The sequence below is a fragment of the Coregonus clupeaformis genome, unplaced genomic scaffold (assembly GCF_020615455.1).
Source record: "Coregonus clupeaformis isolate EN_2021a unplaced genomic scaffold, ASM2061545v1 scaf1661, whole genome shotgun sequence".
Taxonomy (NCBI): domain Eukaryota; kingdom Metazoa; phylum Chordata; class Actinopteri; order Salmoniformes; family Salmonidae; genus Coregonus; species Coregonus clupeaformis.
The window spans coordinates 13,070-85,158 of record NW_025535115.1 but is presented as its reverse complement, the minus strand read 5'-3'; the positions used below and the strand labels follow the sequence as shown (position 1 = coordinate 85,158).

Genomic DNA, 72,089 nt, shown 5'->3' with positions numbered 1-72,089 from the left:
AGTTATCCATCTGCAAATATATTTTTTCAGCAGGATTATGCCCCATGCCACAAGGCTTGTCCAGAAAAGTTTCCACAAACATGACAGTGAATTCAGGTTACTGCAGTGGCCTTCCGAGGCACCAGATCTCAATCCAATTGTGCATCTGTTGTAGGAGATGGAACGAGCTATTCTGAGTAGAAATCCACTGCCAGTCAACTTGACACAACTGTGGGAAGCATTGCAGTCAACATGGGCCAGCATCCCTGTGGAACGCTTTCGACACCTTGTAGAGTCCATGCCCCGACGAATTGAGGCTGTTCTGATGACAGACTATCAGCTGTTTAGAAATGACAGGTCCAGAGAGGGGATGCGATGAGGGGGCGTGGCTATGTATGTGATTCACAGTATGCAGGCAAAGAGAAGAATAACTGACCTAGGGAAAGAAGAGTTTGAGTGTCTTCAGCTCCGTCCTAAACAACACCCCAGCTCAGTTTCATCTCTGGTAGTGGAGTGCTCTAACATCCACCATGAGTGCTGTTAGTTGGATGCAGTAAAAAGCAGCAGGCCCAATTAGACAGGGTGCAGAGGAGGGCCTTGAGGTTCATCTCCAGAGGTGGAGCAGTCCAACCACAGCTCCCGTCACTGCAGAGCAGGCGAGAACAGGCTGCAGTGCACCTGGTGAAGGACACACTCTTGACCATCCACTGAATGACCTGCTCCCTCCAAGAAGAGGTAACTGCACCACCAGGCTCCTGAGAAACAGCCACAAACTGTCCTGTATAACTGCCCGTACAAACCGCCTGCGAAACGCCACTCTACCCACTGCTATCAGACTGCATAACAACTCCAGCTCTTAAATGGTTTTCCCAAAAATTCTGTTTTTTATAATCACATTTTAATATTTCAATTTCCATCATGAAAAATGTCCTGTAATGTTTCAAGTGTTCTGTATTCTACTTATGTCACGTATTGTGTTATGTATTTAACAGGTAGCCTAGCGGTTTAGAGTGTTGGGCCAGTAACTGAAAGGTCGCTGGTTTGAATCCTGAGCCAACTAGGTCAAAAATCTGTCATTGTGGCCTTGAACAAGGCAATTAACCCCAATTGGTCCTATAAGTCGCTCTGGATAAGAGCATCTGCTAAATTACAAATATATGGAATGAAAAATCATGTTTGTACATGAATTTGTGCTGGGCAACCTCTTCTTTTCTTGTGTATAAATATAACAAAGTGTTTAAAGTGAAATAGTTAGTGTCTATACAGTGCATTCTGAAAGTATTCAGACCCCTTTACTTTTTCAACAAGAAAATACGTTACAGCCTTATTGTAAAAGAGATTTTTTTTAAATTAAAAAATCCCTCATCAATCTACACACAATACCCCATAATGACAAAGTGAAAACAGGTTTAGATATTTTTGCAAATGCATTAGAAATAAAAAACAGATACCTTATTTACATAAGTATTCCAGACCCTTTGCTATGAATCTCGAAATGTTGATCAGGTGCATCCTGTTTCCATTGATCTTCCTTGAGATGTTTATACAACTTGATTGGAGTCCACCTGAGATAAATTCAATTGATTGGACATGGTTTGAAAAGGCACACACTTGTCTATCTAACATCCCACAGTTGACATTGCATGTCAGAGCAAAAACCAAGCCATGAGGTCGAAAGAATTGTCCGTAGAGCTCCGAGACAGGATTGTGTTGAGGCACAGATCTGGGGAAGGGTACCAAAAAATGTCTGCAGCATTGAAGGTCCCCAAGAACACAGTGGCCTCCTCCATTCTTAAATGGAAGAAGTTTGGAATCACCAAGACTCTTCCTAGAGCTGTCCGCCCGGCCAAACTGAGCAATCGGGGGAGAAGGGCCTTGGTCAGGGAGGTGACCAAGAACCAGATGATCACTTTGACAGAGCTCCAGAGTTCAGCCTGCTTGGAGTTTGCCAAGAGGCACCTAAAGGACTCTGACCATGAGAAACAAGACTCTCTGGTCTGATGTTACCAAGATTGAACTCTTTGGCCTGAATGCCAAGCGTCACATCTGGAGGAGACCTGGCACCAAGCCTACGGTGAAGCATGGTTGTGGCAGTATCATGCTGTGCGGATGTTTTTCAGAGGCAGGGACTGGGAGACTAGTCAGGATCGAGGGAATAATGAACGGAGCAAAGTACAGAGAGATCCTTGATGAAAACCTGCTCCAGAGCGCTCAGGACTTCAGACTGGGGCGAAGGTTCACCTGGCCCAGCCAGAGCCCAGACTTGAACCTGATTTAACATCTCTAGAGAGACCAGAAAATAGCTGTGCAGCAACGCTCCCCATCCAACCTGACAGAGCTTGCGAGGATCTGCAGAGATGAATGGATGAAACTCCCCAAATACAGGTGTTCCAACCTTGTAGCGTCTTACCCAAGAAGACATGATGCTGTAATCGCTGCCAAAGGTGCTTCAAGAAAGTACTGAGTAAAGGGTCTGAATACTTATGGAAATTTTATATCTGTTTTTTATCAATAAATTAGGAAAAACTTCTAAAAGCCTGTCTTTTGCTTTGACATTATGTGGTATTGTGTGTAGATTGATGAGGGGGGGAAAACTATTTCATCCATTTTAGAATATGGATGTAACATAATAATATGTGGAAAAAGTCAAGGGGTCTGAATACTTTCCGAATGCACTGTATATAACTATCATTGACTAGGTATTGGCACACCATGTATATAGCCAAGCTATCATTGACTAGGTATTGGCACCCCATGGATATAGCCAAGCTATCATTTACTAGGTATTGGCACCCCATGTATATAGCCAAGCTACCATTGACCAGGTATTGGCACCCCATGTATATAGCCAAGCTATCATTGACTAGGTATTGGCACCCCATGTATATAGCCAAGCTACCATTGACCAGGTATTGGCACCCCATGTATATAGCCAAGCTACCATTGACTAGGTATTGGCACCCCATGTATATAGCCAAGCTATCATTGCTCATCGTGTATTAATTCCTTGTGCTACAATCTTTTTTCTATTATTATAATTGTTGTATTGTGTTCTCCATTGTTGGTCAACATTTCACTGTTAGTCTACACCTGTTGTTTACCAAACATGTGACAATTAAAATGAAATGACTACGTGTTTAGTGAATTGTCTTCTAAAACTATACTGAAAAAATATGTAAACTTGACATGTAAAGTGTTGGTCCCATGTTTCATGAGCTGAAATAAAAGATCCCAGAAAGTTTCCATATGCACAAAAAGCTTATTTCTCTCAAATTTGGTGCACAAATTTGTTTCCATTTCTGTTAGTGAGCATTTCTCCTTTGCCAAGATAATCAATCCCACCTGGCAGGTGTGGCATATCAAGAAGCTGATTAAGCAGCATGATCATTACACAGGTGCACCTTGTGCTGGGTATAATAAAAGGCCACTCTGAAATGTGCAGTTTTGTCACAACACAATGCCACAGATGTCTACATTTTGAGGGAGTGCGCAATTGGCATGCTGACCAGAGCTGTTGCCAGAGAGTTGAATGTAAATTTCTCTACCGAGAATTTGGCATAAAGTCCAACTGGCTTCACAGCCACAGACCACGTGTAACCGTGCAAGCCCAGGACCTCCACATCTGGCTTCTTCACCTGCAGGATCATCTGAGACCAGCCACCCGGACAGCTGATGAAACTGAGGAGTGTTTATATTTGTAATAAAGCCCTTTAGTGGGGAAAATGTATTCTTATTGGCTGATGGGTGCCCTTGTCATGTGAAATCCATAGATTAGGGCCTAATGAATGTATTTCAATTGACATATTTCCTTATATGAACTGTACCCCAGTAAAATTGTTGAATGTTGTGTTTATATTTTTGTTCAGTTAGTTAAAATCTTACCAAAAAAGTGATTATGAATATGTTTGGAAAACTGCATTGATCTGCCAATGAAAAATAATGTTTGTACATGAATTTGTACTGGTCAACCTCTCCTTCTCTTTTGTATTCAGTTCTTCCATATTAGATCTGACTGTATGAATGGTTCTTATGGTTGTGTTCAGTTCTTCCATATTAGATCTGACCGTATTAATGGTTCTTATGGGCTGAGTGCCTGGAGTGACTACAGTCATACCAAGTTTTCTTTGACCCTGTCTCACCCTGTCTCACAAGGACAGAACCACGTCTCTATCACACTCCAGCCCAGAAGGTGGCAGTGATGTACCTTTAACGTTGGTCTGAACACCACCAATAAACACCATAGAAGAAGAATGCATGCTTAGCAACAACCAAGGGGCCATGCAGCTTTCCACTGTCCCAAAGACTGTCTATTATATGGAACAGATTGGCATGTGACCACTCTAACAATGTAGACACGTCCTCAAAGATTGGACATGAATCTGTGTTGGTCAAATTCTTCTCTTCTCTATCATTAAATACAACAAAACTATGTTTTAAGTTAAATATGTAGTGTTTGTCTAAAGCTGTAAAAAAAGACCTGAAATGAGCATCACAAAGATACATTTGACCTATGCACTAACAAGCTTTTTCAATATACGCAGCTTTGTCACCAGCTGCAGTACTGTAGCTTTATTCATCTACTGTACTTCAATCAACATGTACTCACATTGGATGGATTGATTAGGATTCAACCATGTCTTAAACCGCTAGCTAGCTAGTTACAAGCCACAACACACATGTAAAGTTGCTGTAGAACTCTTTCATGGGGTGTGAAAATATATGTAATCAAAACTACTGGATATCTTTAGAAGTCAAATTGTTCTACAATTTTCTTACACTGAGAATGTGGAATAGTTTTTGTAGGTCGGCAGGATAAACACTATATTTAATCTCTATTAATATTTAAGCTTGCAAAATGTAAAGGGGTGTGTAGACTTTCACTGTGACTGTATACGTACCATTGACTTGCAGTGGATTTGTGCCACAAATGCTAAAAAGTTAGCAGTTATAACAATAGTAAGATAAACAATATATGCCCAGGACTATATTGAGGGACAGACTGTTGAAATGCCCAGTTGATTATGGAAACAGTCTTGTAGAACTCTGGCATTGATGGTCCATCTGAGGGTGAGTCATTGATATGAATGCTCAGAGTAAAAGAGCTGTGAACTCACCTGTGATGGCCCACGTCTACCTCAACCTTTCCTATTGTGTTTGTAAGCACCACAGCATTTTAGGCAGCCATTGTTCAAAATGTGTTGATACATACAGTACAATGGGAGGACGTGTGGAATGAACAGGGGAGAACCAGGAGTTTGATCTCTGACTTCATTACGTAGAATACACAATAACGTGAATCAAATTGACTGGCGTCTCTGCGACAAATATGATTTGACATTTGTTAGTTTAGATTTGTTTGTTTATTATCACATATTTGTATTTGTAAAAGTAATATAAACACATAACATTTATATGATCAGATATTTTTATTTTTTAACACAACACATTGAATTATTGAACAATTACACATTACACATTATTGAACAATTACATTTGATTTATTTTCTTAACTAGTAAACCTACACATTCTGAACAATTATAGTTTCAAGCAGTGTATTGGTAGTTAGTTAACATGCTACCTGTCTGATCAACAATTATAGGTACAAGCTAATAACAAGGTATATATGCTATCTTATTGAACAAGCAACTTAACTCAAATAATGATGTGTGCGCTAGGCATCTCTCTCCAGCTCTCTCCAGGTTGTTGTGCTGCTTGGCTGGCCTGCTGCTGCCTGTGCACGAGCTGAGTGCCTGCTGCTGACGTCGCTCACAATGCACTTTTGCAGCCAGCCATGTGTGTTGTGACTGAGTGTGTGACAGATAAAATCGTTTTAGTGTCATTTAGAGGTAAAATGTGTGCATTTTAGTGTTTGAGTCACTTTTCAAAAGTTGCTAAAAGTTCCAAATAAGTTTTTTAAAGTAGCTACATTTGTTGCTAGGTGCTGTTTGAAAAAAAAAGTTGCCAGGGTAGTCTGAAAAGTTGCTAAATCTAACAACACAGTGGCATCACTGGGCCCTACCCCATTACATGAGAACGGAGTATCTGCCGCTGCCTCCTCCTCCTCCGGGACACTTCTACTTTGCATAGAGTTGATCAATCTGTTGATTGTGGCCTGTGGAATGTTGTCCCATTCCTCTTCAGTGGCTGTGTGAAGTTGCTGTATATTGGTGGGAACTGGAACAAGCTGTGGTACACGTCGATCCAGCCCTCCCAAACATGCTCAATGGGTGACATGTCTGGTGAGTATGCAGGACATGGAAGAACTGGGACATTTTCAGCCTCCAGGAATTGTGGACAGATCCTTGCGGCATTGGGCCATGCATTATCATGCTGAAACATGACGTGATGTCTGCAGGACAATGGGCCTCAGGATCTTGTCATGGTATCTCTGTGCATTAAATTTGCCATTAAGAAAATGCAATTTTGTTCCTTCTCTGTAGCTTATGCCTGCCCATACCATAACCCTGACATGAAAAGTCCTCAATAATCAACAATGTAATACTTATTACAGGTTAACTCTCTTGCTTTCTTTCAAGCACACTCAGTACTTCTATCCATCCCTCTCCAGGTGCTAAAGACAGAACATTCCAAGGACCTCCAGAGCCTTCTGACCAATTACCTGCCATCTCTCCAGAGCACAGAGAAGTAGGCTCCATTTGTAATAGTATACTGATGCAATGTCACTAGTGCTGTCTGTGTGATATAGCAGATAATCAAGGTCTTCACTAGTGCTGTCTGTGTGATATAGCAGATAATCAAGGTCTTCAATAGTGCTGTCTGTGTGATATAGCAGATAATCAAGGTCTTCACTAGTGCTGTCTGTGTGATATAGCAGATAATCAAGGTCTTCACTAGTGCTGTCTGTGTGATATAGCAGATAATCAAGGCCTTCACTAGTGCTGTCTGTGTGATATAGCAGATAATCAAGGTCTTCACTAGTGCTGTCTGTGTGATATAGCAGATAATCAAGGTCTTCACTAGTGCTGTCTGTGTGATATAGCAGATAATCAAGGTCTTCACTAGTGCTGTCTGTGTGATATAGCAGATAATCAAGGTCTTCACTAGTGCTGTCTGTGTGATATAGCAGATAATCAAGGTCTTCACTAGTGCTGTCTGTGTGATATAGCAGATAATCAAGGTCTTCACTAGTACTGTCTGTGTGATATAGCAGATAATCAAGGCCTTCACTAGTGCTGTCTGTGTGATATAGCAGATAATCAAGGTCTTCACTAGTGCTGTCTGTGTGATATAGCAGATAATCAAGGTCTTCACTAGTGCTGTCTGTGTGATATAGCAGATAATCAAGGTCTTCACTAGTGCTGTCTGTGTGATATAGCAGATAATCAAGGCCTTCACTAGTGCTGTCTGTGTGATATAGCAGATAATCAAGGTCTTCACTAGTGCTGTCTGTGTGATATAGCAGATAATCAAGGTCTTCACTAGTGCTGTCTGTGTGATATAGCAGATAATCAAGGTCTTCACTAGTGCTGTCTGTGTGATATAGCAGATAATCAAGGTCTTCACTAGTGCTGTCTGTGTGATATAGCAGATAATCAAGGTCTTCACTAGTGCTGTCTGTGTGATATAGCAGATAATCAAGGTCTTCACTAGTGCTGTCTGTGTGATATAGCAGATAATCAAGGTCTTCACTAGTGCTGTCTGTGTGATATAGCAGATAATCAAGGTCTTCACTAGTGCTGTCTGTGTGATATAGCAGATAATCAAGGTCTTCACTAGTGCTGTCTGTGTGATATAGCAGATAATCAAGGTCTTCACTACTGCTGTCTGTGTGATATAGCAGATAATCAGGGTCTTCACTAGTGCTGTCTGTGTGATATAGCAGATAATCAAGGTCTTCACTACTGCTGTCTGTGTGATATAGCAGATAATCAAGGTCTTCACTAGTGCTGTCTGTGTGATATAGCAGATAATCAAGGCCTTCACTAATGCTGTCTGTGTGATATAGCAGACAATCAAGGTCTTCACTAGTGCTGTCTGTGTGATATAGCAGATAATCAAGGCCTTCACTAGTGCTGTCTGTGTGATATAGCAGATAATCAAGGTCTTCACTAGTGCTGTCTGTGTGATATAGCAGATAATCAAGGCCTTCACTAGTGCTGTCTGTGTGATATAGCAGATAATCAAGGTCTTCACTAGTGCTGTCTGTGTGATATAGCAGATAATCAAGGTCTTCACTAGTGCTGTCTGTGTGATATAGCAGATAATCAAGGTCTTCACTAGTGCTGTCTGTGTGATATAGCAGATAATCAAGGTCGTCACTAGTGCTGTCTGTGTGATATAGCAGAAAATCAAGGTCTTCACTAGTGCTGTCTGTGTGATATAGCAGATAATCAAGGTCTTCACTAGTGCTGTCTGTGTGATATAGCAGATAATCAAGGTCTTCACTAGTGCTGTCTGTGTGATATAGCAGATAATCAAGGTCTTCACTAGTGCTGTCTGTGTGATATAGCAGATAATCAAGGTCTTCACTAGTGCTGTCTGTGTGATATAGCAGATAATCAAGGTCTTCACTAGTGCTGTCTGTGTGATATAGCAGATAATCAAGGTCTTCACTAGTGCTGTCTGTGTGATATAGCAGATAATCAAGGCCTTCACTAGTGCTGTCTGTGTGATATAGCAGATAATCAAGGTCTTCACTAGTGCTGTCTGTGTGATATAGCAGATAATCAAGGTCTTCACTAGTGCTGTCTGTGTGATATAGCAGATAATCAAGGTCTTCGCTAGTGCTGTCTGTGTGATATAGCAGATAATCAAGGTCTTCGCTAGTGCTGTCTGTGTGATATAGCAGATAATCAAGGTCTTCGCTAGTGCTGTCTGTGTGATATAGCAGATAATCAAGGCCTTCACTACTGCTGTCTGTGTGATAGAGCAGATAATCAAGGTCTTCACTAGTGCTGTCTGTGTGATAGAGCAGATAATCAAGGCCTTCACTAGTGCTGTCTGTGTGATATAACAGATAATCAAGGCCTTCACTACTGCTGTCTGTGTGATATAGCAGATAATCAAGGCCTTCACTAATGCTGTCTGTGTGATATAGCAGATAATCAAGGTCTTCACTAGTGCTGTCTGTGTGATATAGCAGATAATCAAGGTCGTCACTAGTGCTGTCTGTGTGATATAGCAGAAAATCAAGGTCTTCACTAGTGCTGTCTGTGTGATATAGCAGATAATCAAGGTCTTCACTAGTGCTGTCTGTGTGATATAGCAGATAATCAAGGTCTTCACTAGTGCTGTCTGTGTGATATAGCAGATAATCAAGGTCTTCACTAGTGCTGTCTGTGTGATATAGCAGATAATCAAGGTCTTCACTAGTGCTGTCTGTGTGATATAGCAGATAATCAAGGTCTTCACTAGTGCTGTCTGTGTGATATAGCAGATAATCAAGGTCTTCACTAGTGCTGTCTGTGTGATATAGCAGATAATCAAGGCCTTCACTAGTGCTGTCTGTGTGATATAGCAGATAATCAAGGTCTTCACTAGTGCTGTCTGTGTGATATAGCAGATAATCAAGGTCTTCACTAGTGCTGTCTGTGTGATATAGCAGATAATCAAGGTCTTCACTAGTGCTGTCTGTGTGATATAGCAGATAATCAAGGTCTTCGCTAGTGCTGTCTGTGTGATATAGCAGATAATCAAGGTCTTCGCTAGTGCTGTCTGTGTGATATAGCAGATAATCAAGGCCTTCACTACTGCTGTCTGTGTGATAGAGCAGATAATCAAGGTCTTCACTAGTGCTGTCTGTGTGATAGAGCAGATAATCAAGGCCTTCACTAGTGCTGTCTGTGTGATATAACAGATAATCAAGGCCTTCACTACTGCTGTCTGTGTGATATAGCAGATAATCAAGGCCTTCACTAATGCTGTCTGTGTGATATAGCAGATAATCAAGGCCTTCACTACTGCTGTCTGTGTGATATAGCAGATAATCAAGGCCTTCACTAGTGCTGTCTGTGTGATAGAGCAGATAATCAAGGTCTTCACTACTGCTGTCTGTGTGATATAGCAGATAATCAAGGTCTTCACTACTGCTGTCTGTGTGATATAGCAGATAATCAAGGTCTTCACTAGTACTGTCTGTGTGATATAGCAGATAATCAAGGTCTTCACTAGTGCTGTCTGTGTGATATAGCAGATGATCAAGGTCTTCACTAGTGCTGTCTGTGTGATATAGCAGATAATCAAGGTCTTCACTAGTGCTGTCTGTGTGATATAGCAGATAATCAAGGCCTTCACTAGTGCTGTCTGTGTGATATAGCAGATAATCAAGGTCTTCACTAGTGCTGTCTGTGTGATATAGCAGATAATTCAGGGTCCCTGGTTGGGTTTATTGTACTTCAGAACTCATGCTCTCTCCCTCTAAAAGTCTCTCAGACTTGAATAAAAATGTGTTCTTCCCCCTGTCCCCAAGTGTGTCTGCTTGGCCATGGAACTCCAGAGCAGCATATCAAAAAACATGCCACCCTGATGCCAGCAGGCCGTTCCCTGAGGAAGGATGCAACGGTCAAGGCTTTCAATGGTCACATTTGGGGGATGACTAAATGCAAAATAACTTTTTCATAGCATGTTGGTCTTCACATTTTTACCATGGTAACTTAAACAACTTGCAGACTTTATCAACCAAGACAACACTTATAGCTTATAATTCAAAAGTTCAGAAATCAAGTCTCATGTCCAGGGTGAATAACACTTTTATTCATGTATATCAGACATGACATGCGCCAACTAAAATATACACTGAATTCTCAAAACATTAGGAACACCTGCTCTTTCCATGACAGACTGACCAGGTGAATGCTATGATGCCTTATTGATGTTACCTGTTAAATCCACTTTAAATCAGTGTAGATGAAGGGGAAGAGACAGGTTAAATAAGGATTTTTAAGCCTTGAGACAATTGAGACATGGGTTGTGTATGTGTGCCATTCAGAGGGTGAACCGGCAAGAAAATAATGAAGTGCCTTTGAACAGGGTATGGCCTTTAATGTAAAACAGTGTGTGTTCGTTTTTCATGTTATTGGTTTTGTGTAAACATGTATAATCTTACGAGCTGTTAAAATGGCGTCGTCCATTTTGATGTTCGTTTAAAGTCCACGTAGAAGATAATGGCCCCTATCAGATATTTATGTAGTTGGTGCAGTATATTATTTTACTGTAGTAAATATACATTGGGTGGTCGGGGTTGTTCGAGCCCTGAATGCTGATTGGCTGAAAGCCGTGGTATATCAGACGTACACCACAGGTATGACTAAATATATATTGTGACGTCACGAGAGGCTACACAGCTTTCAGCGGGATTGCTCAAGTAGTGCAAGGAGACCAGGTTCAAACAAAACAAGGCTTTTATTATAGGTCTTGGGAAATTAACGAAAATATAACAAAATTCTGTTCTCTTGTGGCTCTTTAAGGGTTAACCGTTCAGGGATGTCTCTTCCACATCCAAAAGCATAATTCTCACTCGCTCAGATAACTTTTCCCCAGCCTTACTGTAGTCCACATTGCAGCTAGTGGCCAACCCAGCAAAAAGTCCTTCCAAAAATCTCTCACGTATTTCCACAGGTGGATATATCCAAAGGTGAGTATTTCCCAAAGGTGAGTATCTCCAAATCCTTATATTCCTCATGGAAGGGGACGTGCAGCACTCTTGTCCTCCCGAGAGCCCAGGTTGGAGACCGTGTCTCTTCACTCCCCCACCCCTCTCCTCAGTGTGTCTCTTCCCTTCCCAAAAACCTCCAGCTCATCAGCTCCTGATTTGTTTCAGCTGCGTGGGAAGATTGGCCATAGAGGGGTGGAGTTCCCGACCATACCAGCAGATGGAGCCATAGCTGTCTGGGTTTGCAGCCACCTCAGGGGGATGTAACGTCCCTCCAGGACACAGCCTCTCGTGACATCACACATCCCCCTCCTCGGGACCGACGTCCTCGTCGGGGTAAAGGCAGCGAAGAAGGCATCACGCCGGGAGAGGGCGTCCGCATTGCCGTGGTGCTTGCCAGCCCTGTGGACAACAGAAAAGTTAAACGGTTGCAAGCTCAAAAACCATCTGGTTACTCTACTGTTTGATTCCTTGTTCTTGGCCATCCACTGCAGAGGGGCGTGATCAGATACCACCATGAAACGTCGGCCCAGGAGATAGAACCGAAGGGACTCCAGGGCCCAGACTACAGCCAGACATTCTTTCTCCACCGTTGAATAGTTCTTCTCTCTTGGAAGTAACTTCCTGCTTAGGTAGAGAATGGGATGTTCTTCACCGTCATGTGCCTGGGTGAGGACAGCACCCAGACCCACCTCCGAAGCATCCGCTTGGACAATGAATTCCTTCTTGAAGTCTGGTGCCACCAGGATCGGACTGGAGCAGAGTGCTCGCTTCAGGTTGAGGAAAGCCGCCTCCGCCGCAGGGTTCCACTTCACCATTCGTGAGTGGCGTTTGGTCGTCAGCTCCGTCAACGGTGCAGCTATAGTAGCAAAATCTGCAATAAAGCGTCTATAGTAGCCAGCGAGGCCCAAAAATGACCTTACTTGCTTCTTGGTGATGGGCTGCGGCCAGTCCTGTATGGCCCGCAGTTTGGCTTCCTGTGGTTTGACCAACCCCCGCCCAATGGTGTACCCCAGGTAGTTTGTCTCACTGAATGCCAGCTTGCACTTCTTCGGGTTTGCCGTGAGCCCTGCTTCCCTGAGCGAATCCAGCACCGCTTGTACCCGGGGTAGGTGGCTGGCCCAATCCGGACTTTGTATAACAACATCATCCAAATAAGCCGCTGCGTACCTCTTGTGGGGCGCAAGGATTCGATCCATCATGCGTTGGAACGTGGCAGGTGCCCCGTGGAGACCAAACGGAAGTCGGGTATACTGGTAGAGCCCCTCCGGGGTGGCAAAGGCTGTCTTCTCCTTAGACGCCGGGGTCAGGGGCACCTGCCAGTAGCCTTTTGTGAGATCAAGAGTGGTTAGGAAACGAGCATGCCCCAAGGAGTCTATTAAATCATCGACACGAGGCATTGGGTATGCATCAAATTCAGACACTTCATTCAACTTTCGATAGTCATTACAAACTCGTACTGAACCGTCTGGCTTGGGAACTAGTACGATGGGACTTGCCCAGGCACTGTGGGACTCTTCGATTACTCCCAACTCCCGCATCTTCCTTACCTCCTTCTGTATAACCACTTTACGAGCCTCTGGCACGCGGTACGGGCGCTGGTTTACCGTTCGGCCAGGCATGGTGCAGATCTCATGTTGGACCACCTCTGTGTGACCGGGAAGGGAGGAGAAGACATCCTGGTTCTGCTCCACGAGTTCCAGGGCCATCTGTCGTTGATGTGGGGACAGATTTGGACCCAGCTGAACCTCTTCTCGCGCCGGTTCCTTGGTCTCTGTGGGGGTAGACAGCTGAACAGCGCCTCTCTGGCGTGCCACTTCTTTAAAAGGTTAACATGATAAATCTGCTCAGTTTTTCTTTTATCTGGTTGCCTCACCTTGTAGTTTACTTCTCCCATGCGTTCAATGACCTCATATGGTCCTTGCCAGGTTGCCAGGAATTTACACTCAACGGTTGGCACCAGGACCAGCACTCTGTCCCCCCGGCTTAAACTCCCTGGGTTGAGCAGATCTGTTGTAGGAGGCTTGCTGTTGCCGCTGACTGGCCTCCAGGTGTTCCCGCATCATGGGATAGATGGCCTTCATTCTCTCCCTCATAGCCCCGACATGGTCGATCAGTGTCCACTGTTGGCATGGCTGCTCCTCCCAGGCCTCCTTGGCGATGTCGAGCAGCCCTCTGGGTCTGTAGGAAAGCAAGAGCTCAAAGGGTGAAAAACCAGTAGAAGACTGAGGTACCTCTCTCACCGCAAATAATATGTATGGTAACAGCTGATCCCAGTTGCGCCCATCTTCCCCTACCGCTTTCCGCAGCATGGATTTTAGTGTTTTGTTAAAACGTTCGACTAGGCCATCTGTCTGGGGGTGGTAGACCGAGGTTCTCAGCTGTTTGATTTTCAGTAAAGCACAGAGTTCTTTCATCACCCTGGACATGAATGGAGTCCCTTGGTCCGTCAATATCTCTTTTGGGATTCCCAGACTAGTTGAGAGACGGAACAGCTCCTTGGCGATTTGTCTGGATGTAGCCTTCCTCAGCGGAATGGCCTCCGGGTACCGGGATGCATAGTCCAGAATGACCAGAATGTATTGATGTCCCCTGGAACTTTTCGGTAAGGGCCCGACTATGTCTAATCCAATCCTCTCAAAAGGAGTTTCGATAATGGGCAAGGGAATGAGCGGGTTTCTATATGTGGGCTTTGGCGCAACCTGCTGACACTCAGGGCAACTACGGCAGTAGTTCTCTATCTCTTTGTGTACTCCTGGCCAAAAGAAACGTTGCATGATTCTTTCCTTAGTCTTCTCTACCCCCAAGTGGGCCCCCTAGCGGGTGTGTGTGTGCTAGGTTGAGTACTGTGGCCCGATAGGGCTGTGGCACGAGGAGCTGTTCATGCACTTCATCATTTTTCTTGACTATCTGATATACTAACCCCCGGTTTACTGCGAAATGGGGGTAAGTAGGGTTTGTCTTATCACCTAACACTACACCTTCTAATACCTGCACATTTCTTAAGGCATTTGCAAGAGTAGGATCTTGTAATTGAGCCGTACCATACTGGCCTGTGAGAGGGGGAAGCTCTTGGGTGCCTGGGACGTCTTCTTCACTGGAGAACGGAGCACTTTCCTGGGCTGCGTTCTCTTCTCCTGTATCCGGACCAGTCTCGGTGTCGGTCTGGGCACCTGCCATCCCTATCAGAGCCCGGGCGGGAGTGAGTAACTCGGAGGATTGCACCGGAGCCTTCCCAGGATGAGTCTTGCCTCTCCGTTTCCGAGGTACTCGGGTTATCCTCTCCTGAGACTCTCTCCAGAGTGGGTAAAAGGCTGGGCAGTCTCGTCCAATTAGGACAGGGACGGGGAGGGAATCAACCACCCCCCGCCGTCGTGTGTATGGTTCCCCGTGTGCTGGTCATTGTAAGTTCAGTAATGGGGTATTCTCTGGTGTCCCCATGGACACAGGAAACTGGGAGGACTTTCCCCGGGGGTCAGACACGTTGGGCCCACCAAATCCTTACGCACCAGGGTGGCCCGGCTACCAGAATCCAGTAAGGCCTCCACATCATGGTGATTCACAGTTACCGGGCAGGTGGGGGGTCGATCTGGGCCGCCATCTACGACTCCCAAGAGCGAGGCAAAACGGTGTGTGGGTGCTGAGCTGGAGGACTCCGCAGTGGGCATAGGTTCATCGGCTGGTTTCCCACACTGCCAGGAGATATGTCCCATCTCCCCACACCGGTAACACTGTCGAGTTTCCCCCTCCTGGTGTACTCTTCTTGGACCCGCCTGGTTTCTGGCTCCCCCTGGAGCCGGGATAAGTCCTGACGTGGCGGGGTTCGAGACCTTGGGGTCCTTTGGACGGGTTCTTCCCATTTGTGGTGGGGCCGCACTCCTGGGGTCTTTTCGGGAAGCATTCAGCATCTCCGCTGTGGCCTGGTACTTTTCCACAGCTTCCACGGTCAGATCAGCCGTGGTCAAGGCCTGTTGACTGATGACCCGTTTTGCCTCATAAGGCAGGGCGCGTAGGTAACGATCCACCACAACGGCCTCCACCACCGCCGCTGCTGTATTCCTCTGCGGATCCAGCCATTTCCTTGCGATTCGGACAAGTTCATGCATCTGCGCCCGAGGAGGTTGGTCTGGTTGGAAGGTCCAGCTGTGAAAGCGCTGGGCCATACCAAACTTTGTGAGTCCATATCTGCTGAGGATCTCAGACTTCAGGGCATCATAGTCAGTAACCTGGTCAGGGCCCAGGTCCCGGACAGCATTCAGCGATTCCCCGGTTAGAAAGGGGGCTAACAGACCAACCCACTGTTGCTTGGGCCAGGCTTCCCTAGTGGCCGTGGCCTCAAATGCATGCAGGTATGCCTCAATGTCATCGGTAGCCCCCATCTTAGATATAAAGTCACTTGCCTTTATTGGGCGGGTATTTTGGACAACCCTCTGTCTCTGCAACTGCAATTCCTCTGCCTTCAGAAGGTTGGCTTTCTTTTGCTCCTCCAAGAGAGCCACGTTTGCTTGCATCTGGGCTTGCTGGCCAGCAACAAGGGCTTTCAATATGTCCTCCATTTCAGTCGGCGGGGAGCCTACGGCCAACTTGGAAAACTGGGTGATCAAACCTTCGGTATCCTCCTCTGACATGCACTATTAACGCTTGAGCGTGCCTGTATTCTCCACCATCTGTGACGTCACGAGAGGCTACACAGCTTTCAGCGGGATTGCTCAAGTAGTGCAAGGAGACCAGGTTCAAACAAAACAAGGCTTTTATTATAGGTCTTGGGAAATTAACGAAAATATAACAAAATTCTGTTCTCTTGTGGCTCTTTAAGGGTTAACCGTTCAGGGATGTCTCTTCCACATCCAAAATCATAATTCTCACTCGCTCAGATAACTTTTCCCCAGCCTTACTGTAGTCCACGTTGCAGCTAGTGGCCAACCCAGCAAAAAGTCCTTCCAAAAATCTCTCACGTATTTCCACAGGTGGATATATCCAAAGGTGAGTATTTCCCAAAGGTGAGTATCTCCAAATCCTTATATTCCTCATGGAAGGGGACGTGCAGCACTCTTGTCCTCCCGAGAGCCCAGGTTGGAGACCGTGTCTCTTCACTCCCCCACCCCTCTCCTCAGTGTGTCTCTTCCCTTCCCAAAAACCTCCAGCTCATCAGCTCCTGATTTGTTTCAGCTGCGTGGGAAGATTGGCCATAGAGGGGTGGAGTTCCCGACCATACCAGCAGATGGAGCCATAGCTGTCTGGGTTTGCAGCCACCTCAGGGGGATGTAACGTCCCTCCAGGACACAGCCTCTCGTGACATCACAATATATATTTTTTCTACTGTTATACATATGTTGGTAACCAGTTTATAATAGCAATTAGGCGACTCAGGCAGTGCTCCTAATCTCAGCTTGTTACCTGTATAAAAGACACCTGTCCACAGAAGCAATCAATCAATCAGATTCCAAACTCTCCACCATGGCCAAGACCAGAGAGCTCCCCAAGGATGTCAGGGACAATATTGTAGACCTACACAAGGCTGGAATGGGCTACAAGACCATCGGCAAGCAGCTTGGTGAGAAGGTGACAACAGTTGGTGCGATTATTCGCAAATGGAAGAAACACAAAATAACTGTCAATCTCCCTCGGCCTGGGGCTCTTGGGCTCCATGCAAGATCTCACCTCGTGGAGTTATAATGATCATGAGAACGGTGAGGAATCAGCCCAGAACTACACGGGAGGATATTGTCAATGATCTCAAGGCAGCTGGGACCATAGTCACCAAGAAAACATTTGGTAACACACTACGCCGTGAAGGACTGAAATCCTGCAGCGCCCGCAAGGTCCCCCTGCTCAAGAAAGCACATATACAGGGCCGTCTGAAGTTTGCCAATGAACATCTGAATGATTCAGAGGAGAACTGGGTGAAAGTGTTGTGGTCAGATGAGACCAAAATGGAGCTCTTTGGCATCAACTCAACTCGCCGTGTTTGGAGGTGGAGGAATGCTGCCCCCAAGAACACCATCCCCACCGTCAAACATGGAGGTGGAAACATGCTTTGGGGGTGTTTTTCTGCTAAGGGGACAGGACAACTTCACCGCATCAAAGGGACGATGGACGGGGCCATGTACCGTCAAATCTTGGGTGAGAACCTCCTTCCCTCAGCCAGGGCATTGAAAATGGGTCGTGGATGGGTATTCCAGCATGGATGAAGGTCATGCTTAGGCTAATAAGCTATAAAGGGAAATAAATTGCTACAGTTTCACTTTTAGAGTTATTTCATGAAATGTTATTTTTAGAAAAGGGCCGTTTTTTAAGTTGCGGGGTAACTGCAGGTGAATATATTGATCAAAGTCACCTTGTCCTAGAGAGATTTACATTGTTATCAAAGCGTTACGCCAGGGTAAGCCTATCTACCACCCTATGTAAAGCTGGGATATATGAGATACCCCATAAGGGAGGCACTCTAAAATGTGAAGTTTTGTCACACAACACAATGCCCAGTGGTGTAAAGTACTTAAGTAAAAATACTTTAAAGTACTACTTAAGTCGTTTTTTGGGGTATCTGTACTTTACTATTTATATTATTTTTGACAACTTTTACTTGACTACATTCCGAAAGAAAAATATGTACTTTTTACTCCATACATTTCCCTGACACCCAAAAGTACTCGTTAAATTTTGAATGCTTAGGACAGAAAAAATTGTCAAATTCACGCAATTATCAACGGAACATCCCTGGTCATCCCTACTGCCTCTGATCTGGCGGACTCACTAAACACGTTTAGTTTGTAAATGATATGAGTGTTGGAGAGTGCCCCTGGCTATTGTCACGCCCTGGCTCTGGGGACTCTTAAATGTTGAGCCAGGGTGTGTAGTGTCTATGTTGTATTTTCTATGTTGTTGATCTAGTTCGTGTATTTCTATGTTGATTGGTTGGTTCCCAATCAGAGGCAGCTGTAGCTTGTTGTCTCTGATTGGGGACCATACATAGGCAGCCTGTTTAGCACTGTTTATTGTGGGATCTTGTTCCGTAAGGTTTGTTTTGGTGTATAACCTAGGACTTCACGTATCGTTTGGTTTGTTGTTTTGTTCGTGTGTGTTAAGTACGTTAATTAATAAAGATGTACGCTTACCACGCTGCGCCTTGGTCCGCTTCTCATAACAATCGTGACAGCTATCCATAAATACAATTTAAAATAAAAAATGGTATCATCTGGTTTACTTAATAAGGAATTTGAAATGATTAATACGTTTACTTTTACTTTTGATAGTGAAGTATATTTTTAACAATTACATTTACTTTTGATAATTAAGTATATTTAAAACCAAATACTTATAGAATTTTACTCAAGTAGTATTTTACTGGGTGACTTCCAGTTTTACTTGAGTCATTTTCTACTAAGGTATCTTTACTTTTACTCAAGTATGACAATTGGGTGCTTTTTCTACCACTAACAATGCCACAGATGTCTCAAGTTTTGAGAGAGCATGCAACTGGCATACTGACTGCAGGAATGTCCACCAGAGCTGTTGCCAGATAATTTAATGGTAATTTCTATACCATAAGCCGCCTCCAACTTTGTTTTAGAGAATTTGGCAGTATGCCCAACCACCCTCACAACTGCAGACCATGTGTATGGTGGTGTGTGGCCGTGTGGTTTGCTGATGTCAATGTCGTGAACAGAGTACCCCATGTTCGTGTCAGGGTTATGGTATGGGCAGGCATAAGCTACGGAGAAGGAACAAAATAGCATTTTATCAATGGCAAATTTAATGCACAGAGATACCATGACTAGATCCTGAGGCCCATTGTCCTGCCGACATCACGTCATGTTTCAGCATGATAATGCAGGGCCCAATGTCGCAAGGATCTGTACACAATTCCAGGAAGCTGAAAATGTCCCAGTTCTTCCATGTCCTGCATACTCACAAGACATGTCAACCATTGAGCATGTTTGGGAGGGCTGGATCGACGTGTACCACAGCTTGTTCCAGTTCCCACCGATATACAGCAACTTCACACAGCCACTGAAGAGGAATGGGACAACATTCCACAGGCCACAATCAACAGATTGATCAAATCTATGCAAAGTACAAGTGTCCCGGAGGAGGAGGAGGCAGCGGCAGATACCCTGTTCTCATGTAATGGGGTAGGGCCCAGTGATGCCAAGGGCCCAGAGCTGGAGAGAGATGCCTAGCGCACATCATTATTTGAGTGAAGTTGCTTGTTCAATAAGATAGCATATATACCTTGTTATTAGCTTGTACCTATAATTGTTGATCAGTTAGGTAGCATGTTTACTAACTACCAATACACTACTAGTTAATAAGAATATAAATCAAATGTAATTGTTCAATAATGTGTAATGTGTAATTGTTCAATAATTCAATGTGTTGTGTTTATAAATAAAAATATCTGATCATATAAATGTTATGTGTTTATATTACTTTTACAAATACAAATATATGATAATAAACAAACAAATCTAAACTAACAAATGTCAAATCATATTTGTCGCGGAGATGGCCAGTCAATTTGATTAACGTTATTGTGTATTCTATGTAATGATGCAGTTTTACGTTATTACGTAATGACTTCATCACGCAAAGACATCACAACGTTATTGAGCAACTTTTAGCAACAAATCGACCTGCCTCTAGCAACTTCTCCTGAAAATTAGTTGGCAACACTGGTAGGGCCGTCCCAAGGATCCCGAAATGCACGGACCGTTGCACAGTAGTAGTGGGGGAACAGGAAGTTCCGGCAGGCGCGCCCATCCCACGTTCTTCACAATAAAGAAAGCGCCAGGACTGTGCAGTCAAGAAGATAACCTTTGTGTCCGTGTCTATTTATTACTACAGGTATGTAATAGCACGATTAAACTTTCTAATGTCGAAAGAACATGTCATACCATGCTAGGTAACACATCCGTTAATGTATTATCACGTTTGGTAAAGGTTCGATGTGTTATTTTTGTGTCAAACCGATTGAGTGAAAGAACGTGATAAAAACTATTTTACAAGTCACATAGCTAGAGATTTTGGGTTTGTCTGAGTGAATGTACATAATTTTCTCATTTTAGTTTAATAAATAATCAATTTATTTGAGATTTCTGAGTTCGTTTAGCATATTATTGCTTTTGTGTAAAATTCCCAAGCTGGTAAAATGGTGGCTACTCTCGGTCAGCGTCAACGGACTTCAGTGAGGACAGTGCGGGTGCATCAGATAGAGACAATATCACGGTCGCACTACTGTTTTGAAGCTGAATGTAATGATTATCAGTTTTCTACATGTGTACTAATATTCAGACACATTCAGTAGTTTCTGTTTTTATCAATAAATGTTGCTATGGTGTGACCAGGAAATACAATTGTTTTTTGATTGAAGTAATACAGTGAAGACAAGGTTATTCAGGAAATTAGCACACAGTGCTGTCTAAAACAAACTGTAACCTTGTACTAAATGGATTTTGAGTCATGTATGCATTTATCTACTATAGGTTAGCTATTAGCTAAAAAGTATTGTGGAGCTCCTGCTCCTTAATATAAACGGTACCGACACCCAAAATGAGAATTGGCACCTATTTCAGTCCAAGTACAGCACTGAATTAGATAATTGAACAAGGAAAAAAATATTTTTAGAGAATAAAGATATTGCCAGAACTGTCAACACTAACTTTTGTGTCTGTGCTCTATATTACTACTAGCAGATTCAGATAAGTCTGAGGCCGGTAACATCAACAGTGAGGAGAAACCCAGCCTGCCTCTCTCCTTCCACACTGAGTCCAAACATACAGTCACTGGGTCCTGATTGTGACGGCAGGTAGCTTAGTGGTTAAGAGCGTAGTGCCAGTAACCAAAAGGTTGCTGGTTCTAATCCCCGAGCCGACTAGGTGAAAAATCTGTCGATGTGCCCTTGAGCAAGGCACTTAACCCTAATTGCTCCTGTAAGTCGCTCTGGATAAGAGCGTCTGCTAAATGACTAAAATGTAAAAAAATGTAAATGTGACAGTTGAGCCCAGTTTGCATCGCAATATCCAGAGATGGCATCAGTGAAGCTGGAAGATTGCAGTCAAACACTGGAGCTGAATGTCAACATTAAAGATGAAGAAGAGGAGGAGAAGATTGGGAAATCTGTTTCTCAGGGTAAGAGCAGATTCTATCCAATTAAGTTTGTTGGACATGATTTGGAAAGGCACACACCTGTCTATATACAGTGCATTCGGAAAGTATTCAGACCCCTTGACTTTTTTGAGATTTTGTTACTTTACAGCCTTATTGTAAAATAGATTAAATTGTTTTTTTCCCTCATCAATCTACTCACAATTCCCCATAATGATAAAGCCAAAACTGTTTTTTGTTCAATTGTTGCAAAAACAACATCTGAACGATCACATTTACAAAATGTCTTTCTACTCTGCGAGTGTCTAAACCAGGGCTCTTCAATTCCGGTTCTGGAGGACCGAAACACCTCTGTTTTTCATCCTCTCCTTCTAATCAGGGGCTAATTCAGACCTTGGACACCAGGTGAGTCCAATTAACTACCAAGTAGAAATAAAAAACAGAAGTGTTTCGACCCTCCAGGACCGGAATTGAAGAACCCTGGTCTAAACCATGATCACCTTGATCTCATTCATCTCAGTCTCATTGCAAAGGGTGTTTATTATAATACTTATGTAAACAATATATTTTTGTAGTTTTTAATTAGGGGTGTAACGATTCGTTTTAACAACGATTCGATTTGTATCACGATTTGTGGCTGTCGATACGATTCAAGGACGATATTGGTTCATTTAGAACGATACAATCCGAAACGATTCAGTGACTTGAAATCGATTCAGTAACCTTTTAGCCAAAAATTCAACCAGTGTGACTGAAATAAATACCTGGATACTGGACAGTGCAGGTGAAGTTTCCTAGATTCCTGTTTCTTGTAAGGACCGCAATGGTGGCTTGATAATTTCTTGCTCGTTGGCTTCTCCTCTGTCGTCCGCCATGCTATGCTTTGTTGTCTTGGCGCCTTTGCGCTGCTGCTGGCGCGATGACGTCACGGATAGGCAGACTGAATCAAGTAATGTTTAAAGCCTTTATCATTAAAAGTGCTAAGAAAAATCATCCATATAAAGTCTGACGTGCTTAAATCCAATGGGTTATTTCCTAGTATCGATACAATCGATTTATTACATTTTAAAACGATGTTAGATCGATATATGTTGTCCAAAAGGCCAACTCGCCGAGCACAGATCGATGTAGTTGGATCATAGGAATATAAATCGATACATCAATGTAGTAGATGGATCGTTACACCCCTAGTAAAAACACTCCAGTGCGCAAAACAGGGGCACTGGAAAATACAAGGCACACAGGGAATATTCCCAGCGATACAAAATACATGGAGCTCCACCGAGCTTCTCTCTCCTCCACAATAAACAATCACACACAAAGACAAGGGGGCAGAGGGAACACTTATACAGGTACTAATGAGGTGATATGAACCAGGTGTGTGTAATAAACAAGACAAAACAAATGGAATGATGAGATGAGGAGCGGCAGTGGCTAGAAGGCCGGTGACGACAAACGCCGAAGCCTGCCCGAACAAGGAGAGGGGCAGCCTCGGAGGAAGTCGTGACAGATACTGTATATTTTTGAAAGAATAATATATTTCCCTTGACAGAGTAATGCTGAATGTAAAAAATGGCTCAACTTACCCCACTCTCCCCTACACATGATGTAACATTTGTTTACGATTGACAGATAATGTTTAAATGCAAAACACTTTATTTTGTGATGGGGCCCTCAGCTCAGTTTGGGAACCTTAATCCAGGCTGGACAGCAGGAACTCAACCTGTATTTGTAGATTCCCCATCACCTCCCCCGAGAGCCTCTCTGGGCTTTCATAGATTGACTCATTGAGGTTGAAGATGGATTCTAGCCATGCCTTCATCTGGCCCTGTTGACAACAGACACATCATCAACTATTATTGAGAGAGAGAGAAGAAGAGAGAGAGAGAGAGAGAGAGAGAGAGAGAGAGAGAGAGAGAGAGAGAGAGAGAGAGAGAGAGAGAGGAGAAATGTACCTTAACGAGGAGGTAGAAGTTCTCAGCAGCCTCTGTCCAGGCTCCTCCAGGAGGGTCAATCCTCATTATGACTTGCAGGAGCAGATAAAGGAAGCTACCAGGCTTCTGGAGAAGGAACAGGGGACATGAGTGAGTGTCTACAGATCTGATATGACAACAGTGTGTATAGCATAGATAAACAACAGGATGTTCCATTCTTAGGGCCACTTACAGATATAGGAAGAGATGTCTTTCCTTCTAGAAGGCTTAGTAGAACGAATTCATAAAAAACATCTGCGAAGTTGATGCGGTCAATCTGAAGTCAAACAAATAGGATAATTACATAATCTTCATTGACAAGCACTTTAGAAAGTCTCATTGAGTAGATGTTAGATGAGAAGACGGTGCCTGCAGCTAACGCTCAAGCTTGCATGTAGACCTACTCCTACGAGAGCCATCTCCTGCTCTAGTCGCTCCCTGTTTGCTGGCTCATTAATGAAGTTCACCAGTAGGTCGTAGGCCCGCTGAAACTGCCTCACATCCTCAAAACAAAACAATCATAAAATTCCTTAAAACTTAGATAATAAACTCAAAGATTCAGGTCTGTAATTCAAAGGGCCTCCGATTGTTTGACTAGTATGACGTTGAAACTTTTCAACTAAACCCTATGAATCACTGTTGCCTAAAGGTAACCCACTGTGCAAGAACTGGTTTAATCAATGTTGTATCAATAAAAAATGTCAATGTGATGATGTTGAATCAAAGTGGGAAACTGATTGGATTTGAAAGAAGTCATCAACGTAAGGGAATTTCGTCTTTTAACCTAAATCCAATTACGTTCATTTTGGGGGGGATTTCACATTGAATTCACATTAGTTGACAACTCAACCAAATGTAAATCAAAACGAGACGTTGAAATGACATCTGTGCCCAGTGGGAACTATATATCTGGTCTGATGAACGTTGCACAATTATGTAATTGGTTACCTGCTGGTTGAGCTCGGATAGTCCACTCAACACCATCCTCCCAGCGTGGGTGAGGTAATTGAGGGAGGTACTGTCAGAGGATGTCAGAGCCTGTGAGAACAAGACAGTACATTTACAAATAGTCCAGAAATGTTCATGAAGTGAAATACAAAAAGTGCTGAATTCACATTTTCTCACCTCCATAGCACGTCTGATACCGGCCAGCCTCAGAGAGAAGTTGGTTGTCCCTTGGTTTTCAAAGTAACGCCTGTAAATAGAAATGTTCAATAACAAATGTTCAACCTAAGAAGCTAAAACATCAGTGCCATGAAATTAAGAAATCATTTTATGTTAGCCTATATTATAACTGCAGGATTCAGAAAGACCATACCAATGTAGGATCTTAATTTGATCACTCTTTTGTTGCTGAGAATTTTCCTGCATGGCAGGAAATGCAAACTTGTAGCGTATTTGGAATTTTCAAGTTTGTAATTTCCACTTTTAAATTTTAGACTCGATTTGCCCTAACGAAAAATGTATCCTGTTGCTGCAGGATTATTTTCCTGCTGTAGCAAACTGTCTCAAATTAAGATCCTACATCTGTATAACTAAAGCAAAGGTTTTTACTATAGATGAACACATGAAAGCGAACCCACCGCAACTGGGGCACATCTGCAGCATTATTTTGCTCCTCCACAAACTCCTCCTCAAACTCCTAAAACAGACATCACATTAACTTAAACTCTACTAAACTGCATTTCACCTGCAACATCAACTGAAGCAGACAAAACATTCAGTGACATCATAACAATACTTTCATCTTGACCTAACAACTTGACCCTTGACAGACAACACAAACCTATCGATACCAAAACAATGACACACACCTGTACACACAAGTACAAATGAAATAAGAATTATTGACTGTAGAAAGAGTTTTACCTGAGGAGTGCTGTCAGGGGTCTGGTCCTGGTCCTGGGTGGAGTGGTAAGGTGGAGGGGGACTGGGAGGGGAATCGGAAGGGAAAGGGGGAGGCGTAGAATTCTGGGGGAACTGGTGAGAGGAGCCAGAGGACGGCTCATGAGGGGTGGTGATGATGTCAGAGGTGGAGAACTGATATGCCATCATCTCATCCCCCCTCTCCTGGTACCCCTCCACTGTGGTGGAGATATCCACCTGCTGTTTAACACACAACATGTGACACTGTCAGCCCAACACTGAAAACCACCATATTGAAAACCCCTCAACCAAACACTGAAATAAATCATAACACAGAGAAACAACGGGGTGTACCTGGGCATCCTCATAATAGGTGAACTCAGACCTCCTCTTGACAAGGCAGGACATGAGTCCATGGATCCTTCTACCAAGGAACTAAAAATGAGGCAAGAGATTAGAACGTGTAATTTCATTTTCTGTCAACATGTATTTATTCAAATAGGTAAATGGACATTTGCCACTTTACATTTTTTCTGTGAAAAATTGCCTGACTGTACCTTAATACCAGTCAGCTTCTTGTTGGTGAGGACCACCTGGACGAGACCCTTTAAAAGAGACAGAGAAACATTACATTTCATCCAGGAAATATAAGTAGACCTATAGCATGTGCGTCATTTGACACAAATCAGGTGCATTTGAGACGAAAGACCAGTTGAGAATCTCTCACCCATGGGTCCAGGATTTTTTCCTGGATGACTCTGCTCCACCACAGCTGCTTCTCTACTCCCCTCACAATGCACAGGTGATGCATGTCCTCTTCATTTTGCTATAAAGAAAAAACTCCTTCAGTCTCCAGACCTCTCTCTATATGTTAGCTGTAGATGTCTATAACATTTGGCAGGTGATTTCAGTTCTGAGTATAATCCCTGGCAGTGATATAGAGCCCACATGATGTTCGTGCGACAAGTTTCCCCTAGGTTTCAATTAGGGACAGACATACAAAAGAAAACCCAGAGACAATTGGGAGTTCAAATACACAGGTGTGTTCATAAATGTTAAGAATATGTCTGAAGTACCTGCACTCGTCCATAATGGATATTCCAGTAATGGAAATGAAACGAACCCCAGTTCCCAACCAGCTGCAACTTCTCATAGGGAAAACCAGAGTCTTCCCTATTTGGCTGAAAAACAAAGACATCCCCTAATTATAGAGATTGCTCTGTGATTAATAAGACACACAATTGTGGCGATAGAGGACATGGTAATGTGTACTATTACTAATCAGCTATGACTGTCTAATAATGTGATTGACTACCTGTGAATGGCTATCTGAAGGTGCTGACAGTTCGTCAAGCACTAGCCTCCCAGCTTCAGTGAGGTGAATGGTAGGCTCCTCAATAACCAATTTGGAAGTCTGTGAAAAAAAGGGAACAGGGTAAAGTAAATTCTCCCTATAAGATCAGATGAGCTTTGGTTAATAATGTGTTTGGTTACCTGTGTGTTTAACACTGCAAGCTCTGTTACCAGCATTCTCCCAGCACGAGTGAGGTAGTAGACTGGTTTGGCCTTGGAGAAGACAGGCTATGAAGACAAGGGAATATGTTTTTTCATTATGTGGTTTTATAGAAAACTAGTGACTTGATGTTAATCTTTAATATCCTCTAAAGACCAGAGTGTATCAGAATGGATAGACTCACAAAGATAGGAACACACAAGGGTCCAGACCAAGGGATTAAAGCCAGACAGGACCGGTGCCCAACCTCCTCATCCACATACTAAGGAACAAGACAGGATTCAATTAAGAGTCAGTTTGAATGATAGACAGGTAGCCTATAGGACTGACAGACTGGAATAGGGAGGATGGCAAGAGGAGGCCACTGCATGATAGATTCTGAGACACTACACAGGTCTGTGTTGAAAGGTTAAGGAAACATCTGAGGTACCTGCATATGAATGGCTACCTGTTCATTTTGAGAGGACAGTTCATTCCATACCATCCTCCTAGCAGGAGTGAAACAGATGAAAATGGGCTGCTCCACTGTGAATATCTGTGAGAAAATGAGGGAACGAACATCAAAGTATTTCACTACCGTAGTGGATACTGAAGGTAATCCTGCCTATTAGATCAGATGAGCTTTGTCCAATAATCTGCATGGTTACCTGCGTGTTTAACACTGCCAGCTCTCTCACCAGCATCCTCCCAGCTTGGGTAAGGTAATATGTTGGCTGCAGTTATAAAAAATAGGGAATATGTTTCCAGAAATGTATTTCCATATTGTTCTTCAGAAAACGTCATGTTTATGTTTAAAGTACATAAACCAGTTTTAAGACCAGAGAGAAGACCAAAGAGTATCAGAATGGATGGACTTACAGAGCTGGGAACCCACAGAGGTCCAGACCAAGGGATTAAAGCCAGACAGGGCCGGTGCCCAACCTCCTCAACCACATACTAAGGAAGAAAATCAGAATTAATTAATGAGTCAGTAAAATGACAGTTTGAATGACAGATTGTTATTGAACCAATCCTGCTAATGAAGCAGTATTGTTATAGCCTGGGTGCCAGTCTGTTTCAGCTCTCTGTCCACTCCTTATGGGATTGTGATGCCAATATCATATTGCCACGATGGAATTGGCAAGAGAGCGGAAAGACTGGCACCCAAGCTATTGATAGGGCTGCAGCATTCTTACCTGAACAAGGACTGGGTCCTCCTGGTCCAGGGTGGGCTCATTATCTTTATGAAAAACAATAAAGGATTGTTTTCTCTAAGTTTAAGAAATACTAGCTACAAGACACCAGACATCTGTCCATGTAGTTAGGCTGATCATACATTTACTTGTGTTTTATATTGAATGACATCAAATGTATTTATGTGTCTGCATAATGTACCAACATGTTCAATTAAACCTAAAGCAAGGGTTTGGTTTCAAAGGAGCACGTTTGTTTGTTGTTGTTAATCTAGGGCTACACTGTAAAAAATGTCATCACCATGATTGCTACCTAAATGACACCCTATTCCCTATTTAGTGCACTACTTTTGACCAGCGCTTTTTAACCATAGAACTATGGGTCCTGGTCAAAATAAGAAATAGGGTATTGGGTGGCATTTGGGACTGTTACTATTTAGACATTGTCAAATATGGAAACTTACCCTCCTCAACCGTGACAACACGGTCCACGCTCTCCACGGTGGCCAGTGCATCCTCACCGATACCGTAATATTTGCTATATGTGGTCCTCTGTAGCTCAGCTGGTAGAGCACGGCGCTTGTAACGCCAAGGTAGTGGGTTCGAACCCCCGGACCACCCATACACACAAAAACTGTATGCACGCATGACTGTAAGTCGCTTTGGATGAAAGCGTCTGCTAAATGGCGTATTATTATTATTATTATTAAAGTAGACTGCCGAACCAGTCGCAAACAACAGGTCAGCTGCACACAGAAGCGACCTCTTGCGGAGGAATCTCAGCGGGGTCGCTTTCAACAAACGACTGAACATAGACCTACTCATTATCGCTCTACATACTGCAGTGATTTTGACTGAGTTCAAAACCATCTGACAATTCTTTCTTAGAATTACAGGGATTTATAGGGACCATTAATACGTCAAAGTATTCCATAAGTCATGGTTGGCTATGTCACAATGGGATGAACATGTTTATCAAACTGATTAAAAAACACTCAACAGTGACATCAATTAAATTGAATTTTGAGCATGATTTGGGAGTTTATACAATTGTAAACTATGAAACCATTGTTTAGAGAACAGTAGGAGTATAACCATTTAGACAATACTGTATCTATGGCTCTGAGTAGGAGTAGAAGGGACAGCGTCACAATGCGCTCGCCATGGTTCTGAAAAAGAACGTTCATCAGCTCTGTGATGTTCTAGGTGGAGACACTCACTGAACCACTCACTTTCACGTTCAAGGTGTCAAAGCGTTCAACCAACATGCATTGGACTAAAACATCATTCAAATAGTTACTAAAAAGCCTACAGATATGTTTTACATTATTATTTTAAATCTCCTGCATAAATCAGCTGAGATAGCCTACTCTTCTCATCTCTTCGCCCTCCTGCCCTGGTGGTTATATCTGAGCGTTTTGATAACTGATTGATAATTTGGATTATTCATATCCAAAGTGAAATGCTGATTGTGTCATATTTATAATGTAGGCCTAGTAGCCCACGTTTCATGACATAACCCTAATCCTAAAATAGACTAAAATTGAAACCCTGGGCGAGCACACCAGCTCTGGCTGTACAGCCGGCAACAATAATACATCCAAAGAGGGTGGCTGTTGAGGAAAACCAGTACACCAACACAAATCTTCATTAGGAGATAAAAGTAATCAGAGGCTAAAAGAAAATGGCAGACAATATAAATCGAATGCGTATGTTACGGCTGGTTAGTGTTTTAATTACGAAGGACTCCCACAAATCTATTGTCTCTCTAAAAAACTGTAGGCTGCATATTGGTGGTCAAAGTGGTCGAAACGGTGTAGTGATCCTCGCTAATACAGTGAGCCACTGATAGCTCCACTGAACCATATGCGCTGCACCCCGAAGTTAGCGACAGAAGAAGAGATACCATTGCCGCGAATGACGACAGGAGAAGAAACGGTCACTACCTCAAGAAGTCTGATATGAAGCTGAGCTGAGACTAGGTATGTAACAATGAAATGTCGTCCAATTGAGTACTCACTCTCTTAAACTTTAAATCTTGAAATCAATTATTTGTTTGTGCGTGTGAACATGATTTAGTGTGGGGAATGTAAACTCAGCTGATTTCGAACAGGTAAGATGTATTCCAAAGAATTGAACATAAATACAGGAAATGTGCGCAATAGAAGTAGGTATGTTTTTGTAACTGAGAGTAGAGTTATTAAACCAACATGACCATTTGAATTGTTTAAGGTTTCAAAGATGTCCCGTAAGAGACCTTTGCCAGGACAAAAGCGAAACCTTTTATTTTATTTAAAGAACCAGCCAAGTGAGAAAAGACAGACAAACACACTGACAGAACAGCCAGAACGATTGATAGAAACGACAGGACAACAGACAGAGGAGCAACACAAAGGACAGAGAGAGCAGGAGACAGGACAGACTGACAAACAAGCAGAGGAGCAACAGACAGGACAGATTGACGCCCATGCAGAGGAGCAACAGACAGGACAAATAGAACAACCAACAGGGCAGATGGAAGGAGACACAGAGGGACAGAAAGAAGAGACCCCCCCAATCCAACAGCAGGGCCAGAAGAGTCGTGCTCTGGCTGGAGCAGCAACATATAGATCCATTTTCAAAAATGAGTGGACCTCTTCATGGCCATTTATTACCAGAGGGAGCCTCAACACGCACTACTGGTGTGCAGTCTGCCGTATTGAAAACTCATGTTGCCACCAGGGTGTGACAGATGTAGTGCGCCATATAAAAAGCAAAAAGGCCACCAAGATAAGCAACGAGCTCTCCTGTCCACAGCCACAATATCCCAATATGCAATGGCCGTTCCATCTGTTGGGGGTATGTCTGCACAAGAGGTTAAGGTATGATATGTGTAATGATTCTGTCAAGGTTCAGTCAAGAGTTTTGTGTTCTAGTTGATCACGGTAAAGTCATGGTTGATAGTTTTGACTAATTTGTGGTTTGTATTTCAGTGTAGTACAGTCCAGTTTTCTTAATTTGAGATCTTAGTTGCTGAATGTGTTTTTTACCTGTGCCCTATTATCGCAGGCGTCTATTTTAAATAAACTATGGTCTTTTGGGAGGATTAATAATTTTTAATTTCTTACAGACAAGAAGGGCTGAGGTCAAAATGACAGCTGGGTTGGTAGTTCACAACGTCCCCCTAGCCTTTGCGGACCACCTGGGGCCTCTCCTAAAAAAATGTTTCGGAGATTCGAAGACAGCGCAGGAGTACAGGTGTGCCAGGACTAAGTCATCCTGCATTACCAATGAAGCACTCGCACCATATTTCACACGGAGCTTGTGAAGGAGATGAAAAAAGCCCTGTATACCCTTGTTACGGATGGGTCGAATGACACTGGTATTTCACAAACTATTTGAGATTTTTCTCCTCTGCAAAACATGTGCTTTGTGTATTTTTAAACATCTAATAACATGAACATCTGTATGATTCTAACTTGTCATTATAGGAGTGGAAAAGATGAACCCGCTTACTGTCCAGGTCTTCATGGGCAGCAAAGTTGTCCACCAGTTCTTAAATATGTGCACAACAAGTGGGAGGAGATGTGGGCCAGCAATTGAGATCTTCACCAAAATTAACTCCACCATAGAGGAGCATGGCATCCCTTGGGAGAACTGCATTGGTCTCTCAGTTTACAATGCAGCTGTGAACATTGGACCATGTAATTCCATTGCCTCTAGGGTGCTCCAGAAGCATCCCAGCACCTATATTCATGGTTGTCCTTGTCATGTGGCACATAACACCACCAAAGCTGCAGGAGTGGGATTTTTTAAAGATGTTTTAAAGTGAGTTAAGGCCTGATTTATCATTACATGTAACTTTTTATTTGTATCCTAATTACGTGCATTGACTGAATGTGTTATGATTGATTTATGCATTGCAGGTGTCCGGTTTTGATTTGGAGGATATGGTAGTGGACATCGGTTACTGGTTCAAGGGTAGCACAAATCGGAAAGGATACCTGTCAGGTATGCATGTTTGATACTATTAAGTGTAATACTGAAATGCTGAGCTGTAGAAAATATATGATATGGATTTAATGTCTAAAACAGAGTTTTGTGAGCTCCATGAAGCGGAGTACATGGAGGTCCTCCTGCATATCTCGGTCCGTTGGCTAAGCCTTGAACGTTGTGTGACCAGGATCCTGAGGCTGTATGAACCTCTGGCCAGCTACTACAAATCTGCTAGTATGGTCATCAATTTTCAATTTCATTATGCAGCAACTACATGGATTGTTAGTCACATACTTGTATTAATGACAACCTCTTGTTTTGTGTTATTTATTGATTGATTCAAGATGAAAATCAGGCCAGGTTCAAGAGACTTGTGCAGACATTCACTGACCCCATGACAGAAGTGTACCTGCTGTTCTTCCAAGCCACCGTACCAACTTTCACTTCTTTCAACTTGCTGCTTCAGAGAGAGCAGTCATCAATATTTTTGTTACATGATGAGGTGGGATTGGATTTTGCTGTTTTTTTCCATTCTGTGTTTCTTGCTGATATCTGCAGGGGTCCTCTAAAACAGGTTTCACCTACTATTTTTGTAAATGTCTGTTATAGATGGTGAAATTCGTACGCAAGCTATGTTCCAAGTTTATGGTTCCAGCAGCTCTGCAGTGCCATGAGGAGCCTTGTGAAATTGCCTTTGAAGAAAAGGCAAACCATTTACCAGGTTAGTATTTGACTATTATTATGATCAAACACTGTGATATGTGATATTTAGCCTTGTACCTTATACCGATATGCTGTATTGGGTTCACAACCAGGGCTAAACTTAACAGATTACTCGACGAGGGTGACATCACACCACAGCAGGTGGATTCATTCCATGAAGCTGTGTTGTGTTTCCTGACAAGTGCTGTGGACTATGCACTTAAGAAGCTGCCACTGGAAGAGCCACTGATCAAGCACGCACAATTTGTAGATGTACGGCAGAGGGCTGAAAGTGACATCGAAGATGTCCTGTACTTTGTTGAAAGGTTCGTTTTTTTTCTCTAATTATTGTCTATCATCTTAGCTAAAATACCCTGTGTTTTATGATGAGGTGTGTTCACTCCTAAACTGCACATGAGATATTCTTATGTGGCTTCTCCTCAAAAGATGTGTATGAACTGCTGCTGGTTGATGACTATGTACCTAAAACGTAACAACTTGTAACTCTACTTTCATAAATAGGTTTCCCCATCTCCTCCCATACCATTGGCCAGAGGAGCATGACCTTCTGGGTGAGGAGTTTCTAAATTATCAGACCATGCCAATGATATCCCTGCAGGACTAAACTGAAATGGAAAGCTTCTGGGCTGAAATGGCAACCCGGAAGCATAAGGTAAAATGTTTTTTCCTTTTTTGTCTTTCCTTTTGGCAGGTGTGGCTTGGCTACATCTGTTGCTTAAAATTGTTGCATGCATATATGTGTCATGCATGTTGCAAATGATGCATGTTTTATCTGAACTTTGTTAATGGATCAACCTACAGTATACTTACAGTATTAATCAATCAAAAATCAAGGTATGTTTTTCCATTGTGTTTTGGTGCATTTTCCATAGGTGACAGGAGCCAAAGAATTCGAGAGGCTTGCTGCCGTCGCCAAGCTTGTCCTGGTGTTGCCCCATGCAAACGCAGATGCTGAGAGGGTGTTTTCAGTTGTGGGACTGAACAAAACCAAGAGAAGAAACAGCCTAGCATTGGATGGCACCCTGTCCTCAATAATGACCATAAAGATGGCCAATCTGGAGCCCTGCTTCAAATGGGAGCCCCCCTCCGATATCATCAAGGCCTCCAAGAAGGCCACAGGCCAGTATAACCATGCCGACAGATCATAGACAAGAGGCCCATTTGAGATGAGCCAGGTCTGCGCAGAATCGATCACCGGCGATCACCGCCCAATGCATGCTGGTTAGATTTGTGTCCGACTTGATCCCGACTTTCTCTGACGTCATGCACACGCGGGCAACGATAACCTCATGAGATCAAGGCGGCCGCAGTTCTGAGATGCAGGCAGTGCAATTGCTTTTCACCGACTGCAGGACCCAGGAGGACCCAGGACAAAAACTCACTATGTTAACATATACTATTCCACATAAACATCTAAATGTTTTTCTACAACAATATGAATAGTTAGCTATACCAGTGCAATGACCTATGGCACACTTTCACAACTCGTAGTGCTACATTCTCACTGCCAAGGACATGATCAGCGACTAATATATTATTAGCAACACGGTTACACAGTATAACACTGTTTTATATATATTGCACACACTTCACCTGAGCTTTTAGTGCCTCTGCAATGAGCTGAGCCCCAGTCACATCTTCCATTATTATTGTCGAGAAATCTGTTCAAAGTGCAAACGCGGTTAGCAATGCTTTCTTGGACTTGTTGTTCAGTAGCTTATAAATCGTGTTTAGATCTCTTGCAAATCATTAGTTTTTGTCTGCTTTCCAGCATGCATTACATGAGTAGCTTTTTCTTCTTCAGTGGGGTTTATAGGCAGTTGGCATCCAACGTTATGGTGCATTACTGCCCCCTATTGTACAGAAGTGTGGACATGAGCCGTGCAATAGCAGTCATGAATATTTAATAAACTAGTAGCATTTTTCTTTTTTTATTGCAAGAAATACGTAATAAGCCCTCATTATGTGTTTATAACTGCACTTAACCTAACACTTAACTCAATTAAGTCATTATGAGTGTATGACAGTATGAAAAAAAAAATGTATGCACTCACTAACTGTAAGTCGCTCTGGATAAGAGCTTCTGCTAAATGACTAAAATGTAAAATGTAAATGACTTGAGTGTATGCATTATAGATATAGGCTTCATAGAAAGTGTTACAAATGTTCTCCTGTCATCTTATAGGAGATCCATTCATGGATTTAGTTATGGCTTGAGAATGTGACTGGTCTACGGAGTTCTCCTTTATGTCTGTCTTTATATGTGACAACAACTTTTCTGTATTATGTGTATTTCCACAATCAATAATCATAAACGGTACTTCACTATGAATACTTTTGACTATGTGGTTTGAAATACTTTACCGTTATCTTGCACATACATGAAGACTACTATAGACAGAAATCAATGCAGTAATGTTTTATTAAATAAAGGCTCTGATTAAAATATAATATTAATAAATTCAGGCATTTGGCTAATTCTTCTTCCCAGAAGCTCCTCTGAATGGTTTGGAGATGGCTCTGGAGAGAGCGTGTAACACCCTGACTATGAGTGGGCGTTTACGGGACTGGGACTCCTGGGGAGCAGGGGTCGGTGTGGTTGTCAGGTCCTCCTTGGGAGGGGGAGTGGATGGAACCTCTGGAACCTCACACTCAGCATCTGTCATAAGAACATTTCATAATCAGAAAATGAATGTGTGTGTTTGTGTCTGTCCGTCTGCCTGTCCGTCTGCCTGTCCGTCTGCCTGTCCGTCTGCCTGTCCGTCTGCCTGTCTGCCTGTCTGCCTGTCTGTCTGTCTGTCTGTCTGTCTGTCTGTCTGTCTGTCTGCCTGTCTGTCCGTCTGCCTGCCTGCCTGTCCGTCTGTCTGTCCGTCCGTCCGTCCGTCCGTCCGTCCGTCTGTCTGTCTGCCTGTCCGTCTGCCTGCCTGTCTGTCTGCCTGCCTGCCTGCCTGCCTGCCTGCCTGTCCGTCTGCCTGTCTGTCCGTCGGTCTGCCTGTATCTGTTGTCACTGTTTTAACAAGCTTGTCATAGGGTGATACATCAATATGACATTATCGATGCTTATCACTTACCCTGTGAAATATGAGTCTCTCTGAGACGTTTGGTAGGCAGTGCATCCTGTTTAGGGTGGCTCTTCGGTTCCCCTTTTGTCTTGAACAGCTGTTGACAAAACACATCAGGACAACTGAGCCTGTGTAAAATACAGAGTGTGCATACCAAAAGGCACCCTATTCGCTACGTAAGGCACTACTTTTGAAAAGGGCCCATAGAGCGCTGGTAAAAGTAGTGCACTATATAGGGAATAGGGTGCCATTTGGGACATAGCCATTGACTCTCTCCCATGTGTATTAGGATTGCATTACAGCGTCCTCACTCAACCTCCTAAAGACAATGACAACAGTATTGTTCTAATGCTGAGAGACAATAGGGGTGTAGTGAATCTGTAGGGTAAATTTCAGCCCTGCCTTACAGAGGTAATCTCAAAACACAGAGCACCCTACCTTAATCATGATCTTTGGAAACTTATGCATTTTCGGTAGGAAACGCCACTTCCTGTTCTTCTTAGTCTCTTCCCCTCTGGCAGAGGGAAGACGGGCCATGCCGTCAGCCTTTACATCAGCCGGGCTAAGGCTCCTGGCAGGGAATTCCTCAGTAGCATTAAGGTCAGCTACAACACCATGAGTGATGTCACTTGTGGCATTGCTGGTGTCTGAGTGAGAAGAGCACGCTAGTGTGACCGACCTGTGTACAATAACTGGGAGAAGAGGACGCAGCCATTGAAGTCAGTCACTGCATCCCAAATGGCATTCTCTTCACTTTATAGTGCACTACTTTTGACCAGGACCCATAGGGTCTGGTCAAAAGTAGTGCACTAAATATGGAAGAAGGTGCCATTTTGGACACAACCAGTGAATTTCACATCATAAAACGCAATGTATTGAGCATCATGTTACAATTAAGTCCTATGTAGATGAAAATAGGTACTTTCACTTACCATCCTCCATTGTAGACTTGGACACATAAGTCAGGCTGTCCATCACCACGTCTGTCATCAACTTGATGACCTGATCCAAAACCATTTCAGCCGATGGTGGCATAGGCCTTCCCATACCTCCTTTGGCCGCCATTCCTTCCAGTTCTCTGCTGCCAATGACTGGAACGAATTGCAAAAATCTCTGAAGTTGGAGACTCTTATCTCCCTCAATAACTTTAAGCATCAGTTGTCAGAGCACCTTACCGATCACTGCACCTGTACACAGCCCATCTGAAATTAGCCCACCCAACTACCTCATCCCTTGTTATTTAATTTGCTCTTTTGCACCCCAGTATCTCTATTTGCACATAATCACTTGCACATCTAGCATTCCAGTGTTAATACTATTGTAATTATTCTGCACTATAGCCTATTTATTGCCTTACCTCCATAACTTGCTACATTTGCACACACTGTATATATATTTTCTGTTGTATCTCTGACTTTGTTTTTTTACCCCATATGTAACTCTGTGTTGTTTTTGTTGCACTACTTTGCTTTGTCTTGGCCAGGTCGCAGTTGTAAATGAGAACCTGTTCTCAACTGGCTTACCTGGTTAAATAAAGGTGAAATAAAAAAATAATAAAAAATAAATAAAATACACTGCCCCAGGAGTCTCCTAACAGAAGTCTGGGCAAAGTTGTAAATGAGCTCTGAGGCATCGTCCTTTGACAGCTTCCTCAGGGCTGGTTTAGGCAGCGCTGGTTGAGAGAGGCTTCTGTGGCCAACCATGGATTGAAGCTGGCGGTTTATGGTTATCTCCTGAATGAGACCATGGACCTTTGCAATCAGGTTGCCAGACGCACCTTGAAGGGCTTCAACTGACAGGAGCCTATCCAGATTTTCTTCTGCTGAAGTCATCTCTGGGTCGTCCGTCTTCAATGTGTCCATTATAGTTTTCACTATGATATTGGTGTCAGATATGTTTATTTCTTGTTGGCTCACAAGCGTTGACTGTGAACCTGTCTCATCCATTGCGATAGAGGTATGGGATTCTGTCCTTGTGATCTCATCGGCAGCGCTCATGTCAGGCAACTGGTCAAGGCTCTCCAGTACAGAGTCTAACATGTTAGTGGCTATCAGACACTCCTCACTTGCAATCTGCCCAACAGATGAACTCTCAGAGTTGGCCACTCTACACTTGATCACATTTAGGATCAAGCTGAGCGTCTTCTTTGCAGTTTTGCTAAAGCCTTCTTGGCTGACTGCCACTGTTACGTCTTTTAGAGCCACAAGAGGTTTGCAACTTTCACTCAATCCACTGCCGTGGAGAGGAGAGGCTCTCTTCAAACTGTTGTTGCTCACAACTGACATACTCCTGGTGGGCAGAGTGACATCCTCACTGCATGTGTCAATTACATGGTGGTCTGTTGAAGAGCCACTCGAAGACACAAGGGCTTTAGACCTTTTAGCCAAACAGACTTTTGACAAAGGCTTCTCACTTCTCACAGACGGAGGGCGGCTCCTGTCCTCAACAAGAGCAGTGTCAGCGGACTTAGAACGTCTGAGTGTCTCCACAGGGGTGGAGTCCAGCACATATTTGGCTGTGGTGACTGACACTGGTGGAAAAGAGAAAAAGATGTTCAGTCTATCCTTTACTCTGTGGTACATGGTTTGAGCAGCATCCAATAAGTTGTCAAAGACAACTCTGGGTTTGAGCTGGGACTCCAGCTTTTTCTCTCCTTGTGGGAAGGAGTCTGCGTCATCCACAGTGTACTGGGATACACTTTCAAGGTCTTGCATGATAATATTTACTATATCTTCGGCTGTAGAAACCGCATGGTGTGAGAAGGTGGTGCTAGGCATGCTCTGTAGCAAAGAATGGGTGGCTTTGCTAGCAGCTCTGAGAATGGTCTCACTCACAATGTGTTTGGCCTTAGCTCGGAACTCAGCACTGTGAAAGCTCTGGATGGAAATGTTAGAGGTTCTGCTGGCTGCACTAAGAGATCGCGTGAGTGTGGCAATCTCGGCTGACGTCACATCAGTCGAAATGGTGAGGTCCTCCAATTTCGAAATTATCGAGTCCAACTTCTGGTTGAAGTCGAAGGAGGAATTTGACGTGCTCTCCCCAACGGAAGCGGAGCAGTCTTCCTTTGAAGTGTCCACCCTCAGCACCGAGATCACCTGTTTGATTACCCCTTTAGTGCAGGTGTCGAGGGTGAGCTGGTAGGCTGAGGCTGAGGACTTAGAAGGGGTCTTACTGTCTGTCTTCTGTACAGGAGACACTGCCAAAGTGGCCTCAGTTACAGGAGATTCCTGCAGAGTGGCCTCAGTTACAAGTAGTCCAGTTGCAGAAAGCTCGATTTGCACAGGAGTATTTTTTCCCTCAGTGAGATGGTGGGAGGTGAACAGCTTCCTTAGTTTGTCCAGGGTTTTGGTATAAATCTTCTGGGAACCTGAACTCACTTCCACCCAAAACATTTTGCGACCTGATTTCGTACGCATGGAGGCCTTATTGACCTCAGATACCTCATGCAGGTCGGAAATAATTCCACCAAAGAGATCAGAGGATGCCTCCTCAATATTCTCTGAGGAAACATGGACAGATAGGATTTCTGACAGTTTCCCACAAGTGTCGGTTTTATCCAGCGCAGCAGTATATGTCACAGCTGCATCCTGAATGACCTGAGTGATGCATTGCTCAGCTTTGACAATATACTCCTCCACTGGTTGACCATGGAGGATGTCAACTTTATCAGCAGGGAGCTCCTTCTGAATACTCACATTCTCCTCTGATGGGCATGGGTTGTTGAAGATAATGCTCTCAGTGACCATCTTAGAGGAGGCGAGAGATGAGTCGAGAAGCAGAGATCTGTATATTGTCGAGGTGGACATCTCTGGATGCTTTATCACAGCAGCCTCCTCCAAAATTGCTGACGGGCCCTGGAGGATGTCAGAGATATCCATGTCCTCAATGGTCTCTACCAGAGACGATAGTAGGTCTCTGGCTGCCAGGTTGGTAGGTCTCTGGTTCTCGAGCTCTGTTTTGATTGCTTGACAGGCAGTTGCCAGAGCAACAGCAGAGCGAGAACACAACTGCTTCAAGGTGGAGTAAGAAAAAGATGATGACAGATCTGTCATGGACATGGTGGGAATACATCTTAGAAGTCGCCATGCTTAGCATCTCTTGGGCAAACTGTTGACTTGCTGAGATACTTCCAGTCAGCAGAACTAGAGTTCCCTGACTGACACTTCGCATTAGCTCAGCCAATCTGGAGTTGAGAAGGTTTATAACCAACTCGACAATACCCATCATAAACTTGCAGTCCGTTGACATTTTGCTAGGTCTGTATTTCTCCTGTCTACTCCGTTTGGGAAGCGGTACGATGTCACCCTGCGACTGGCCGCTCTGGACCATGTCGAAGACAGAGTCCTCAGAGATGCCAAACACAGATCTCAGTGGTGCTGAGTGTGGTCTGTGTCTCATCTCTCTATCGCCACCCTCAGGTGAGGAGACATATCGCTCTTTGTCCTCACTCAGCAAAGAGGTCAAACACCTGCAGAATGCACAACAGAAATTAATAGTACATGGTAACAAAATAAAAAAATATGATCCAAGAATTTGGGACACAAACTCAACCTTGTTATTGTTATTCAAAGGAAGCATTGTGAACTATCTCAAACCACACTCAGTCCAAACATTAACATTTAGAGTAAACTTTTTAGAGTGGTTGTGTAGTATCTAAGTAGTATTTCTCACTAAGTGGATCTGGAATGGATATTTGTACCTATAACAGGAAAGACCTTCAAAAAGAGGAGGGGATAGAGCTAGGTATCTGTGAGAGGAGGGGATAGGGCTAGGTACCTGTGAGAGGAGGGGATAGGGGTAGGTACCTGTGAGAGGAAGGGATTGGGCTAGGTACCTGTGAGAGGAGAGGATAGGGGTAGGTACCTGTGAGAGGAGAGGATAGGGCTAGGTACCTGTGAGAGGCGTGGATAGGGGTAGGTACCTGTGAGAGGAGGGGATAGGGCTAGGTACCTGTGAGAGGAGGGGATAGGGCTAGGTACCTGTGAGTAGAGGGGATAGGGCTAGGTACCTGTGAGAGGAGGGGATAGGGCTAGGTACCTGTGAGAGGAGGGGATAGGGGTAGGTACCTGTGAGAGGAGGGGATAGGGCTAGGTACCTGTGAGAGACATGGATAGGGCTAGGTACCTGTGAGAGGAGGGGATAGGGGTAGGTACCTGTGAGAGGAGGGGATAGGGCTAGGTACCTGTGAGAGGAGGGGATAGGGGTAGGTACCTGTGAGAGGCATGGATAGGGCTAGGTACCTGTGAGAGGAGGGGATTGGGCTAGGCACCTGTGAGAGGAGGGGATAGAGGTAGGTACCTGTGAGAGGAGGGGATAGGGCTAGGTACCTGTGAGAGGAGGGGATAGGGCTAGGTACCTGTGAGAGGAGGGGATTGGGCTAGGCACCTGTGAGAGGAGGGGATAGAGGTAGGTACCTGTGAGAGGAGGGGATAGGGCTAGGTACCTGTGAGAGGAGGGGATAGGGCTAGGTACCTGTGAGAGGAGGGGATAGGGCTAGGTACCTGTGAGAGGAGGGGATTGGGCTAGGCACCTGTGAGAGGAGGGGATAGGGCTAGGTACCTGTGAGAGGAGGGGATAGGGCTAGGTACCTGTGAGAGGAGGGGATAGGGCTAGGTACCTGTGAGAGGAGGGGATAGGGCTAGGTACCTGTGAGAGGAGGGGATAGGGCTAGGTACCTGTGAGAGGAGGGGATTGGGCTAGGCACCTGTGAGAGGAGGGGATAGGGCTAGGTACCTGTGAGAGGAGGGGATTGGGCTAGGCACCTGTGAGAGGAGGGGATAGGGCTAGGTACCTGTGAGAGGAGGGGATAGGGCTAGGTACCTGTGAGAGGAGGGGATAGGGCTAGGTACCTGTGAGAGGAGGGGATAGGGCTAGGTACCTGTGAGAGGAAGGGATAGGGCTAGGTACCTGTGAGAGGAGGGGAAAGGCGTGGGAGTGCGTGTGCTGCAGGCGGTTCTGGCGCTGGTGCACCTGCTGGCTCCTCCACTACAGCTGAATCTGATGCTGCGGCCAAGAGAGGTCACCTCTCCTGCCTCATTACTTCCTGATCCAGAAGAGCTTGGCGAATCAGAGAGCTCTATCTGCATGGTGAGGTCAAGGGCGGGAACAACCACAGTGGATGTAGACTCCATCACCCATGCTACAATATCCATGCACTTGGCACTAAACTCATGTCTGCTCATCTGCAATGTTAAAAGACCATACAGAGTTAGTTTGTTAAAGGGGCTGCACTGATATAAAACGTAGAACCATTTACTCAAGCTAGTCAATTAAAGCAGTGGTTCAGGATTAAAGGTCCTGCAGGATTTCCACAAATGAATGTTTGGTCCATTTTACCAACATTAACTACTTTAGAGGTGACTATAACTCACCCCGGCACGCATATTCTCACTCAGCAGATTCCAATGGCTGAAAAGTAAATAAATGCAAGTACACAATGAACTACATGACATTACCTCTATTATCTTAGACTACGTTATGGATGGACATTACCTCTATTATTTTAGATTACGTTATGGATGGACATTACCTCTATTATCTTAGATTACGTTATGGATGGACATTACCTCTATTATCTTAGACTACGTTATGGACTGACCTCTATGGAACTAGGCCACACCCAGACATCCCTGATTGGTTATTTGGTCCATTGAGTCCTTTGTATTGGCCCGAGACTATGGGAGACTCTCAATCTCCTCGCCTCCTTCTCAAAACCCATTGGATGAGAAGGTCAGAAGGGCGGGACCTCTGGCTTTCTCACCCAATGGGTTTTGAGAAGAGAGGACACGAGGAGTATGCAATTGAGATAGGGAACATATCTAGGGGATGCATGGGGAAGCCAAAGAGCAACTTACTCGTCCTTCATGTCCTGCACAAAGGTGTGTAGGTCTGGGTAGCTTCTCTTTCCCCTGCTGAGGGTGAGGCTGGTCTGGGAAGTTTCATCCTTGTGGGTCACGGTAGTGAATGTCACCACTGCATCCTGATGGCGACAACAGAAAGCAGAGTTAGGCTGGAATTCAATTTTGCGTCATTAAAACACAAAATATCTCAATGAAATGTCATACATGTAATAGAAAAATACATCAAATACATCAACTTGTCCGAGAGAGATTTACATGGTTACAAAAACGTCACGCCAGGGTAAGCCTACACGAAATACAGCCCTTATTTGATGTGTTTCTAAAATCGCCTATGGGAAAAATGAATGGTGGAAAAACGATTGGAACCATTTCCCTGTTTGACCGCTAGGTTTTATGGGTATTATCACACCTCCACTGTGGGACTCTATAGAGGGGTTGGTTGTTAAGCAACAAAACTGGCATGCAACTATGGGGCAAAATAGACAGGGTTTGACTTAGACTGTTGACAACATGTAAACTATATTTAGTCTCTAAATGTTTAATGCAAACATAAATACATTTGAACAATGAACTCGTCTCAAATACATTGTTACAGTTGTTGTTGGTTAGCTAGGTAGCGAATCTTAGCCATTGCATAGACATGATATCAGTCAAAACACCTCAAAACAAGACATGGTATCAATAACACCATACAACGAGCTGAAACATGCCACAGAGCTACGCTTCCCCACATGGCAGCTTGTTGTTAGCTGAGGTTCAGAATCATAACAAGATACACGACTTCTGGCCATCGATGCGCGAGCATCATTTTCGTGACATCAGCCAACCCTTCTATGGCTCCTGGTCAAAAGTAGTACACTAGCCTACATAGGGAATAGGGTGCCATTTTGGACGAATTTATGAAGGTGCTGTCATAACCTTTGACCCCCATTTGACCCTACTGTACCTTTAGCCAACTCTCATGACTCCCCGGCCATATACTTTCTAGTTTGATATTACAGCATGAATAGCACATTATTTCATTTGTTAAACAATATTTAATCCACACTAATTAATATAATTGAAGATTTAAAAATAAATAACATGTCTACCTTGAACTCTTTATTCTCCATCTCCTTGCAAAATCAGCACATTTCCTTGCCAAAATGAACGCGCATCCAGAGTGAAAACAAACGCAATCCTCCAGCACTAGGGAGGATTAGACTGAACTGCTCCAGCGGTTTTTGATCAGTTTCAACGTTTATCAGTGATGACGTAACAATGCTGTACAGATTTGACGCACTTTCGATCTCGTGCTGATGCAACACTCTGTGTTGTTGAAAGCCACGTATGGAAATCCTGCGAGTTGTAAACAAATTTAGGCTATTGTTGCCCTTAAAACTGTAATGTTGAGGACGCCATGAAAAATAAAATACATAACCCACACCGTTAGGCCAAGGTACATGCAATATTCATCACTTTGCCAATAGACTTCTTGTTCCTTGTTGTATGTAGCCTTTCTTTTGGGATTAGCACCACTGTCACCTAGAAATTGATACTGCGGTTGTCACATAAAACAGATAACCCATAGTTCATTATTAAATAACATAACTAATTTCTTTATTTTATTACTCATAAAATATACAGCAATCTTCAGATACTGAAAGAATTCATGGGAGTTTCGAATTCAGTCACTATTTCATATGTACATGCTAGTTTCATCCTTTTAAAGAAAAAAAAGGACACGAAAAAACCTGTGAACCTCCTGATCCTGATTTGACGAACATAGCATATGTATTGTACATATTTCCAGTTAAAATGATTTTCAAAAAGAGACAAAAACGGGGGTTTGAACAAGCAGTCACATAAAAGGATTGAGTGGTTTCATTTTTTAAAAGAAGTTAAAGCAAGCAAAACCTGTCAAAATACATTGATTATAAGACCAAGACAAATAATATATATATATTTTTTTCAACAGAAGTAAATCTAAATGCTGCTGTCCTACCATTGGTTTACAGTGTTTCTCCTCTCCAAGGGAGGCATGTTTTCTGCCTCGGAATAGTATCAGTGCTTTTCACAAACGTTGTAGTACTTAGTGTGCATCATTGTTTTCGCTCATACAGCTGCCCCTACTCTCCTAACCTCCCCTCAGTAACTAAAGAAGGCACAAAATGATGACATAAATATCACAAGAAAGAAAACATGAATTAATAATTTACTTTCTAAAATATTTTCTAGAGGGCAAAGGACAGGTAGGTTTAATAACGCAAATGTAAAAAGTCCTGTCGCTCACATACAAATGCAAAATCTAAATGAGACCCTATCCTTTATAGAGTACACTACTTTTGACCAGAACCCTATGGCCCTGGTCAAAAGTAGTGTACTATAAAGGGAATAGGGTGCCATTGGGGATGGAAATTCTTTGAAATTACTCATGAGAGCAAATACTACGATTTTTTGGTTCCCACAGAGGGTCAGGAGCTTAAGACATGAATGATTTTATTAAAATGTTTGTTCATAAAAAATAAATGATTTCCCCTCCTCCCACATGGATTACAGACAAGAGGCTAGGTGCGTTCTGACTGTCTTAGTGTGCGGATAAACATGACCATCACTCTCATATAACTTCAATGAAACATCACTCCTTATATTTTTTCTCAGCCCAAAACGCTCAATCCCATTTCTACTGTCAAAACAGGTTTTGAAAAGGCTTCTTCCACATCTTTTGGTCCATGTCTGTTTTTCACTCAGTGAAGTGCTACTATCCCCTTGGACTACAGGTTATTGCCGTCATAAGGTGTCCGTCTGTCTGTTGGCTGGACAGTTTCTACCGTTTAGGACCTTTGTGGGTAAAGGTAAAGGTGGGGTATAGCAGCAGCAGTTCCTCTGAAGTCCAGTATCTGCTGGAAGGACACCTGGTGGTATGAGAGGATGAGTGTGGCCAGCCAGCCTGTTATGCCTCCCCCTCTCCCTCCCTCCCTCCCTCCATTTCTCTGTCTCCAACTGCGGGACTCCTGTGCGGACTGTCTCGGCTCGTGCCCTCCCAAAGCTGGCTGTGGTGATTTAAGACACGGTGTGTATAATATAATATAATAATATAATATGCCATTTAGCAGACGCTTTTATCCAAAGCGACTTACAGTCATGCGTGCATACATTTTTTTGTGTATGGGTGGTCCCGGGGATCGAACCCACTACCTTGGCGTTACAAGCGCCGTGCTCTACCAGCTGAGCTACAGAGGACCAATTCTTCTGGCCCAATTAATACAGCTGAACCATACGTACGTCTGTAAGGCTGCGTTAGTCGAGTTGATGAGGTTCCTGTCTGTAATCTTCTCCAATATCAACAAAGCACTGGTTTCATGCCCCTTTAAAAACCAGAGTCAAACATGTCAGACCAAAATTTTAACCAGAGAGAGCCAACTGTTCAGATGAATGTCATCTTCATGTGGGGATGCTCACCTTACTGCAGGCCAGATGAAGAGCAGTGTTCTTGACTGCATCCTGCAGGGTGAGCTCTGCTTTGGCACTGCTCACCAACAGCTCTGACACAGACAGAGAAACATAAAGAAACTCAATTAGGAAATGAAGCGACTTATTAAAATGTAAAACAGACATGTTGAACTTAAGCCGGCTGGGCGAGGCAAAGCGGAGGAGAGGGGGCTGCGTACCGACAGCGTTGGTTTGTCCGTTCTCAGCAGCCATCATGAGGGAGGTCTTCCCGGAGGCATCGGGGGAGTTGACCTGGGCGTTGTGGCCTAGCAGCAGCTGAAGACACTCCACGTGGTCCGTGAAAGCCGCCGTATGCAGGGGGTCCTGGAGAGAGAGGAAACTTATTTCACCGACATCATGTAGGACTGTTATAAACAAGTTTGTTCAATTAACCCTGTTTATACCATAGAAATATAAAATCACTAATAGATGTATTAAAAGTAATCTACAATCCCTCATCCAACCCCAGAGGTCATTTTATTCCCAAGACAACATTATTCTCCAGAAGAAAAGGACTTTGTCATGTGCTGTAGTTACCGGTTCTTGGTGTCAGTGGCGTTGACAATGGCCGGCCCCAGAGTGTCAATCAGCATCTCTGCAGCCCCCTCGTTGTCATTGATCACAGCTCAGTGGAGGGGGCTGAACGAGTTGCCCTCGGTCTTGTGGAAAACCTCCTGTTCCAGCAGCACCTCTACACACGTGTCATGGCCTAGTGGAAGATTGATTCATACAGGAAAAAGATGACGTCGCTGCAGACTACAACAATACTCTCAGAGAAAGCTACACATCTGACAATAGTGAAGTCACAAAAGATGTTTTAGCTACAACATATGCTATGTCAATCCCTGACAAAGTCCTGTTTCAGTGTAAGGTCCTCCACTGAGAGTCATAACCCCTAATTCTGTTGTAGCCTTGTTCATTCCCCCACATGGCTCCGTCCACACCAATCGAATGCTTTTCAAGCCACAAGAGGGAGTGAATGAGTGTACACTTCATGGAGGAGAGAACAGAGCTACAGTCCAGTTAGTCAGTACGTACCGTTGTATGGCCTGCCTAATTCAGGGACATGTTTACGGTGCTGAAGAGAGAAAATCAGAAAATATCTAGTGTTCCGTTAGTCCAGTATGTACCGTTGTTGCAGGCCCAGTGTAGTGGCGTGTAGCCCTGGTTGTCTGTGATGACGGGGAGGGTCTCCACTGACTGGGCGGCGTGTAGGAGCCCCCCCAGCACCCCGATGTGTCCGGATGCCGCCGCCAGGTGGACAGGGGTCCGCCCCTTACAGTCCCGAACCAGGAAGCTGGCGCTGTGCTGCAGCAGGGCCTCCACACACTCCTCATGACCCGTCACCGCCTGGGAGGAAGGGCGGGGAGACAAGAATGGATTTGAAATAACTAATAATCAATTATATAATAATGAATCATCAATTATTGCAAATTGGCAGGTCCCCCTACAGGGATGAATACACCACTACCCATGGACAACTACTTTTCTGAAGATAATATGTATATTTGAGCCTCCCCGTCTCTTTCTGAGTGTGAGCGTATACAGCCAGCTCTCCTCCTCACCCCTCTGTGTAGCACTGTTCTGCCCCACTTGTCTTTGGCTTCTACGCTGGCTCCCTTGTTGAGCAGTGAGTACAAACAGTCTGTGTGTCCGCTCAGCACCGACAGCATCAGAGGGGTTCTGATACACAAGACAACAAGGTCATATTACAAACTGGTAATAACCAGGCTGAGTCCCAAATGGCAACCTATTCCCTATATGGTACACTACTTTTGACCCGAGCCCATAGGGTTCTGGTTTAAAGTAGTGCACCAAGTAGGGCATAGGGTGCCATTTGGGACGTAGACCTAGTGTCAAAATCTCTTTATTTCAGGAATTGTATCCAAAACCCAATTGACTTACTGTCCATTCCCGTCTTGAACGTCCACTGCACTCTGGAGGTCAGCATTTCCAATCAGCAAACGCAAACACTCCGAATCACCGTTGGTAGCTAGAGGAGGATAAACAGAGAGGATATAAGAATGTGAGATGATTGACCGTTGGTAGCTAGAGGAGGATAAACAGAGAGGATATAAGAATGTGAGATGATTGACCGTTGGTAGCTAGAGGAGGATAAACAGAGAGGATATAAGAATGTGAGATGATTGACCGTTGGTAGCTAGAGGAGGCTAAACAGAGAGGATATAAGAATGTGAGATGATTGACCGCTGGTAGCTAGAGGAGGATAAACAGAGAGGATATAAGAATGTGAGATGATTGACCGTTGGTAGCTAGAGGAGGATAAACAGAGAGGATATAAGAATGTGAGATGATTGACCATTGGTAGATAGAGGAGGATAAACAGAGAGGATATAAGAATGTGAGATGATTGACCGTTGGTAGCTAGAGGAGGCTAAACAGAGAGGATATGAGCTGATTGCTGGACGACTATTACCTTCACATGAACAGACAGATTTCTAGAACAGTGGTATTGGTAGATGACATCCTCAAGATGTTAACACAGCAGATAATAAAACATTTTGGGGCTGAGGCCCTCGAAGCCTGTCACCTGCTAGCTGTGTACCTGGCTCTGGATAGAAGTCCCCCTGTGCACTGATCTAGTATCAGCTTACCCTCCCAAGATCCTCAGCAATAATGACAAAAAATGACCTTAGATCAGTGTGTAGTGGGCATTTTCACACTATGCTATATAATATCCCTAGAGTGGACATTGGCATCCTAGCAACATAACCAAACAAATGTCCATCTTGGTAAGGAAAACTTTTGAATTACAGAATCTCTAGGTCTTAAGTGATATCCTATGCGTACCTGAAGCGTGGATGGGGGTCCTCTTCAGGGTGAAGTCTTTAACCAGGATGGAGGCTACCTGGTTGATGAGGACGTCAACACACTCCACATGGCCTTTAAAGGCAGCCAGGTCTGTTACGGAGTCTAGTTGATAGGTAATCGACTAGTTGGACTGTTCCCCAGACTCCAGGCGTAGGCATTTGTACAATGCTTAACAAGGCTATTGAACTTAACATTGGTGTCTGTCTTTATTCCTTAATCCAACATATCATACAGAAACATGGTATCAGAAGTGGCTCGGAAAACACACGTTTGTTATTTTTGTAGCTAAGTACAGTATAGGCGCAGTTACGTTCCATATGCGAACACAAGCCGTTTCCTACTCACAACACTGATCAACTCGTTGTTAGCTGGCTAGCTAGCATCACTACCTACCTCCATGACTGAAGACAAAGAAATCTCCTATTCCATTGCTATGGCAGCGAACATTCCGCCACCAAATCACATGGTTCTCACAGGGGACTGGAATACTAATTGGGACAATTTCAGGGATGAATTCGAGGACTATGCGCTGGCGACCGGTCTACATGAGAAACCCAACGAGGTACAAGCGGCAACTCTGAGGAGTTTAATGGGCAGCGAATGCAGGCATATCTACCGGCACAATCTCACCCTCACGGCACGACAACAGTGTGATGCAAAGGCTATATTGGATGCATTGGAGAATTACTTCAAACCCGCCAGAAACGTAATTTACGAGCGGTTCGTTTTCGGAAGCTGCAAACAGGAAGAGGGTGAGTCAGTACACAGCTTTGTAACCCGTTTGAGAGAGAAATCCGCCACTTGTGAATACGGGGGATTGAAAGATGAACTGATTCGTGACAAAATAGTACTGGGAATTGCAAATGAGAATACGCGCCGGCGTCTACTGAGAGAGAGAGGCTTAACGTTAGTAACTGCCATCGAAATGTGCCGCACTGCTGAAGTCACTGACATGAGAATGAGAGCAATGGAAACGGAAACCCCACGCTCCGACGTTGATACTGTTCACGCTGTTGCTAGGCAGACATTCAGACAAAACCAATCGAGGCAGAGTAATTCACCACGAACGGTGAACACAGAGAGCCCCGTAGCATGTAAATACTGTGGGAATACACACACACGTGGCAAAGAGCACTGCCCGGCCTATGGAAAACCATGCAGAGCTTGTGGAACTAATAATCACTTTGCAAAAGTGTGTCTCAAAAGCAAAAGAAGGGTGAGTGAGGGCAAGATTCACTGTGTTGATGATGTTACTCAATGTTCAGAGCTGAACAGTGAAAGTGACATTTACATGCATGAATCCATTGGGGCTGTACACTCAAGAGGGAAGAAATGGTTTGTGACACTACGATTACACAACAAGCAACAACAATGTCAACTGGATTCGGGTGCTACATGCAACGTAATGAGCTACAAAGACAAAATCAATCTGGCACCTGACACACATCTATTTCCCAGCGATACTAGACTAAAGCTGTACTCAGGAGAACTAATGAGCTCTATGGGCACCTTTGAGACCGAATGTGTTATTCGGGGACGCAAACACAAGCTGGAGTTCGAGATTGTGAAAACCAGTCAAAATCCTCTCCTCTCAGGCTCTACATGCGAACGCCTGGGACTGATGCAGTTCACTGTACCAAATGACCTGCACATTGTGGATCATGTCCAGCATGGACCCCTGTCCAAAGAACAACTACTCAGCAGATATGACGATGTATTCAACATGCCCGTTGAATCAGTGCCTGGGGAGGTACACTTTGAAGTGGATGAGAGCATTACTCCAGTCCAGTGTGCTCCTCGCAATGTGCCCATTGCAATGAAAGTGGCTGTGAAGGCCCAGCTGGACAAGTATGAGGCCGATGGCCACATGACATCTGTGACTGAACCAACTGACTGGATCAGCAATATGGTCATAGTGAAAAAACCAGAGAAGCTGAGGGTCTGCATCGACCCAAAGCATCTGAACCAAGCACTGAAACGATCCCACTACATCATGCCGACACTAGAGGATGTCCTCTATAAGCTTCCCAAGGCCAGGATTTTCACCTTGGTGGATGCCCGAGATGCATTCCTTCAATGCAAGCTGGACGAAGAAAGCAGCTTCATGACTACCTTCTGGACCCCTGGGGTCGGAAACGCTGGCTCAAGCTCCCGTTTGGTGTCTCAGTGGCGCCTGAGGTATACCAACGCAAGCAGCACGAGTTACTGGCTGGGCTCAAGGGCATTGAACCCATCGCCGATGATATCCTGATCGTAGGCTGTGGTGAAACAGACGAAGAAGCAGAACGCGACCACGATGTGAAGCTCCTGGCACTGATGGAGCGCTGCCGATCAGTTAAGCTTCGTCTTGGCCTGAAGAAGCTGCAGTTCAAGGTGAAAGACGTCCACTTCCATGGCCACATTCTCTCGGCAAAAGGCCTGAAGCCGGACCCAGACAAGGTCCAAGCGATCCTCGACATGCCAAACCCGTCTGATGCAAAAGGAGTACAGCGTCTCATCGGCTTTGCAAACTATCTTGCAAAGTTCATGCCACACCTATCAGCAGTCTGTGAGCCTCTGCGCCGGTTGCTGGACAAAGACACACCATGGCACTGGCTACCCAAGCACGAGGCCGCAGTGCAGGAGATGAAATCTCTGGCTTCATCCATGCCAGTGTTGCGCTACTACGACGTCACGAAGCCTGTCACAATCCAGAGCGACTCTAGCCAAAGGGGACTTGGATGCTGCCTTATGCAGGAAGGCCAGCCCGTTGCGTTTGCCTCGAGAGCGCTCACCCCCACCGAACAAAACTATGCACAAATTGAGAAAGAGTGCCTCAGCATCGTCTTCTCCTGCCAGCGATTCCATCACTACTTATATGGTCGAGAGCTGGTCACCGCTGAAACTGACCACAAACCACTCATTGCCATATTCAGTAAACCTCTCCTCAACGCGCCCAAGAGGCTTCAAAGTATGCTCCTGACTCTGCAAAACTACAGCCTGAAGGTCATTTACAAGCCAGGACCTGAGATGTACATCAGCGACACACTGAGCAGGGCAACAGCACAATGTACAGGTAGAGGCACTGCCTATCAGCGGCAGGCCATCTGTTCGCTACAGCAGGAACAACAAGATGTTCAACAGATCAATCAGGCAGACTACTTAAACGTGACAGATCACCGCCTAGCCCAGATCAGGCAACATACTGACAAGGACGAACACCTACAGTCACTGAAGTCCATGGCTCTCGAGGTTGGCCATATCTGAAAGAGGAGACACCTTTCACAGTGAGAGAATACTGGACCTTTCGAGATGAGATCAGTGTGCAAAATGGCGTCTTGTTCAGAGGTCAGAAGGTCATTATTCCCAAATCACTACGTCCAGAGATGCTTACCCGCATACACTCCAGTCACGTTGGAGGTGACGCATGCTACCGTCAGGCTCGTGAAACATTATACTGGCCAAACATGCAAGCAGAAATTAAAGACTTTGTCAGCAACTGTACCACATGCAACGAGTACGCTCATGAACAGCAAAAGGAAACCATGATGTCACACGAACTGCCCACAAGGGCCTGGCAAATCATCAGCATGGACTTATTCAGCCACAGACAAAAGGACTATCTTCTCCTCGTTGATCATTACTCTGACTTTTGGGAAATTGAACTGCTCCCTGACTTGTCTGCAGAGACGGTCATAAAGCGCTGCAAGGCGCAGTTTGCAAGGCAAGGTCAGCCTGACAAGGTAATCACGGACAATGGCCCACAATTCACTGCACAGTTCAAGCGTTTCGCCTCAGAATGGGAGTTTGACCACGTGACCTCCTCTCCAAGACACCCAAAAGCAAATGGCAAGGCAGAATCAGCTGTCAAGATTGCAAAAAACCTGTTAAGCAGGGCTTTGCGCGACAGCAACGACCCATGGAAAGCGATCTTACAGTGGAGGAACACACCCACCGAAAACATGGACAGCAGCCCAGCACAACGCCTTCTGTCCAGACGTCTGAAGACTACTATCCCCGTAGCTAACAAGCTACTTGAGCCCTGCGTCATGGTTGGCGTCACGGACAAACTGCGTCACAGAAAGCAGCTCGCTAAGTGCTTCTACGACCGGACTGCTCGAGATCTACCAGAGCTGGAGGTGGGTGAAACTATAAGGATGAAACCGCTGCCGGGAGACCACACAGGACTTTGGAGGCTGGGCACATGCCTACAGAGAGTTGCACCACGTTCTTACCTGGTGGATGTTGGTGGCTCCCTCTATCGTCGCAATCGGGTGGATCTGCGCGTAGCAGAGCAGACAAACCAGAACATGCCATACACTCACTTAGATGAGCTGGATCACAGTCCAGGCCTAAGGGTAAGGGGTGCAGAATTGAGACATGAGCCAACTGAAGGTGAAGCTTCTACCCCACCAAACTCTCCAGCTCGTGGCCCTAATCCTACCCCTGTCAGAGCCAATACTTACTCACGGGTGGGTCGGCTGTGCAAGCCACCGGACAGGCTTACTCTGTAAGCAAGAGACTTAACTTGTTGTCTGTTAATTAAAAAAAAAAATAATAATAATAATTTAAAAAGGAAGATGACAGCTGAAGAAAAAAGAAAATGTCATGCTTTTCAAGTGTTATGACTTGACTGTTAAGAACTCAATGTTATGCCGTTATGTTTGCACTTTCTATTGAAAAGGATGATGTTACGGAGTCTAGTTGATAGGTAATCGACTAGTTGGACTGTTCCCCAGACTCCAGGCGTAGGCATTTGTACAATGCTTAACAAGGCTATTGAACTTAACATTGGTGTCTGTCTTTATTCCTTAATCCAACATATCATACAGAAACAAGGTCCAGAGGGGTGCGCCCCTGTCTGTTCCTCACGTCTAGATCCAGCAGAGACTGAACCAGGACCTCCATAGCATGGTGGTGGCCGTGGTACGCCTGAATGGAAACAAACACACAGTCTGAAGCAAAGTCCAGTGGTATGCCTGAACAGATATACACTCCTAATATAATCAATGTCCTATAGTAGACCAGTGGTATGCCAGAACAGATATACACTCCTAATATAATCAATGTCCTATAGTAGACCAGTGGTATGCCAGAACAGATATACACTCCTAATATAATCAATGTCCTATAGTAGACCAGTCGTATGCCTGAACAGATATACACTCCTAATATAATCAATGTCCTATAGTAGACCAGTGGTACGCCTGAACAGAAATACACTCCTAATATAATCAATGTCCTATAATAGACCAGTGGTGCGCCTGAACAGATATACACTCTTAATATAATCAATGTCCTATAGTAGACCAGTGGTATGCCTGAACAGAAACAGTCCTAGACCTCTAAAATAGACCAGTGTCTCTCAAATCGGGTGCCCATTTTTCCTCCCGCCCAGCATCAACATCGAAGGTCCCTGCCAAGCGTGAGATTTAGAAACAAACACACTACTACTCCTCTGTTGGAGGTTGATTAACTCAAATGGTAAAATAAGGAAATCATCCTCATCATCACCGTGTCAAAATATGCATGTATTTTACACTAATCAGGAACAGATAGGAACATGGTGTGTGAGTGTCTGGACAATCAACTTTTCGTGGAAAAACAACACCATGCCTGCATCCCAGATAGCACCCTATTTCCCATGTAGTGCAGTACTTTTGATCTGGGCCCATAAGGTTCTGGTCAAAAGTAGTGCACTAAATAGGGAATAGGGTGCCATTTGTCATGTGGCAAGACCCCTACAGGAGCAGGTAGGCTTTATTCACAGCTAAGTGTAGGGGGCTGATGGCAGCTCTGACATCAGAGTCGTTCAGGATGTCTGTCCCTGAGGTACTTACCACATCTAAAGGTGTTTCACTTGCATTCTGGAAAAAGAACATCAAGAGTGACGATGCGGCCACGACAAACATGCAACCACACCTTAAAACCTACTGAATATCAACGTCTGTCCCAAATGGCACCCTATTCCCTATATAGTGCATTACTTTTGACCAGAGCCCTATGGGCCCTACATCCATTTGGGACGCAGACAAAATGGTCTGTGAATGCAGGGCGTCTTGTCCCCTGTGGTTCTGACTCACCAGCTCCAGACAGAGGCGGTGTCCGTACGCAGACGCGTAATGGACTGCGTTGTAGCCCTGATTGTCCCTGATCCCTGGGTTAGCGTCGTTTCGCAGCAAATATTCCAGACACATAGAGGTCAGAGGTCAAGAGTTCACTAATCATTATACCAACATCAAGACAGACAGATAAGCAAGCAGAGACACTTTCCCAAAGGAGACGTGGCCAAGCTTTCACACTGCATATTTAACACTAGTATGTATTCAAACACGGCCAACAACATACTCTAGACTACAGTGAAATGTGAAAGGTCATGGCACCACAACATACTCTCCAGACTACAGTGAAATGTGAAAGGTCATGGCACCACAACATACTCTCCAGACTACAGTGAAATGTGAAAAGTCATGGCACCACAACATACTCTCCAGACTACAGTGAAATGTGAAAGGTCATGGCACCACAACATACTCTCCAGACTACAGTGAAATGTGAAAGGTCATGGCACCACAACATACTCTCCAGACTACAGTGAAATATGAAAGGTCATGGCACCACAACATACTCTCCAGACTACAGTGAAATGTGAAAGGTCATGGCACCACAACATACTCTCCAGACTACAGTGAAATGTGAAAGGTCATGGCACCACAACATACTCTCCAGACTACAGTGAAATGTGAAAGGTCATGGCACCACAACATACTCTCCAGACTACAGTGAAATGTGAAAGGTCATGGCACCACAACACACACAACAGTAAGAGAGGTGTGAGACGTACTTTCCGTCTGTGTCGGAGGCAGCAGCGTAGTGGAGCGGGGTGCAACCCCTTTTATCCAGATCGTTCACACTGGCCCCAGACCCCACCAAGGCAAACAGACACTGGTAGTTACAATTGGCTGCCGCATAATGCAGAGGACTCCTAGAAGAACGCACAGAAACCATTCAACATCAACAACAGAAACAGCTTATTGGAGCTGTAAAACATTTACATTTTACATTTACGTCATTTAGCAGACACTCTTATCCAGTGCGACTTACAGGAGCAATTAGGGTTAAGTGCCTTTCTGCAGTGCACATAGACACATTTTTCACCTAGGGGATTTGAACCAGCAACCTTTCGGTTACCGACCCAACGCTCTTAACAGCTAGGCTACCTGCCGCCCAATATTTCCCATAATAATTCCTATATGCCCCTATACTATATTCCCCATTATCATAAAGATCACATATGAAAGTTATTTGATGCCACAGACAGACCTTCCGAAGCTGTCCTTTCTGTTGAAGTCAGCCCCTGTGTTGAACAGCAGATTCAGACAGTCCAGGTTCCTGGTAACAAGATATCAAGTTCAGAAAGGCCCTCGTACATCTGAGCTATCAGGTGGATGGTAACAAGATATCAAGTTCAGAAAGGCCCTTTCACATCTGAGCTATCAGGTGAATGGTAACAAGATATCAAGTTCAGAAAGGCCCTCGTACATCTGAGCTATCAGGTGGATGGTAACAATGAGAACCTTAAAGAAAAGAGAAACCCGTACACTGCTCTTGCTAGTATCACTGTTTTTATAATGCTAATAAAAGCAATAATAAAAAGTGATACTAGCAAGAGCAGTTTGCAGGTTTCTCTTCTCTTTCAAGAAGATATAAAGACAATTTAGACCAGAGCGCAAGTCAATACCACCATGGCATGGAACCACATTATACAGAAATGATACCGCACTAATGATCTATACGATTTTTTTATACTGCTAAACAATGTGAAATGTAAGAGTGTGAATATGTGTTTGTTCTTTCTGGTGGCTTTCCAGTTCATGAAGTAAATATTCATTGGTGTAAAGCCTGGGCCAGTCCACTCACCCAACAGCTGCTGCAGCATGTAAACAGGTCCTTCCAAAGTCGTCAGGGGTGTCTATATCAAAGCCTGATGAGAGGAGCTTCCGACAGCAGTCAGAGAACCCACTGAGAGCAGCCAGGTGGAGGGGGAACATCCCATGGACGCCTCGCCTGCAACACATTTTTACATTTTAGACTTTAAGCAGACACTCTTATCCAGAGCGACTTACAGTTGATTCAGCTAAGATTGGAAACAGCACCACATCACAGTCCTCATTAAACCCCACAGCAGATCAACACATCAGCATGCTGCAATGCCCTGTCTATCAACCCCCCACACACCACAATGTGTTGAGCATAGTCTCCAAGCGGGAATTCGGTCAATGACAGAATTGCAGATGCATGTTGCATTTTTGCTGGAAACTGTGTGTGTTCTCACTTGGCTGTGTCAGCTCCGTTGGTGATGAGTGTATTGATGAGTAACTCATGGCCGTAGCGAGCAGAGATGTGCAGAGGTGTGTTTCCATTCTTTTCTTCACAGTCGATCTCAGCACCTACAGAACACACACACACACACACGACACACACAGACACACACAGACACACACAGACACACACAGACACACACAGACACACACACACACGTCAACCACTTGACCCTAGAGGCCTCATGAAGCTTCATGTTCAACCACATTGCAAGTAACATTGCTCTGTGCCAGTGAATCATGGTTTGAAGACAAAAGACAATGCTGAAGAGCCTACTGGTTCATATATATTCAGTTGAGAGCATTCACAGCGACTCACCATTCTGGATGATGGCTTGAGATCTGGAGAAGCGTCCGTGGATGGCCGTCATGTGGAGGGGGGTCTTTCCATCTTTACTCTGCAGATAGAAAGACAAAGATGGTTCACACGGCAGTCTGTGCTGCTGACCACAGGCAAAATCAAACACGTATTGGAGGAGCGCTTGATTGCATTTAGTTTGCATTGTTAGGCCTATTCCATTGGTATTTGAATGTAGACCAGGGCCAAATACTAAGCCATGTGCTGCGTCAGTGTGTGCGTCCCAAATGGCACCCTATTTATAAGTGGGGGAACAAAACAATACATTCCTGATCAGGTCACTTGGTTCTGAAAAACCCCTGGTCCAACCTCTCTCTCTTCATTACTTGGTTCTGAAAACCCCCTGGTCCAACCTCTCTCTCTTCATTACTTGGTTATGAAAACCCCCTGGTTCAACCTCTCTCTCTTCATTACTTGGTTATGAAAACCCCCTGGTCCAACCTCTCTCTCTTCATTACTTGGTTCTGAAAACCCCCTGGTCCAACCTCTCTCTCTTCATTACTTGGTTCTGAAAACCCCCTGGTCCAACCTCTCTCTCTTCATTACTTGGTTATGAAAACCCCCTGGTCCAACCTCTCTCTCTTCATTACTTGGTTCTGAAAACCCCCTGGTCCAACCTCTCTCTCTTCATCACTTGGTTCTGAAAACCCCCTGATCCAACCTCTCTCTCTTCATTACTTGGTTCTGAAAACCCCCTGGTCCAACCTCTCTCTCGTCATTACTTGGTTATGAAAACCCCCTGGTCCAACCTCTCTCTCTTCATTACTTGGTTATGAAAACCCCCTGGTCCAACCTCTCTCTCTTCATTACTTGGTTATGAAAACCCCCTGGTCCAACCTCTCTCTCTTCATTACTTGGTTGTGAAAACCCCCTGGTCCAACCTCTCTCTCTTCATTACTTGGTTCTGAAAACCCCCTGGTCCAACCTCTCTCTCTTCATTACTTGGTTATGAAAACCCCCTGGTCCAACCTCTCTCTCTTCATTACTTGGTTCTGAAAACCCCCTGGTCCAACCTCTCTCTCTTCATCACTTGGTTCTTAAAACCCCCTGGTCCAACCTCTCTCTCTTCATTACTTGGTTATGAAAACCCCCTGGTCCAACCTCTCTCTCTTCATTACTTGGTTATGAAAACCCCCTGGTCCAACCTCTCTCTCTTCATTACTTGGTTCTGAAAAACCCCTGGTCCAACCTCTCTCTCTTCATTACTTGGTTATGAAAACCCCCTGGTCCAACCTCTCTCTCTTCATTACTTGGTTATGAAAACCACCTGGTCCAACCTCTCTCACTTCATTACTTGGTTCTGAAAACCCCCTGGTCCAACCTCTCTCTCAACATTACTTGGTTATGAAAACCCCCTGGTCCAACCTCTCTCTCTTCATTACTTGGTTATGAAAACCCCCTGGCCCAACCTCTCTCTCTTCATTACTATTATGAAAACCCCCTACACATTTGAATGCGTGTTGACTCACATCCACACCAAGGTCCAGGAGGTACTTGACCACACTGATCATTCCACTGGAGGCTGCAGAGTGGAGAGGGGTGTAGGCCTTCTTGTCTTTACAGGACACCTCTGATCCATGAGAGGCCAGCAGTTTCACCACCTCAATGTGCCCTATGGTAGAGAGAGAGGGGGAGGGATAAATAGAGAGAGAGAGAGAGAGAGAGAGAGAGAGAGAGAGAGAGAGAGAGAGAGAGAGAGAGAGAGAGAGAGAGAGAGAGAGAGAGAGGGAGGGAGGGAGATAGTAAGGGGGTTAAGAGAGAAACAGAGACACAAACACAGAGAGATAGGCAGAGAGAGGGAGAGATAGATTAGTTTACAGTGGTACACAGCACCATAAGCAACACCTACATCATGTTAGTACAACTGAAAACATCTAATCAACCTACTTAGTACATGATTCTGACATAATAACACACTAGACGTGGCTCATACAGCTGAGCTGTGAGACTAACACACAGTCCATTCATTCATTCATTCATTGGTATAAAGGACATTAGTCAGAATGTAAATGATGTGGTAAACTCATCACCCATGTAAGCAGCCCAGTGGATTGCTCGGCGATCCTTCTTGTCAAAGGCATTCATGTTGGCTCCTCTGGAGAGAAGCAGCCTCACCATCTAACAGGGAGAGGAGAGAGAAACAAAACACAGGTTGAGGAAAACTAAACAGCAAAATCCGCTAAATCTGGCTTCAAAGCCTTCCCTTTAAAATTATATATTTTGTATTCACAATGAATGAAAGATAACATGTAAAGACATGGTACATTTCTCCCCTTTTAGCCCCCCTTTGACCTCCCCCTCCCCCCGGAATGCCTCCAAACACATTTAAAAAGAAAGGGAAAGTAATTGAGTTACATGTCAGAAAACAAAACAAAAGTATACAACAACGTTACTTCAAGCAAAAATGTAATAGCCTAACAATTTCAGATAATTAAGTGATTTTATAGGCCTATATAGCAGTAATCTCAAGGTGGGGCCAAGAGTACTAATCTGGAGGAAGTGTTTGGAGCTGTTCAAAATGGGTCCCAGGAGGAATAAAATGAGTTGGTTGACCCTCGAATGGTAACTTCATTTTTTCTCATTTTAGAAACAGCTTCAGATCTTTGAGCCAAAGAGAGGCTAAGGGAGGATTGATAGATTTCCTATCCAATAAAATCCTTCTGCAGGCTAACAGGGAGGCAAAGGCAATGGCATCTAGCTGTCTATTGGTCAGAGAAGGATTGTTGTTTGGTACTCCAAAAATAGCAATTTCTGCACTAGGCTGCAACTTTATATCAAATGCTTCAGAAAGGGTTTTAAATAGTGGACAAATAATCTGCCAGACGGGGACAGGACCAGAACATTTGATTAGTCCCATTATCACCGAGTACTGTGGATGATGGTACATCAAAAGACAGAGGTGGGATACCCTGGTCAGGTGGAACAAACAGCCTACCCCTCCCAGTGCTTGCAAACTCAGGACTAGCAAACGCTCTACTCCCAGGAGCTGACTGTACAATTGGTGTAAATGGAAGGACACCCCCCACTCTACCCACACTAAAATCCCCAGAATATCATGTTTTATGGATTTGAGAATCTTCCATGGATCAACAGAGCACTAAAATACAATGTAATTTAGTGCATTCAAATACCAAAAAAAATAAATGCAAAAAACAAATTCATCCAAAACATACAAATAAGCACGAATACCTGTATCTAATGAATATGCTACATTCACTTTCACTGTTTACAGTATATATTCACTTACAGTAAACCATCAACAAATTCACATGCGCAGGTCGTGCACCTCATCCACATGCACAGCTCCGGCGGTCGGCTTGAGCTGACCAGTCGGCAGGTCACGTAATTAGGACACTGCCACAACTGGAATTCTGATGGTTGGATAATTTTTATTCGACCTGCACACGAAGAGACAACACACAATATGTTAGCTCTTGGTGCAGCCACAGCTCTCGGGCACCTTGCTAGTTGAAGGTCAGGCAAAAGAGAACAGGTGCTGCATGCACACATTCAGTGCCTAACAACACACTATACAATACAAGTAAAATGATATACAACATAATTCTGACAAAATAAAAGACATAACTGCACACCACGAGACAACACACAATAGGTTAGCCCTTGGTGCAGCCACAGCTCTCGGGCACCTGCGTGAGCACATAGAAACTCACTCAAACACTGCCCCAAATACTCCCGAGTTACAATAGGTACCCTAATTAGCGAGCTCGGTGAAAGTTGTTAACATACATCTTTATATTGTCCACATTGTAACAAAACCTGTAGTTGCGTAACAGCACTTTGTGTAACTTTACCACAGTTTTATATTGACAAATTACGGCGCCAAGGACAACATACCTTGCTAGTTGAAGGTCAGGCAAAAGAGAACAATAAGAGGGTACATAAATACAGATAACCCGCGATGGACCAAACCAAAATATATACAACTTTTACAATTAGGTGTATTTGCAATATAGATACATAAAAATGTTTGTACACCCAAAAATAACATTAGCTATGCAGCTGTAATTAAATAAAGAAACCACATTGAATTATTATTATTATTAATTTATTAACATCCCCTCTTGACCTGGCCTACTTGAACTGTCCTTGTGTCACACTACTACACATATAATTCAAGTCATACCTTTATTGTCATTCATGCTCTTATTTTTAACCTAGTAGTTTTGCAAAAGTGTAACCTGCGTCAATTCTAGGAAATATTGGAATAACGTGCTTAAGAGGAGCCCTGACACGCACAACAGGATAACACAACTACCACATTTTCAATTGACAATCATTGATTTAAATGGATGTGGTCAATAGATTTGTATAGGCATATATACTAATTTAATTTAACTTGTAAGCCAAGGTTGGATTAGTAGGTCTATGCAACATGCACCTGGATAACCGCGTCATGAATCGGAACGGGCTCCAACGTCCTCATATACACATTATGACAAAATAAAGATCTTAATATTTCACGAAATAAAGACATAGAAGAAAACAGGTTCTAGAAACTCAATTTCTCCATGGCAATAGAATGTAAACATGTAAATTGCTCCAAACATATCCAAATATCGCCTACAACTCAATTCTCAGCGCAGCATATTGGACGACTCCACAGGCATTGATCATTCGCGACTTTAAGTCATTCCTGTTATCTCTAGAGCATCCCGTATATTTATAGCGCTGCATTTCGTCCCCCTCTGACCATGGATAGGGTTGGGAGCATTCCTGAGTTCACTTATGGTCCCACTAAGGTAATCTTAGGAGATATTCCTTTTGGCATACTGTAAATGCCTTTGCATAATGTACCTAATAAAGCATAATTGTTTTAATTATCTTCAAAGGAATTCTGTAGAAGCAGCCTTTATTTTCAGACTCTGCAGGCCTGCTGGGAGGAAGCATATTTCAATAAACAGGTAAGATTCATCCCACAAAAACAGTAACCACAGAAAAAAAGAGATAGATTTAATCCCAAAACCAGAGTTTTATTTCAAGACAGTTTAGAGAAGATGGTCATAAGAGTTTTTAATATCACTTGCAAATTGTGAGACATGAGCAGTTGTGAAATGTTGCGAGAGAACCTTCTGAAAGCACATTATATGGTCTTTAGTGGCACGGTCTCACACCTTACCTCATCTTGCAGAAGAAGTTCATGGTCCACTATCTGCTGCTCCAGAGTCGAGGCCAGGTCTCGCCCCATGTCACCATGGAGCACATGAGCGACTGGCTGGTGTCTCAGGGCAAAAAATCCCTTAGGGAGAGGTGAGTACCACGTCAGCTCTCACCTTCACTGCCATTCTCTGTCACCAGCAGCACTCCAGGAGGTGTGGGTAAAATAAACAACAGATAAATAGGAAGCCAGGAAAGTTGAAATGCTTTGTGTTTTATTTGAAGGGTGTGGAAGGAAACCCTGGAGGAGGGGAACGAACTCGCTCGGCTGGTAAGAGAATGAGAGTTAGAGACTTAGACTATCAGTCAGTGAGCTCCTTTCTAGCCTTTCAACAACTAGTCAGTACAGCAGAATATATCTGTTGTGAAATTACACTAATGGGACTTCCTGTTTCCTACGGCAGACCTGGGAAGTAAACACCTGCCTAAAAATGATTGACATGGAGCACAAGGCTGTCTGCAAGCTCCGCCGCTCTATGCACACCACCTCTCCAGCTGGCGCTGACATGTGAGTTCCATGTACTGCCCTGCATACAGCTTGCTCCATTCATCTACACATCTGGAGCTATGCAGAAAATAACTAGGGCAGTGTTCTCTGTGTGAACATTGCACATCGTTTAGCTTTCTCTGCTGCTTTTTGTTGATTTCAGCGACCCCAAGGTCCACATCATCGTGGAGAGAGCTGTGAGGAGCATTCTGGACAAGCTGTCCAATAAGCCCTGTAGCAACCTGCTCAGCCCATCCCAGGTGGTGGTGGAGCTGGTGCCCAGGATCCTCCTGGCCCTGTGGCTTCAGCCAGAGGAAGGCCATTCAGATCACCCCATCCTCCTAAGCGGGATGGCTGTGAGTATGGTGGTGGCCGTAGGGGAGAAGCTCTCCAACACGTTGAAGGCCTCTTCTCCTCACACCCCTTTCTCCCGGGCTGCTGCTTTTGACTCTGTGAGGTCGATCCTCGGGAGAATCAGCCAGTCCTTCTCCCTGGATGACCTCAAGACCCCTTTTTTATGAGCTCTGTCTGTGCCTTTGTGGCGGACGAGGTGAAAAGCTACTTCCAGCCTACTGCAGACACCCTGCGAGTTCCCCCTGTCCTAGTGGTGGCCTTCTCCGCCACACTACCAGCTGATATCCAAGCAGGTGAGTAGCACTCATAGAAAGCACTCTGACAGATGCCTTTTGTCATGACATCCTGGTGCCTTGTAGTAGTAGAGCCAATCAGGATTTTAATTGTCACCCCTAACACAGATGCAGACCAGGCTTCTTCCCACCTGGAGGTTGTGGAAATCGCCCATAACACAGAGGCAGACCCAGCTTCTTCCCACCCGGAGGTTGTGGACATCACCCCTAACACAGAGAAAGACCCGGCTTCTGCCCACCTGGAGGTTGAGGGATTCACCCCTAACACAGAGTTTGACCCAGCTTCTCCCCACCTAGATGTTGTTGACATCAATCGTAGCAGAGAGGAAGACCCGGCTTCTTCCCACATAGTGGTTTTGGACATCACCCCTAACACAGAGGCACACCTGGCTTCTTCCCACCTGGAGGTTGCTGACAAAACCCGTAGCACAGAGGCAGACCCGGTATCTTCCCACCTGGAAGTTGAGGACATCACCCCTAACACAGAGGCACACCTGGCTTCTTCCCATCAGGAGCTTGTGGACATCACCCCTAACACAGAGGCAGACCCGGCTTCTTCCCACCTAGAGATTGCGGTCATCAACCCTAACAAAGAGGCACACCCGGCTTCTTCCCACTTGGAGGTTGTGAACGTCACCCCCTAACACAGAGGCAGACCCGGCTTCTTCCCACCTGTAGGTTGTTGACATCACCCCTAACACAGAGGCAGACCCGGCTTCTTCTCACCTGGAGGTTGTGGACATCACCCCTAACAAAGAGGCACACCCGGCTTCTTCCCACAAGGAGCTTGTGGACATCACCCCTAACACAGAGGCTGAGACGGCTTCTACCCACCTGAAGTTTGTGGACATCACCCCTAACACAGAGTCAGACCCGGCTTCTTCCCACCTGGAGGTTGTGGAAACCACCCCTAACACAGAGACAGACCCGGCTTCTTCCCACCTGGAGCTTGTGGACATCACCCCAAACACAGAGGCAGACCCGGCTTCTTCCCACCTGGAGTTTGTGGACATCACCCCTAACACAGATGCAGACCCGGCTTCTTCCCACCTAGAGGTTGTGGACATCACCCCAAACACAGAGGCAGATCCTGCTTCTTCCCACCTGGAGCTTGTGGACCTCACCCCTAACACAGATGCATACCCTGCTTCTTCACTCTTGGAGGTTGTGGACGTCACACCTGAAGAAAAGCCTCTCATGGTGGCCGTCTACGCCACTCTGCCATCTGACATCCAAGCAGGTGAGTAAGACTTATAGAAAGCACTCTGACAGGTGCCGTTCATCATGATAACATGTAAAGTGTTGGTCCCGTGTTTCATGAGCTGAAATAAAAGATCCCATTCAACTGGCCAGTGTTTAGAACCTATGGTTTGCATTTATTTACATTCTGTCCCGCTTTTGTCCCTTTCCAGAGGATGTTGCTGTGGTCACCCTCGACGTCACCCCACACGTCACCAAGGACGTGACCCTGGATGTTCCATGCAGGGCGAGGAACGGGGCAGTCCAGCGTTTTTTTTGCAGGCTTTGGAGGGCAGTGTGCTGCTGCGCTTGCCACAAGGAAGAGGAGGAACAATATTAATTATTCATTAGACCAGAAACAGGATTGAACCATATACCATTAAATTCTTTGCATTATAGTTGCCTTCAATTCTGATTTTCTTCTGTTTAATTCTTAATTAATTTCAGAACATTTCTCTAAACTTTGTGGAGTAGGTTGTATAAATAGGTGGGAAACATCCCAATCCCAATTTTAATGCTTTTAATAATTAACTTATTACATTTTTTTTAGATGTATTATTTGACAAAAAAGTGGAGGGCGCGACAAAAAAACTTTAATCATCATAGAAAACTCTTGCTCACTATTAAAAATGCATTGTTTTATTTAAGCAAGGTTAAAAGATTAACGTTTCGGCCTAGTCTATGACAATATGCATGTTGTGTTTGCCCAGTTAAAGGGGGACCCAGACTCACCCTGGTTCTTGAGGGTTGCAGACACTGAATAATTATCATTTGAAATAAATGGCACTTTTCAAGTCTTGACTAAAAATCTTTAATGAATATGAATTTAAATACAATTGACTTGAGGATCAGAGCAGGCAGGCTGACTGGCTTGCCCTGAAGGCCCTCTGCCTCTACCTCTGTGTGGTTAATCTCAGCCAAGAGGTTGTATGGGTTGTCTGTCTCTCTCTGGGTGTGAATCACTATCACTATGACCTCTCGCTCCGCCTGCCCGTTGGCCTGATTAGAAGGCTTCCCCTCTCATTCCTTGTTCACAGGAGCAGGGGTGATGGCATCCGGGGTAACCTCCTCCTCTCCTGTATCTAACCCATCTTCCTGGCTGTGAGTTCGACTGAGGTCACTCGTTCTCTCTCCCAGGGTGTTGGATAGTTTCTCCTCCTCTGTGTCTTGTGTATTTTCTACATTGTAGAATAATAGTGAAGACATCAAAACTATTAAATAACACATATGGCATCACGTAGTAACCAAAAACGTGTTACACATATCAAAATATATTTCAGATTTGAGATTCTTCAAAGTAGCCACCCTTTGCCTTGATCACAGCTTTGTACATACAGAATAATACGAAATGTTCTGAGACCAGGTTGCGCTTTCACCTCCCCGGTAAGAGGGGAATAAGGCAACCTCAGAGTTACATTCAAGGATACTTTATTGACACACACGGATGAAATGGACATGGAAAGGTAGTGGAATGATAGTGGTCCTGTAATGGACAGATAACAGGGGTAATGAATATGCACAATATCTGATAGCACAAGTAGAGCAACAACGCTATTAACAAAGGAAGGGCTGTATTAATGGCATAATGCTACCTGCGGAGTATTACACAACACAGTAAAACACAGAGAGGCAACTTACAATAGGCAATGGTAGTAAATATAAAGAACAACAAGTAAGAATGATATACATGTTACAAACTCACTTTGTGCACGTACACTATCCCACGGTATATCTGTGCATTCAAATTGTCATCGATAAATGCAATTGTGTTCATTGTCTGTAGCTTATGCCTGCCCATACCATAACCCCACTGCCACCATGGAGCATTCACAACGTTGACATCAGCCAACAGCTCGCCCATACGCTGCTTTACAAGTGGTCTGAAGTCGTGAGGCCAGTTAGAAGTACTGCCAAATTCTCTAAAGCCGCCTTGGCTTATGGTTGAGAAATTAACATAAAGGTATCTGTTAACAGCTCTGGTGGACATTCCTGCAGTCCATAAGCCAATTGCACGCTGCCTCAAAACTTGAAACATCTGTGCATTGTGTTGTGTGACAAAACTGCACATTTTAGAGTGGCATTTTATTGTCCTCAGCACAAGGTGCACCTGTGTAATTATCATGCTGTTTAATCAGCTTCTTGATATGCCATATTTGTCAGGTGGATGGATTATCTTGGCAAAGGAGAAATGCTCGCTTACAGGGATGTAAACAAATTTGTGCACACAATTTGAGAAAAATAAGCTTTTTGTGCAAATGAAATATTTCACGCTTTTATTTCAGCTCATGAAACATGGGACCAACACTTTACATATTGCGTTAATATTTTTGTTCAGTGTAGTTATTAGGTTGGGAGAATGGGATCCTATCTGGGCTAGCTAAAGCCAACTTCATGGTTAGTAGTATGACAGAGAAAAAAAATAACAAGACAAATTTAAACATCACAAATCTGAGGGGGCAGGTGACCCTGTGCCCCCTTTGGGCATGACGTCTCTGCTATCAACCGCATCATTCTGTCTCCGTGAATATTCAAAACAGACACATTCATTCAGGTCTGGTACTGTTCCTACCATATAGATCAGGGATGGACAATTCCTGTCCTTGGGGGCCGGAGTGGTGTCACACTTTTTCCGCACACTCTAGGAGCTCAGATGCAATAATTTAATAACCTAATAACCAAAGTTTCGACAGACAAGCTGTCTTCATCAGGGTATCCTGACGTTGCTTATTAAGTTATTAAATTATTGCATCTGAGCTCCTAGAATGTGCGGCTCTCCTTTTCTTTTTCAAATGTTCTACTCCGATAGCCAGCACCTCGCCTAAATAGGTGTGCGTTTCTTTCGCCTCCATATTAATCTGGTACTGGTCCTAACATATAGATCAGGCATGGACAATTCCAGTCCTTGGAGGTCGGAGTGGTGTCACACTTTTTCCCCATCCCTAGCAAACACAGCTGATTAAATACTTATTGCATTCTAAACTGAAGCCCATGAGTACTTGATTATTAGAGTCAAATGTGTTAGCTGGGGCTGGGGAACAAGTGTAACACCAGTCAGGTCCCAAGGACTGGAGTTGCCCATCCCTGATATAGATGCTCTGTTTGCACACATCGAGGGATGTGGTGACAGTGGAGACAAGGGAACACACATAAACTGCTTTGTCCTTTTAGAAGGTCGTCATAATCCTTACATAAATATGATGTGTATGCAAGAAATGCAGAGCCACTTCCAAAAACATATTGACAGAGTCTAGTATCTAGTAATCTAATCAATTAGTTTTCAACCCCTTTGTTATGGCAAGCCTAAATAATCTCAGGAGTAAAAATGTGCTTAACAAGTCACATAATCAGTTAGATGGACTCACTATGTGTGCAATAATAGTGATTTTCAAACGACTACATAATCTCTGTACCCCACACATACAATTATCTATAAGGTCCCTCAGTCCAGCAGTGAATTTGAAACATAGATTCAACCACAAAGACCAGGGAGGTTTTCCAATGCCTCGCAAAGTAGGGCACCTTTTGGTAGATGGGTACAATTAAAGCAGACATTGAATATTCCTTTGAGCATGGTGAAGGTATTAATTACGCTTTGGATGGTGTATTAATACACCCAGTCACTACAAAAATACAGGCGTCCTTTTCTAACTCAGCTGCCGGAGAGGAAGGAAAACTATCAGGGATTTCACCATGAGGCCAATGGTGGCTTTAAAACAGTTAGAAAGTTTAATGGCTTTGATAGGAGAAAACTGAGGATGAATCATCAACATTGTAGTTACTCCACAATACTAACCTAATTGACAGAGTATGCACTCACTAACTGTAAGTCGCTCTGGATAAGAGCGTCTGCTAAATGACTAAAATGTAAATGTAAAAGAAGGAAACCTGTACATGCATTGTGTTTGCAATAAGGCACTAAAGTAAAACTGCAAATAATGTGGCAAAGAAATTAACTTTATGTCCTGAATACAAAGTGTAATGTTTGGGGCAAATCCAACACAACACATCACTGAGTACCACTCTTCATATTTCCAAGCATAGTGGTGGCTGCATCATGTTATGGGTATGCATGTCATTGGCAAGGACTAGAGACTTTTTTAGGATAAAAAGAAACGGAATAGAGCTAAGTACAGTCAGAATCCTAGAGGAAAACCTGGTCCAGTCTGCTTTCCAACAGACACTGGGAGACAAATTCCCTCTTCAGCAGGACAATAACCTAAAACACAAGGCCAAATATTCACTGGATTTGCTTACCAAGATGACATTGAATGTTCCTAAGTGGCTTAGTTACAGTTTTGACTTAATTCGGCTTGAAAACTTATGGCAAAAAAAAAATGGCTGTCTATATAATGTATATTGCATATATTTTACAATCCAGTTGTGCAAAGCTCTTGGAGACTTATCCAGAAAGACACAGCTTTAATCGACTCAGGGGTGTGAATACTTATATAAATGAGATATTTCTGTATTTCATTTCCAATACATTTGCAAAAATTTTAAAAACGTGTTTTCACTTTGTCATTATGGGGTATTGTATGTAGCTGCGTGAGAGAAAATATTATAATTGAATCCATTTTGAATTCAGGCTGTAAGAAAACAACATGTGGAATAAGTTAAGGGGTATGAATACTTTCTGAATGCACTGTATATCTGCAAGAAAATGATACATATGTGAATGTTTGAAAGGGGGTCATATAAACATTGCCTTATTTATATTTTTACAGACAATATTAAGTGAATTCTGTCTGAAATAGTCATGATATAATGGGCATAGTTTCTCAGACCAAATTTCCATTCTGGCTGAAACAAAGCAATCTGATCATGCTCCAGTCAAATACAGCTATAGGGAATGCCTATACATCTCCTTCCACACATTGATTTCATTCTTCGCATCTTTATTCAGAAACAAACAAACTTGAAATTAAGTGCTGTTTCAGTGTCTTGTTGCAGGTTGTGCAATGTTCAAAAGTGTGTGTGATATTAGCATTAACTTGTGTGTGTGGTGTCAAGTGTGGATGGTCCTATTTATGCAAATAGCCGAGATTGGATATTTCAGCACCATGGACAGCAGCGACATTGGGATAGCGAGATCTGTAATTCAGCAACACATGACACTGGATAGCGGCTGTCTCAGGTGAACTTGGCATTGGGAAAATCCCATCTAATAGGAAACGAGGCATAGGAGGCAAAAAGACTGAAGGAGAAGACTCCCACAGGAACTCTATGCTTAACTGTTCTGCCACATTCATTTCAAATGTTACATTTTTCGATTTGTAAATAAAAGGGAACACATCTGCAAATAATGTAAATAGACTTTTCTAACTACACTGTACAGCTTTAGTGTGTCTGTGTGTCATAGGTACAACTGCAAGCAATTCGCTTTTCAAATCCTTCTCAAATGTCTGTTTAATGTGAGAAACTAAATTAAAAACAACCGTTAGACTAATACAATGCGTACTGTCACAAATGATTACTATTCCCAACAAGACAACGAAGTGATGGTCTTTACCCACCATGGAGACTTATAAAGGCTACTTCCCCCCCACCAAAAGTTCCCACGCAGAGCGATGTTGTTTACTACATCATTATGCATATGTAGCGTGGTTCGTTCTGCGTTGTGTACTTTTAATTAGGACACTGCCACAACTGGAATTCTGATGGTTGGATAATTTTTATTCGACCTGCACACGAAGAGACAACACACAATATGTTAGCCCTTGGTGCAGCCACAGCTCTCGGGCACCTTGCTAGTTGAAGGTCAGGCAAAAGAGAACAGGTGCTGCATGCACACATTCAGTGCCTAACAACACACTATACAATACAAGTAAAATGATATACAACATAATTCTGACAAAATAAAAGACATAACTGCACACCAAGAGACAACACACAATAGGTTAGCCCTTCGTGCAGCCACAGCTCTCGGGCACCTGCGTGAGCACATAGAAACTCACTCAAACACTGACCCAAATACTCCCGAGTTACAATAGGTACCCAAATTAGCGAGCTTGGTGAAAGTTGTTAACATAAATCTTTATATTGTCCACATTGTAACAAAACCTATAGTTGCGTAACAGCACTTTGTGTAACTTTACCACAGTTTTATATTGACAAATTACGGCGCCAAGGACAACATACCTTGCTAGTTGAAGGACAGGCAAAAGAGAACAATAAGAGGGTACATAAATACAGATAACCCGCGATGGACCAAACCAAAATATACACAACTTTTACAATTAGGTGTATTTACAATATAGATATATAAAAATGTTTGTACACCAAAAAATTACATTAGCTATGCAGCTGTAATTAAATAAAAACCACATTGAATTATTATTATTATTATTATTATTATTATTAACTTATTAACATCCCCTCTTGACCTGGCCTAGTTGAACTGTCCTTGTGTGCAACTTGGTGCATAATCTAGGGGAACAACATCACACTACTACATTCACCCCTACTGTTTTACACTAGATTATAAACACAAAACAAAACACATTACCTCGAAGGTAACAAAGCAAAGAAAGAAAAAAAACATTTCACACCCACAGGGCGACAGAGTAACCCAGTGTAGTCCCTTAATTCTAGACCCACAAATGGTCGATCAGCTGGAAAGCTATCCCGTGAAGGATTAGGAAAAATAAGAGGTAGCTAATCCCTTATTCAACAATATACAAA

The 72,089-nt window shown here is 44.0% G+C and overlaps 1 protein-coding gene and 1 pseudogene across 1 annotated transcript; both read right to left on the bottom strand.

Annotated features, from left to right (window-relative positions):
* Positions 1–34,966: 34,966 nt before the first annotated feature.
* On the bottom strand, positions 34,967–43,951 carry LOC121562000. Its single transcript, XM_045218551.1, has 10 exons — positions 43,931–43,951; positions 42,834–42,958; positions 42,351–42,387; positions 41,887–42,161; positions 40,257–40,447; positions 37,553–39,943; positions 36,912–37,028; positions 36,418–36,626; positions 35,989–36,076; positions 34,967–35,576 (listed from the first exon to the last, which is right to left on the bottom strand). The coding sequence occupies exons 1-10, from the start codon at positions 43,949–43,951 to the stop codon at positions 35,392–35,394; spliced, it is 3,639 nt and encodes a 1,212-aa protein (XP_045074486.1). The 3' UTR covers positions 34,967–35,391.
* Positions 43,952–46,036: 2,085 nt separating this feature from the next.
* On the bottom strand, positions 46,037–59,996 carry LOC121565918 (annotated as a pseudogene).
* Positions 59,997–72,089: the final 12,093 nt, after the last annotated feature.

Coding starts and splice junctions, on each gene's coding strand:
- LOC121562000 (XM_045218551.1), bottom strand. CDS start 43,951: ATGGAGAATAAAGAGTTCAAG. Junction 42,388..42,833: donor GTGCAGGACATGAAGGACGA/GTAAGTTGCTCT, acceptor TTTACTTTTCAG/CCATTGGAATCTGCTGAGTG. Junction 36,627..36,911: donor CAAGTCTACAATGGAGGATG/GTAAGTGAAAGT, acceptor CTTCTCACTCAG/ACACCAGCAATGCCACAAGT.